Consider the following 72,089-nt stretch of genomic DNA (forward strand, 5'->3'; position numbering starts at 1 on the left):
AGATCCAGAACTGCAATGGTGTGGAGCCAAAGATGTGGTGTAAAAGAATGAACTGTCACTACACACTGGATATGGATTTGTTCCTATTAATGTCAACTCTTGTAACCAATATACTATTGTTGCAGAGAATTTTAAAGATGTATGATGTGCATGATCGTATGAAAATACCTTGTAACTTATCAAGAAATGTCCCAGATGACAAAATGTATGTTAAAGGACCTTGGGATGTTACTATTTCATGGTTAATGCTTGTAACTAGTCTTGGAACTTCTTGCAGGACAAAGAAGGGTCCGGCTAGAAGGTGCAGTATGAAAAGGGAAACTGAGGCATACCACCATTTTGTTTCCGTGGCTAAATGCAAAGATACCTGCACTATGAGGGGTGAGAATACCTACATGAATACAACATTAATTGATGTTCAGAGAGTTGCCAGAGCTGGCCTGGATAAATTTATTATTTTCTTTAGCTCTAGGCAAGGTCACCTGACACCCTTGGGGATCATGCTGCAAAAGCAGATCCAACGGGATGTGGTTTTTACCAAGTTTTACCTTGGGATTATAAGACAGTGCAAGGACATGGTTGTCGCTATGACAGAACTTGCAATGATGAAGCCTATTTTAAGCAAATTTGGTTTTCATATACTTGTCCAGCTCTGTACTGTGGTTTCTAACATTGGATTAGAATGTGTAATGACACAGAGCCAAAATGTGGGGAGACCTGTGATGCCCTCAGTGATGTTACTAGCATCACTTCCTACATCAATTTTGCGTGGTGGGTGTCACGTTATGGGATTTTAAGGGGAGCTGCCAGATCATTGCTGCACCCATAGAGGGGGTGTTTGCCCCAAAAGTTGGTACAAAGGGGGTCATGCGAGTGTCAAATGAAAGCTTATCTTATAGTAATTCTATATATGCTATTCATGTAATCATATAATGTCTGTGTGAAGTTATAAGCATGTACTCTGTGTGGATATTGAAAGTTTCTCTGTATGTGGTTGAGCAATGGGCAAGGCAGCTCAACCTATGGACATGCGAATGAGCAAGGCTGTTTCAAACAATAGGTCTCTTAAGTACCAGAGACCTACCTGAGAGAGAACCTGGATGCCTGGCCTGTGACTCCCTCCAGCTTGGAAGAAGCCAGGGAGGCGTATAAATAGGCCATGTGGCTGACTCCATCTGGGTGCTCAGCTCAGCTCTTCATTCCAGAGGCAAGAGTGCAGGGATGGAGGAGCCGGAAAGAACTGTGGACCCATCCTGATGTAGGATGTACACCAAAGACTTTTAAGCTAGCAGTTATAACATCTCTGCTGCAAGCCTGCATCAAGAACTGGGAGATTCGACGCATGTAATGTATGATACGTTAACAACCTCACTCTCACGCTTTTCTTTCTAGTAGTAATAAACCTTTAGATGGTAGATTCTAAAGGATTGGCTCAGCGTGGTTTGTGGGTAAGAGCCAGAGGGTAAACCTGGGATCTGTGGCTCGTTTCTTGGAACCAGACAGAACTTGTTTGGGGTAGGTGAGATTGGGCTCTAAGACCCCTCACCTGGGGTCCAGGGCCATCTGGGGCACAGATATTGCTGAGGAGTCAGAGGGGTTTTGCTCGTGAGGCTTCTGGCTGGCCAGGCAGGCAGCTGAAGCGCTCCGTGGGACTGGTTTGTGGCCTATTTGGGAAGGTCTCCAGTCTGGGAGCTGTAAGGAGCCCCAAATTTGAGCAATTTGCTCTGAGCCTAGTCCGGTCTGTCACACTATCCCTACCTTGGAATGAGCTTTAGTTACAATATTTGGGCTGGTGAACCTTTACCAAAAGTAAGGTAAAGGTCCTTTCTGCTTTTAGAAAGGGTAGCTGGCAAAGTACACTGAGGCACATTATTTAGCTTAAAACTACGTTTTAACTACATGGCTACAATTTCCACTAGCATTCAGTATGTTAGGCATCCAGTCACCACCAACCTCCTTGGTGAAATTCAAAATAAAAGTCATTAAGCACCTCAGCCATTTCCATGTTTTCTATTACCTTCTGCATGTCTAGTCTTCACTATCTGACAAGAAACTGCAGAAGAGTGGGGCCCTGCAATGCCATTTTCTACATTTGGGTTCAGAGATTTGATAGGAAGGAGATAGGGATGTAGTAGTGTAGTCAATTAACCAATAAGAAACAGCTTATAGGTTAATGCCATGGACTACATGCATTTCCTTTCCCTCCTGCCTGTAAATTTTTTAGCAGGCTGATCTGCAGCCCTGCTCAGATCTGGCTCTCTCCAGGTCCAGGAGCTCAGCCCCACACTGGACAGAGGCTGCTGCCACCCCATGCTACTGCCTCTGTATCAGAAGCAGTTGCGTGGGGCAACAGGCACCTTGTCCATGAGAGGAGCTGGTTTTTAAACTGGCTCCCCTTGCGGACCAGCTCCCAACTGGCACCTTGCGCTGCTGCCTCTGATGGAAGGTGGAGAGGCAGGGGGCTCCTTGAGAGTGGGGCTGGAATGCATTGGCTGCCAGCCCCATCTCTGGGGACTATACAATAGTTGAGTAATTGATAAGAATTCATGAGGTTAATCGAATATTTGATTAGCCAATATTTAACATCCGTAGGAGGAGAGGATGGACATAGTGGGGCTTGAGACAGAAGATGTGGCGTATGAAAGAGGCCACAGGCTGGGGAGCTTGCTTCCCCAAGCAGCAGCTTCACTCACCATTCATGGTATTGCCACTTGTTTGTTTGCAGTCTGTTTTGCTCTGTTACTTAATTTTACTGTTCTATGGTGTGTGCAGTATCAGTCAGCTGAAGAGCTGACATCCCAGACATATTGTATAAGACTAAGTAAATGTTTTTTATGCTCCAGTACCAGAAAAATATTTATTAATATTTGAAACAAGAACATGACTATTTTAGCTGATTCACAGATTTGCTTGGCATCCTAAAGCTGTGAAGATAATATGTAAGCAAGAAGGGATTGTTTTGTGAACTTCAAAGACCATAGCATGCTAGCGTTTTGGCAGAAGTTTCATTTTTTAAAAACAATTTTCCCTGAAGATTGAGGTTACATCTCCAGTTGCCACAGCGGAGATCAATCTTCTGGTATTCCATTTAGCAGGTCTAATAAAACCCACTAAATCAAATGGTGAGGGTACCCCTGGCCAGCACGGGTACTCCTCTATTTGCAAGGAGCACGGGAAGTCAAGGAGAGCATTTGCTCCTATCAACTAACCACTGTGAAGATGTGGTAAAGCAGCAGCTGCTTTTGCGCAAAAAATTGCTGCCTATCTACACTGCGCAAATACACTGACGTTCTAATGTATGAAATCAGGGCTTCTTGTGCAAGAACTCTGATGCTCCCGCTTAGGAATAAGCCCTCTTGTGCAACTGTTCTTGCGCAAGAGGCCAGTGTAGACAGGCAACATGAATTTTTTGCACAAGAAAGCCCTATGGTTAAAATGGCCATCAGAGCCTTCTTGCACAAGAGAGTGTCTACACTGGCATGGATGCTCTTGCGCAAACGCATATGCCAGTGTAGACGCTCTCTTCTGCAAGAGTTTTTGCACAAGTATTCTTCCACAAAAGAGTTCTTGCGCAAGATCATGCCAGTGTAGACATAGCCTAAATGTCTAACAGCCTGATAACACTTAATAGATTTAAAAGGCAGAGCTGCAGCAAGGTTGCTGCAACTCTGCAGTTTCCCCCCTTTATCAACTAAACAACTTGTCAACTATCTGATTAGACACTTTTTAACATCCCTACTCCCTGCCCAGATTGCATATCAATTAGCAGACCACTGTTTAAAGCAGCTGCAACTGCTCTGTAGTAAGGGTGCTGGCAAGGTGGCCACTGGATCCCGCTGGCTAGCTGCCTCTTGCTCATCCCTGCCTTAATGTGTATAAGTAGTGTAACGTTGTTGCAAAAAAGAAAAAAAAAGGCAAACATGATTCTGGGATGCATTAACAAGAGTGTTGCAAACAAGATACTAGAAGTGAAAGTAAGGTGGTGTGCAGTAGGAGAGTGGCTAGCTGGGGGCAGGACTCTAGCTGCTGCCGGACACTGTAAGATTCTTATGTTGGGTGCTCATCCCACCCCTTCTGCCTCACAGGAGCCCAATCCTGTCCCCACTACCAGAGAACTGGGGGGAGGGGCACAAGGTTCCAGGCCTTCTGGGCTGGAATCAGTACTCACGATAATAAACCCACAGCTCAGGTGGCCAGCCAGCTCGGCCAGCTGAGGGGATCTGACAGGTGGGCTACAGTGGCTGCACTCTCAGCTCCTAGCTCCCACCTGCCCTGAGCCCCTCCATACCCCCACACCTTGCCCTGCCCCCACCCAGAACCCCTCCATGCCCCCCACACCTTGCCCTGCCCCCTACCCTGAGCTCCTCCATGCCCCCCACCCCTTGCCCTGCCCCCCACCCCGAACCCCTCCATGCCCCCACACCTTGCCCTGCCCCCACTCCAAACCCCCCACACCTTGCCCTGCCCCCACTCCAAACCCCTCTATGCTCCCCACACCTTGCCCTGCCCCCTACCCTGAACCCCTCCATGCCCCCCACACCTTGCCCTGCCCCCTACCCTGAACCCCTCCATGCATTCCACACCTTGCCCTGCCCCCACCCCTCCATGCCCCCCACAACTTGCCCTGCCCCCCACCCCTCCATGCCCCCCACACCGTGCCCTGCCCCCACCCCAAACCCCCCCGCACCTTGCCCTGCCCCCCACCCCAAACCCCTCCATGCCCCCCACACCTTGCCCTGCCCCCACCCCTCCATGCCCCCCCCACCGTGCCCTGCCCCCACCCCGAACCCCCCCGCACCTTGCCCTGCCCCCACCCCAAACCTCTCCATGCTCCCCGCACCTTGCCCTGCCCCCACCCCTCCATGCCCCCCACACCGTGCCCTGCCCCCACCCCGAACCCCCCCGCACCTTGCCCTGCCCCCCACCCCAAACCTCTCCATGCTCCCCGCACCTTGCCCTGCCCCCACCCCTCCATGCCCCCCACACCGTGCCCTGCCCCCACCCCGAACCCCCCGCACCTTGCCCTGCCCCCCACCCCGAACCCCTCCATGCCCCCCACACCTTGCCCTGCCCCCACCCCTCCATGCCCCCCACACCGTGCCCTGCCCCCACCCCGAACCCCCCGCACCTTGCCCTGTCCCCCACCCCAAACCCCTCCATGCCCCCCACACCGTGCCCTGCCCCCACCCCTCCATGCCCCCCACACCGTGCCCTGCCCCCACCCCGAACCCCCCCGCACCTTGCCCTGCCCCCCACCCCAAACCCCTCCATACCCCCCACACCTTGCCCTGCCCCCTACCCTGAACCCCTCCATGCCTCCCACCCCTTGCCCTGCCCCCCACCCCTCTATGCCCCCCACCCCTTGCCCTGCCCCCACCCCTCCATGCCCCCCACACCTTGCCCTGCCCCCACCCCAAACCCCCCCGCACCTTGCCCTGCCCCCCACCCCAAACCCCTCCATGCTCCCCGCACCTTGCCCTGCCCCCACCCCGAACCCCCCCGCACCTTGCCCCGCCCCCACCCCTCTCCTCCATGCTCCCCGCACCTTGCCCTGCCCTCCAGCCCGGGGCGGTGCCCTGGCTCAGTACCTGTGAGAACCGTAGGGCGCGGGCGCGAGCGCGAGCGGCTCTTCACAGCCCTGGCCCCGCCCAGCGGTGGAGGCGGCCCCTCCCTTTGTTCAGCGAGGCGCAGCTGCCTCTTTAAATTTCCGATCTCGGGCCCTAGCTCTGCGGGCGCGTCGGCCTCTGTCTTCTCTAATTGGTCCCCTAGAATAATCGTGTCTCGCCTCCGATCGCTAATAGGTTCCGCCTTGCTGCTCGTCTGGCTCCCAATACGCTGATTGGCTAATGCAGGGAGCCCTGGAAGCAGTTCTGGGAAACCCCGCGTTTTGCCGGGGTCGCGCCGCCGTCCATGAGGCGAAAGGAGGCGCGCGCGCGCCATTTGCAGTCGCTGCTTAGGCCCCAGCCGCGCCGCGTAGGCCGCGCTCCGGTGAGTGCCGCGGGGCCGCCGCCGGGGGGTGGGGGGCTGGCCGAGAGCTGGCCCGCCGCGGGTGCGTAGCCAGCCCCGCTCGGCCGAGGCGGGGCGCTGGGCCCTGGCGGCCGGGACTAGGCCGCGCTCCGGAGGCGCCGCGGGGCCTGGTTTGGGCTGGGGATGGCGCTCGGGGTTGGGCGGCAGCGCGTGGGCCGCCTCGTAGAGCGCCAGCCGGGCCCGAGGCCACGGGGCGCCGCTTGGGGCCGTGCGCTGCCCGCGGCCCGCTCCGCTCCGCACGTGGGCCGGCTCCTGCATGTGGCTGGCGCCCGCCTGGCATTGTGTCTGCCGCGCGTCCAGCGCAGCCCCCCCCCCCCGCCCTTCCTCGCGCGGGCCGCGCGTGGCCGCTCAAAGCTGCCTGGAGGCACAGCCCGTGGCCGCTGGGCACAACACCGCGTGCGCGGCTGGGCTGGGAGTACCGAGGCTCCAGCCTTCGTGCTGACCCGCCTGCATTGCTGTAAGCAGGCGACCCCCGTGCTGTAAAGCCGCCCAGGATGTGCTTCGCTAGCTTCGGCTTTAGGAAGCTAAAACTTACACTGCCCGAGTTTAATAGCGGTTAGGTCGCGTTTTGTGTTTGGTTCTAGGTGGTACGCCTTGCTTTGGGCTAGAAAGATGAAAGAATCTCGCTAATATGAAATTGCATTTTCTGTGCTGAACTTTAGCAAACTTCTATCCACTAACGTTTTTATTAGACATACAGGATCTAAATTGGATTTAATTTTTTATTAAATACTTATACACATTTCTAAAGTGGATTTAATTACTGTGTTTTAGTGGCCATGTTATGCATTACCCTGTGAATGTAGCCTTACTTGACCTATGGTTCAGCATAGGCTTATTTAGAGGAAGTTGTTTAGACTTTTCTTTGTATCTTCTTTTTGTCTTTTCTCCCATTACTGGGCAAAAACATTTTTAACAGCTTTGATACTTTTGTGCTGTGGGTATCATTGATGGCCACACATTTTTCTGTTTGACATACTGCAGAACAATTATTAGTGTCATACATGGTGTATTCTGTAGGAGTAAGAAAGTGTCAGTAATTAGTGGGTTTTTTAAACCTTTCTGTGAATTGACTTGATTTCTGTGTAAATTTATAAGGTTTGCTGACTAGCAAAATTCTACTTAATAGCATTCTTTATTCTAAAAGTGGCTGTTCTTTTTGGGTATTTTATATCCCTACTCAATCGTCTGTCTGCTGTTAATTATTTAGGGATGTAAAATCCCATTTGGTTAAATGGTTAAACATCCTACTAACACAATATTTAATCCATTAAAGAGAAGGTAGGCAGGGGGGCTGACCCAGTGGGGAACTCCACAGGAGTTGAGCAGCCCTCTGATAGAGGCTAAGCTGCTCCTGGTTGGTACCTGTTGACTGTTACCGGGTAAGCATTACTGGTTAAGGGTGATGCTTACTGGGTAACCATTTAACCCTTTAGCTATTCACATCCCTAGTTATGATGTGAATCTCAGTAATATTTGGGTACACCAGACATGTTAATGGATTTATTCTGTCATTAATACTGAGTGGTAGATAAATTACTATTACAGATAGAGAACTGAAGTGACCTTCTGGAAGGTAAAATTCATACATGTTAGCACATGTCTTCACGGCAGAGTTCATGAGTGGTAACTCAAGTATTGTCACTAACTTGAATTTCCTCCACATCCAACCCCCTAATTTGAGTGTCACCCTATTTGTAACTTGAGCTGGCTGACCCATTTGGAGGTGGAGTGAGAGGCTAGTAAAATGAAGTTCAGAGTAGGGATGTTAAATATTGGTTAATTGAATAGTTGAATAACCTTGTGAATTTTCATAAGTTACTCAACTATTCTGTAGTCCCTAGGGCTGGCAGCCCTGTAGTCACCGGGGCTGGGGCCCACTGCCAGTATGCTCTGGCCCCACTTGGGAGGAGCTGCTTGCCAGTCCATACCACTGCCTCTGATTCAGCTCTCCTTGTGGACTGGCTACCTGTTGCTCTGCGTTGCTGTCTCTGATACAGTGGGGACTGAGCTGGACCTGGTGTGAGCAGGAACTGGTCTGGGCTGTGTGGGGTGGGTGGGTGTGTGTGTGAGAGAGAGAAATGTATATAGTCTATAGCATTGACCTATAAGCTTTTGCTAGTTGATTGACTACACCAGGGTCAGCAACCCTTCTGAAGTGGTGGGCCAAAATTTAACTCTCCTGACCTGGGCTGTGCTCCTCTCTCTGGGGGAAGGGGCTTTCCACTTGGCTCCCCGTGGACCACCTGAGTCAATGCAAATCTTTCCCTGGAGTACCAGTTGCTAATGGAAATTCACTGTTAATTACATAATTGTACCCAAGCCATTTTGCTAGTGCTGCAGCTGGGGAGAATGGTTTCATTTAAATTATTAAACAGATTAAGCTTTTTAACTTGCTTGTGTTAGTTTATCAATGTTTTACTTTATTTAAAATGAAGTTTATGTCCAACACACAGGTTTCAGTGTTTTCTTTCTTTATAGCAGGGGTGAGGAACCTTTTGGGTTGGAAGTCACTGACCCACAGAAAAATCAGTTGGGGATCACACAAGTGAGAAGCAAAAAAAAACTCCTCCCAAACCCCCCAACCTTCACTGATGTTGACCCCAACTGAGACACCTCACCTGGCACACCAGCCTCCTGAGGGGAAGGGTCAGGTACTGAGGTTCAGGGCTTCCCATAGGCCAGATTTACTTTTCTGGAGTTCTGCAGTTAGTGGATTTTGTGGACCCCCTTCGGCTCTGGGGTGGGGAAAAAAATGAAGCCCTGTCCCAGTGTGTGGGACAGGGCTGCCAGTGAGTGTGATAGGGATGCAGTATCTTGGGGGGGGAAGTGGGGTGAAGGATGGGGTGAGGAAGGTAGGGTCTGGAAGAGCGTTTGGTGGAAGGAGAGAGTGTGGGGTAGGGGTATGAGAGGGAGTTCAGGGGCGGGAGAGGGCTGGGGGAGTAACACAGAAAAGGTGAAAGGGTGAGAATGCGGCCAAATAGGTAGTTGGAGAGGGAGGCAAAGAAGTGGAGAATAAAGGAAAGTGCAGCTTCTGCAAAGTAAAATTGTATTCCCCCCCCCCACACACATCTTCCTTCTGCTCCAGCCTTGCTCCCCTCAGCCCCATGATCCACCTCTAGCCTGTCCCCTGCATTGCCCCATGCACCTCAGTGCAACCATTGCCCCCTCCCTTCCTGCCCCCACATCCTTGTGCCCCAGTGCACTTAGTACCAGGGCAGCAGTGCTGGGACTAACAGCCCCCCGGGAGCATTGCTGGGGTGGAGGGGCGGAACACAGTCACTTCCCTGCCCAACTTTCTGCCGGGGCTCACCCCTCACCTGCAGGCTGCTCCTCTGGGGCTGGGGCAGGTAGAGCCCAGTGTTGCTTAGGCTGGCTCCAGCCCAGCTGGGCACAATGAGGTGCTGGGGAAGGGGCTCCCACACACAGCCCCACAGGGAGCAGTGTGGTGCAGCCCAGGCCCCTGCACGCCATGTGTGCCAGCCGCACAGCCCAGATCTGTGGAGCAGGGCCAGCCTTGCCCTCTCCTGAAGCATGAGGCAGCTCCAGGGACACGCATGTGCATGCGCCTCTCCTGTGCCCCTCCCCAACAGGAAGCTGGAGCTGATGTTGCTGCCTGCTGCATGTCTGAGGCTTGCTGTGGAGGAGGGGGTGGAAAAAGAGGGTGGCTGAATTCCTGCTGTGCATGCCAGTGGAAATTGGCTGGTGTGCCATGGGGTGCTGACCCCTAGACTACACTATGGCATTCTTAGTTCAGAGGTGTGAAAAAATCTGTACTGTGAGCATACCATTCAACTGACTTAACCCCCAGTACTAGGTCACTCACATAAACTTTCTAATCAGCAGTTAGCATCTCTCCAGCAGCACTTTTATAGTGTGTTTAAATATAAACAAGCCCTCACTCATTTTGTGCAACTGGAGTGTTGCTAGGCTAGCTTCAGAGGGAGTTGTCTCAAATGTAGATAATATAATGTGAGTTAATTCTTCAGTGAAGTTTATAGTTTTAGGCATTTGTACCATGATAAGGGCATTACATGTCTACATAGATACTCTTGAGCATAGCCTCTCAATTTGGGATCATAATCCATTTCCCTCGATGTGGGGTAGGTGTCCCTGTACTTTCCCATATCATGGGGTAAAGTTGAGAAGTTAATCACTGCTTTGGAGGGTGGTTGATGTGTTAAATACTCATTGTAACAATTATATTTACTGTGATGAAGTTAGACCATAGGACCTTGGTAACCTGCAAAACTCTTAATTTGAAGGAAGGCAGTAACTTCATAGCAAATTTTAGTCCTGTGGCTTGTTTGCTACTTTTAAGCTAATTAACCGTTTGTAAAAGAGCTTATACTATTGTCATAAATATTCATTTGTATCTTGAGGCAATGGTTTTCACCTTTTTTCATTTTGTGGATCCCTTATATTTCAATGAAAGGTATGGATCTGTTTGGAAATCCTTGACATAATGTGTGCTCTCCTAAGGGTCCACAGATTAAGGCTGAAAATTAATTGGTTTCAAGTAAAGCTGATGCATTATAGTTGTGTGTCTGTCTGAATTTGCAAAACTTTTTTCTCCGTTGCCAATCAGTAGAGTGAGTTAGTGAGGTTGTTCAGCAATTCCAGTAACAGTTCAGTTTGCTTTATAAATCCTTGCCTTCCCTTCCTCATACATAACTTTTAGTTATCTTTTGGGTTAAAACTTTCTATGGTCTTATACTGAAGAAAACTTTTGGGGGAGGTATAGATAAATCAGTTCTGTTTCAGTAAAGTTACTGGAGTAGGACATAATTTTCAATTTAACCTTTCCCTTTTTGATACTTTGATAAATCAAATGGCTTAACTTCAAAATGTTAAATATAATGCCTTTAAACCTCCAATTAGGCATTAGCTGTCTCATAGATCTCATAGGTGGTGAGAGTTAAGTGGGGGAGAGGGCCGTATTAAAGTAGGTAATTTAGAAATGGCTTTGGTGCAGATTCAGTGAAAATTATTCATAAAGCTTATAGTTATGCCCACTGTACTTTAAAGTTGAGTAAGTACTACTTCTCTGTGGTAGCACAACTGTTGTAGCCAGCTGAGTAGCAGTCCAAGACTAAGTTCCTGTTCCTACCTGCTCTATCATTTTGTAGTTGGACTTACATTAAAGGAGAGCGCTTTTTTTTTTTTAATTTGTGGAAAAGTGTAGGATTGACTGCTTTAGTTGCTTGAGCATATTTCCCACCTCCTTTTTTCCCCTAAGGAAACTAAAAAACTGTGTGTTCCAACTTTGCATGTGGCTAGGTCTCAATGAGGATTAGTTACTTTAATAATGATAGAAATGTAGCCGTGTTACTTTAATAAGACTTTGAGGTATGGGTAGACACGTAACTTAACAAAAATAATATGGTGCTGCTTTCACTTTCATAGTTGGCTATACCAGTATGGAGTCTAATGTAACATACTGCTACTTCAAAATGGTGCAATTAGGTAATGGACTGGGCTTGTGTAGATTCTACACAAAAAAATCCTCAGTCTACAGTTACTCCCAAATATTGCTTCTTGCTCAGTAAGCACATGTATGCATGTCCTGAAGTCCACCCATCTTTGCACATTTCTATATATCTCACTTATACCAAAATAAATTGTACTTCTGAAAGTGGACCCATAATCTTTGCATCCATCTGGGTTAAAGAATCCCCCAGAAACTTGATTACTTGTACAACTTCTGCACGTGCACCTAATCAGTTTTATATGTGCATTTGTGCTTTCATGTTTGGCTGGTAAGCAGTTGAGCCATATCATGGGCATGATTGATCCATGTGCAAACGCAAACATCTCTCATTCACTTTTTTCTTTTACACTTGCGTCACTTCAGTTCTTTTCTATTCTGACTAATGAAGTAGAAATACTATCTTTTTTTAATCAACGGATTTTTTTAAAACAGAATATTCAATGAACTTTCTTTGGTAACAGATTTTTTTTCTGATGTTTACTTCTGCTACCTTTGCCTAGCTGACACAGCTGAGAGAGAGCTGGTTTATCTTTCTCTTTGTGAATCTGTATGACTCTTGAATTCCAGTTATACCTATGCAGCCCTATTGACGACATTAAGTTCATAAGTTTGTAACAGAAGATGTGTTCTGGCTTGTGTATTGATAAAGCATGAAGGAAAAGTCACCATTTAACATTCAGATTCTAGCCGGAGTTTGCAGAGCTAGCAGATGATAAAATCTCTGTGTTTATCTGGAAATCAGAGACAAAAATTATTCCCACCATAATATTATCTTCATATTTTCAAAGTAGAACCACACTTAGGAGTTTGCAGTTAGACACAACAGGAAATGTATAGTTAAGGATGAATAATCTTAACTTTGCTGGCTTGTGCATTACAGTAGTCTTACATTGTGGTCTCATATTAATTCTCAAGTTTTTTACAAAGAAATTTGCATAGCACGAGGAATACACTTGACTTACATGAAGTGAAGTAAAACCGACTTAAAATTCATACTGCAGTTTCATTCTCCATTAGATTAATACTGTAGCAAAAATTTACTGGATTGTATATTAATATATAAATTCCAAGCTGATAGTCACACTGTAACCTAACGGTTCAGTATTCAGAAACAGTGCTGCAAAGCTTATGAGGAGTATTAGCTGTGGAACTGCATATGCATTGTTTACAGCTGGAAGTGTACAGCCAATAATTTTCAGCACAAGTTTTAGGCAAGCTTGAGAACATGCCTAAAATCTTAACATCTTCCTTCAGGAGAAACTTGAGTACTATGTGAAAATGACATTTGAAGTGTTAATCCAGTTTTACAAAAAGCCTCTTAAAGGGACAACATCAACTTAAACTACAGACCTGTGAATATTTTTACCGTTACAAGTAACACAATTACTGTAGTTGAGGCCATTTATCTGTTTCACTTGTTTGCTTTATATAATCAGTTCCACATTTTTCTTTGTGTGCCCAATTTTCTTGTGGGAAAACCCTGTAAGAGTGGCATTAAAGTAAAGAAAAATTGTCAGGTTACAAAAGCAGTTAAGGGGTTGAGGTGAGAGGAGATGAGACTCAAAGGCAGATACAGTACTTGAAACTATTTCAAGTGCCTAATACAAGCACATTTCTAGCCTTAATTTTGTATGTATTCACTCTGTGCAGTGAATTACACCAAACTTAACATTGCCATGAAGTTTGGAGATTTAATATAACATGAGTTCTGTTAATATGTGGTGTAGTGGTGCATTAAGCATAATTCTATTGTGCATGTTTTGAACAGTTTTCACTTTAAATTAGGGATGTGAATGGTTACCTGGTACATATCACTTTTACTGTGTGATGCTTACTGGTTATGGTAACCTGTGGGCAGGAGCATTCCAGTCTGGCTGGAGCAGCCCCTGCCTGCAGCTGGCCTGGGTTGGTGCGTGTTGGGCAGGAGTGTTCCAGCCTGGCCAGAGCAGCCCTCACCCACCCCTCTTTAAGTGGCTAACTGGTTAAACATAACCTTTAACTGGTTAAACAGGATTTTGAATCACTACTTGAAATAGAAACAATACACTATATCTTACGTTAATTTGTTAGAATGTATTAGGGGATTTGTTTAAGAAGCAAAATATACAGTCTCAAAGTGTATACATGCCTCTGCAGAAGTTGTCTTTATGTAGTTTGCCTAAGGAAGTGTCAGTTTAGTCTTGTTCTTTCCCATTCCACCATAATTCTCTCCATTCATTGCAGAATTTGTCTAACAAGAATGATTTGACTCAAGACAGCAAATGTGTCCTGGCGCATTTTCAGAACCATGCATAGGACTTAAGTTTAGAAGCTTTGGATATGCTGAATGTCTGTCTGTCTTGGGTGTACTTATTTAGGAGATTTGTTCTCTTGTAGATTAGATATCTTGAGGCTGCAACATTAGAAAAGGATTATTCTTGAGCCATCTTCATATCCTGTGTTCCAGACTATATATTGCATTATTTCTGTCATGTTGTGTATATCTGTATAGTTACCATTCCATTGCCGATACGTGCATTATCAACTCTTCTTCCATGTCTTATAAGGCCCAGGACCATTTGCATCTGCTGATCTTATACAGTTGACCATCCTAATATATCTAGCCATTGGGTAGTTGGTTGTAACCTCAGCCATGAAAACTGAGGTGAAAACATCTGTTAGCTGGCTAATAGAGACATTGAGTTAAATTTTACAGTGAATTAGGCAAAGCCCATTGGAGTTGTTTAAGACAGTAGCTGTTCCTCTTGAATGCATATCCTTGCAACCTCTGTGTTGATTGTTGCATCAAGTCTTTTACTTATACAATAAATTCAAGATGCTGCAGTTGTGGCTTCATTTGAAACTAGTGAAGTTCAGAATATCGTGTTATGATACAATTTACAGAATCTAAAACATTCTACCTGAAGTGTTTCTCACTCAGATTTGAACTACTATGGATTGAAATTGTAATGTCTTAGTATGGCAGTTTTCCTGTTTTGAGTTCTGAAGCATGCTGAGCAAAAGTGTGCCCTCTCATATAACATTAAGTTGTGTTTGAAAGAAGTCATGACAGCACTCTAGGAAACTATGTGGAAGTTGGCAAACATGTATTGACATTGATATGTTAAGATACCCTGCATAAAAACTAACAATTTTAAGATTAAAGGAATGGGAGATGAAGATAGCACTAGTTCTGATGTGGCTTATTGTTCACCAATTGAAGGGAATTATGTAATACACCAGTACACTCCAGCTGCTATGGTAACCAGATTCCTTACTGACAATCAAAGTAAAGTTTAGCTCTGATGTACATGAAGTACTTAAAATGTAAATTCTTCCATGTACATGTTACATAATACTACAGGACTGTACTTATTGAAACTTAGATCAGCTGCATCCCACAAGGATTAAATAAAATTTTGATACAGGTCACTTGCAGCATGTATACCAATTAGTCTAGATAAATCATGCATTGTCCTGCAAACTAGTTATTTCTGGCTTAATGTAATATAGCTCCTGAATTTTTTCCAGCAGCATAATAAAATGGCTAATCAGGTGAATGGTAATGCGGTACAGTTAAAAGAAGAGGAAGAACCAATGGATACTTCCAGTGTAACTCACACAGAACACTACAAGACACTGATAGAGGCAGGCCTCCCACAGAAGGTGGCAGAGAGACTTGATGAAATATTTCAGACAGGTATAATATGCATTTCTTGTTTCTGATTGGTTTTGAAAGTGAGGACATAGCATTTTCAAATTTTATAGATTAAGGTTTTAAAATTCTCACTGTTTGATTTGTGTAGCTCTGAATGTATTGCTACTTTCACTTCCCTGAAGGCAATTTGGGTTTGATACAGACTCTTTAATTATTGAATCATCCTTAGTGTCGAATGACATCCTAGTTGTTTCAGGAGACGGTGCATCAGTTTGTCTTAGACTTTCACAAAGTAAAGATGTATGTTCCAGCATACTAAACTGCACACTTTTCTTAATCCAAATCAGTCATCACTTTGCTTTTACTTTTCTACTGTCAACTCCTCACAGTGACTCTTAGAACACTTAAGGGCCAAGTAGATGGCTTAGTGGGAAAAGCAACTAGCTTGCCTTGTCTGGGACTACATTTGAACTCTGCCTATGGCTTTTATGTTCTGTCTAGTTCCAGCTGAATAGTTGACTCCATGTCAGTCATTACACTGAAGTGTTTGATCTAACTTTATTTTAACAAGTTCAGGTGGAAGCTATTGAGGAAATTGAATAATATCTTGCTAGAAGCAAGTGGTCTCTAGATACCATAGTGAGAGGAGTCCCTTTTCAGGAAGAGGATTTTTAGGTAGGGTGTTTTTTTTTGTAAACCCCCTTCCCCCCCTGTTATTTTGGTCTTTATAAACGGAAACTTCCTTTTCCTGTTTAGAATGTGTTCTTCAAATAGACTTAGGGAATTAATGAAATTGCTTTATGCACGCACTTCGAATGCCTCAGTGACAAGATGCCAGTGTCTCCTTTTAAATAGTTCAAACATTTCACAAACCAAGTGAAGGTAGTTAAAGATAATAGCTTATCCATCCATCTTGATATTCTGACTCGTGTGGATGATCTCTTGTGGAAGTCAGTCGAGGTAGTTTCTGTCAGCTTTTATTTGCTTAGAGATGCATTTCTCTAAGTGGGTTAGGATTGATGTCCGCATCCTGGCTTCAGGGTAGATGTAAGTGGTTGGGCAAGGGACTTGTGGGACTCTAGTCTGAAGGTGTTGCAGTTGTGTCATGAGGAGTTCTCAAGTAAGAGTATTTTAACCCAGAAATTACCTACCTAGTATGACTTCATTGCATGAGTAACTTTTGAAAACACATTTGTTCAAATTTCTTTAATACCAACTGAAAATGATCTACACCATGCAGGATTTTATCAGCTCTATTAGTAGCTTTTGATGCCACAGCCAAATTTGGGGATGTACTTTGGGATTTTCTAATCTGCTCAGTATTTTTCACTTATGAATAATACAGGTGCCTTCCAATATGTAGGATCATTTCTGAAATGCAGTCTGTGTGCTCTGTGCTATAGTGTTTCAAAACTCCAGTGGGGATTAAGGAGTGTGCAGTAACTTAAATTCCAGAATGTTCCAAGTTTTGTGAGGAGTTCTGTATATGGATTTATATTGAAGTTTGTTAAATCTCAGCAGGCTTATTAGAAAGTGTAATCTTTATTGTCTGTAACTGGCAGCACTCCAGAGCTTTCATAAAACCACTGATACTCCAAAGAGAGGAAAAACTTCTAAATCTCAAAATATCATGCGCTTCAGAATTGGTCCACTGTCTTTGGGTCTGTACCTGTACAGCTAATAACAGTGTACCTGTGGTACATAACAGGGCTCGAAATAATGTCTTTCTGGATTCTGGCTGCTAAAAAGTGAGAGTGGGTCAGTGTTTTTTTTTTTTTTTTTTTTTTTAACTTTTCCCAAATATAAAATCCACTCTAATCTCTACTACTTGAAATAGATGAGAAGAGTGAACAAATTGTTCAATCTCTAATAATTTTTGAGGTGAGGAGGGAGGTGACTGAACTCCAGGTGGTCCTTAGGTGGTTCCCTCTGCGCATTATGGATAGGGTAAAGGCAAATGAGTAAAGTATAGGCAGTGCTTCTCTGTCAGTTTATTTTGGAATGGCTCAATTCAAGGGAAGATGATAAAGCTTTTGGTTCATAGATCTCTTGGAAATGTGGGCCAGAGTTCATTATTTCAAACCCTGGTATGTAGCGTTCCTTTATGCAGCAGATTGGATTCCCAAAGCTTCTGAAACTGTTACACCGTTGGTTTAATATTGCTCTTTGGTTTCTTTCAGGCCTAGGTATATACATTTAATTTAACTCATTTATATGCCCATGTCCTTTCATATAATTGTGTAGGAGTATGTAGTTTAAATAATGCATAAAATCTATTTACTAATATGCAGTATAACTGTTGCTTTATTTAAAAACAAAAAGTGTAGTTGTTAGCCATCTTGTTTTTGTATAATTAAACAGGAATCTGTAACTTTTCTGTCTTTAACTTTTTAGGGTTGGTAGCTTATGTCGATCTTGATGAGCGAGCAATTGATGCTCTTAGGGAATTTAATGAAGAAGGAGCCCTCTCTGTATTACAGCAGTTTAAAGAAAGTGACCTGTCGCATGTACAGGTAAGGGGAGAGCTCCAGAAGTCTGAGCAATTAGAGTTTTTTTCACTTCTTACTTCTCATAAAGCAAATACTTGCTAAAGTTGCAATATTCTAATATTTCAAAACAAAATTAGAAGTCTGGCTTATATCTTTGGTATTGGTCTTCTGTGAGGGTAAAGCAAAAGTCTCTAATGCTGGAATGAACATTTTATTGACTGAATGTCTGTTGTGCTAGCTGGAGCCTTACTGTTAACTATGTTTGTTCCAATAAATTACATCAGCTGGGATGCTCTTAATGTAATAACCAAAATGCTAAAGGAATCCTTAACATGGCACATTGGTTTTTGCGATGTGTACGATAACTCTTCATAATGCACTCCAGTTGAATTACTTTATAAATTGTGTCTACAGAACAAAAGTGCATTTTTATGTGGAGTTATGAAGACCTACAGGCAGAGAGAGAAACAAGGAAACAAAGTGCAAGAGTCAACAAAGGGACCAGATGAAGCAAAGATTAAGGTAATATATTTAGATAAATCTTAACTTTGTAATACATAAACAGGCATATTTTCCTTTAGAAATAGACAGCATAAATTTGAAAGTGCTCACAAATCCTCTTCAGTACACTGAAGTAGCATACAGTGCTGTTTGGAAGCTTTCCACACTGACACTGTCAGGAAATGAACATAAGACAAATACAGGAGAGGCATGCTTTCACCACTAAACTAACTGGTCTTTCAAATTAAATTTTGCTTGCTGTAAGTATGTAACTTTGAGGGGCTAGACTGAGGCCCATCTCAAGAACGTACCGTTATCGAAGTACCCAGCAAGATGCTGCCTAGCGAGTACTGTGTAGGTGCTCAAAGCATCCGAATAAGGATGGGAGGAGGACCATCTCACCTCTAACCTAGTATCCAGGCTGGTAGCCAGGAGAGGGATGGTCTGAAACAGGCCTCTCTTCCCCAGCATGAAGGTAACCATGGCCAGCCACTCCTTGACACAGATGCAGCAACCCAGCTCCAGACCCCCACCTGCTGTGACTCTTTCCTAGAGCTCATCTGCAGTGGATGGAGTGTCTTGTTCCCAGACTCACCCTCTTCTGCCACCATCATTTCCTGGAATACATTTCCCACCCCCCTCCCCTGCAGTTGGCCCTGGAGCCTCCCTGCTATGAGTCATTTCTCATACCCCTGAACCTGACCCTCTGCCCCAGCCCCACTCCAGAGCATGCACAACCCTGCCCCCCAACAGAGCTTTCACATTCCTAACCCTCTGCCCTAAGTCTGAACCTCCCACAATGAAAACCCCTTGGCCCCACCTCTGCCACATGAATTTTATGTGCGCCAATGTGGAAATATCACCATTCATTCTGCTCAGGGAAAGGGGAAAAAATAGAGGGAACACTGGCCTGCATGCCATTTTTACATCAAACTGTGTGGTATAATAGAGATATTTCTGGAAACTTGGAAATAAACATGGCACACATTTTAAGCAACCATTGTGAATGGGGTCTACTTAAATTGTGGACAAATCACAGGTTAATTATGGCATAAAGAATAAATTTCTGGATGTGTTCATGCAGTTGTATATTTAGTACTACCTTCACTTCTGAGCCATGAACCCCTCTTATTTAAATTGTGTAGAACCCTACTCATAACAGTTGCTTAAGATGTATTATGTTGTTTTTTCTTAAGTTTCAAGTTACGTCTATATTGCCATAGAATTTGATGGAAAAGAGTCATGCAGTCATGACTTTTGAAGGGTTAAAGTAAACAGAAGATGTATTTTTCACAGCCACAAATTTGATAGACTGCTAGTTAAAGCAAATGAGGCAAAAAAAATCATGCAACTTTTGGAAGGTGTACATTCTGTGCTGTTTAGTGATCATATAGAAGGCAGAGAATAGTGGAGTTACGTTGCCTCTAGGAGACATGTGTTGATGTATGTGCCTAAACCCAAAGTGTGTTTTATCTTCCGTTTCTGAAAAGCAAACTAAATAATCTTTGCTGTAAAATTTTCTGTATAATGTAACACTTCTGTGCCCACTGACAGTGGTCTGCATAGCCTCAACAAAGAGCAAATTAGGAAATATTAATCCCAGTTAACTTTGATATAAATATCATTGAAACTATCTAAGGTGACAGATTTTTACAATAATTTTCAGGCTTTGCTAGAGAGGACCGGTTACACTCTGGATGTCACCACTGGACAGAGGAAATATGGGGGCCCTCCTCCAGATACTGTCTATTCAGGCATTCAGCCTGGTATTGGAACAGAGGTTAGTATTTGCAGGTTATTCCACTCGTTCTTTTTGTTATGGCTTGACTAAGATATTCAGGAAAGTACAGTTACTTGAAGTAAACGATACAAGTGAAAGCATAGTCTCTTGCGGATAAGCGCACACTCCACGATCAAATCAGCTTTCCTCAATTTGCATTCTGCTTCTGCACAAAATAACCACAAATGGTGAAAGAAGTAGGGATGATGGCAGACATTAAAATTCCTTGAACAAGTTTCTAAAATAGGATAAGATGCCTAACTGTCAGATGACTTAAGCGTCCAGCCAAACAGATCTTTTTCTTGTACAATATGACTAACTTGAGGGATACTAATTGGCATCATTAGAGACCATGTACCAAAAATAGTGAAGACACTTGCAAATGTAAGTAAAAGTGTTTAGTAGAGCTCTCTAAAGTGTATATATGAAATAAATGAATATTTGTGGTAGGGTTGCCTGTGTTTTATGGAGCGTTCACACATGTATTGTTTCAGTTGCTCAAGCGTCCTGGAAACTTTCAGAGGATTACTATCAAAACTTCAGCTGTCAGTGAAATAAATTAACACTATTGCTGAAAAAGAAAATAGTCTTGAATCTAATGTAAACCCATTGGCATCAGATAGGTTCTTAATACAATTTTTCTGTAAATTGCTATAGTGAACCCATTGGTCTGTTGACTTGTAACTAGTTAAAACGTTAGTTTTAAGGTGTTTGTCCTTTTCTTTTAATATTAACGAAAATGACTGAAGTATGTAAACAAATATTGATTAGTTGCTTGTCCACTTCTAGATATTCTGTACTACATTTGAAATTTTGCTGCAAGTGAAAATAACCACTTTCTGAGACTTATTAAAAAAAAGGGGGGGGGGATAGAATAGTATAGGAAACTCAAAACCTATCTAAAAGGATCACTTAACTATTCTTCATTGTGGGGCTCAATCTGGCCCAGTTTTTAAAAGCACTCAATTCATCCTGAAGTTATAGTTCATTTAATTTTCCATTGCTGAAAGTGGCGGCGGTGGTGGTGGTATTACAAAATTCCTCCCTCTCATTCACAAACATGTAATTTAATAAAATTGTATATCCCACTGTGGCTGACAGTTTGCATGCCAAATTTTAGTCTAGATTGATAGTTTGCCTAAATTGAAGACCTTACGTTAACGGTGGGGACTGAACGGCCTATGGCTTGCCTCAAGCTGGCAGTGGGGGTGGGAGGGATTCCTGAGCATTGCAGGCCCAATCAAGGCAGGTTGCAGGGGAAATATCCGCCAGTGGGAGTGGAGTGGCAGGGGCGGTGCCGGCAGGAAGCAATTCCCTGCAGCATACAGAATCATGCAAAGACACCTATGGGCCTCTCCAGGGGTTGCATCAGGTAGGTGCTCCTCCTGCCTAGACCCTGCATCCCCTCCCTGTTCCTGCAACATCTCTTCTTCCTCCTCACTCCCCAGCCCACTCCTGCACTCTTTCCTCCCTGAAGCTCTACTCCCACCCTTCCTGGTGGGCCTGGAGCTTCAAGAAAGGTTTTTTCCTGTGTCTCAGTTGGGGATGGGGGGACATCTGAGGTTTTTTTTCCCCCTCATTTGGGGGGCCAGGTCATTGAGGGGTTTTGTTTTCCCCCCTCACTTGCGTGTGGCCCCCAAGTGATTTTTCCTGTGGGTCAGTGGCCCCCAGCTCCAAAAAGTTTTACAACCCCTGCCCTATACAGAGCAGGTGTACAGCTAAAACTGCCAAACTCTGCTCCTATAGCTATTTAGAGAAATAGAATTTATGTAGTCATTTTGACACTCAGTTTGTAATTGTATATGATGGATATAAATCACGAGCCTCCTTTTGATTGAGAAGCTATTAATCTACTATATATTTTAGAGAGCTTTTTTGTCTGAGTGTCTGTTCAAGAACTTCTCCTAAATGGTAAGAGCTAAGACCACCAAATTCATTATACAGTTTCCTTTTATCATAACTTACAAAAAGTAAAGGGATTTGGTTCTGTCTGTAATGGCATTGCTTCTCCTAAATCCATACAGAAAAGAGACTGTCACCAGGTCGGTGAAAGGGGTTGGATGGGGATATGCTCTTATCCCCCTGTCAGGGACTGCCCAAGTCTCCCTTGCCACCCCCCATGCCTTTAAGGAAAGGGGGGGAGGGGGCTGAAGCTTTCCTCTTCTCTTCCCCAATTTGTATGGGAACATTGCTGGCTCTTCCCTTTGTCAGGGAGCCGAGGGTAAAATGCACAATTTGCTGCGTTTCTCACTCTCTCTGGAGAGTGCAGGGGCAGGCAAAGCTGGACTTGTCCCATTTGGGGTACATGTTCCTTTCTCCCTTGTGTGCCCACTGTAGCTGCAGCAGCCGTGGAGAAGCACTTTTCACCTGACCCCAAGTTGCTGCTGAGAGAGAGACTGGGGTAGTCTTCTCTTCCCCAGGCTTGGACTAGGCATATTACTTATGTTGACAAAGCCAGACAGGTTAAGAATGGAATATTTTTGTACCAAAAATGAATGGTTTGAACATTTTAAGGCCAGGTCCACGCAATGTGTAGATAGTGCTAAGTCAACACAAGAATTTCTTCCGCCAAGGAAGAGAGGGATTAATTTACAGGGACAGGAGAAGCCCCCTCGTTGTAGTGCTTCAGTTTAGCCCCTAGCTGGAGTTGTCGTAGTGGATGAAGTGTAAACATACTCTGATTTGTGAGATGAATCTATAATGGATTGATAGTCTTAAATCCTTGACTAGATGCTTTTTTCTTTGGTTGTTCATAAATCACTATCATCTCATGCAATTTTTATTCCCAGAGAACTTCAATTTAAAATGCCAATTCCAAGACACAATAACTGCAGAGGCTTTTAAGAAGGGTTTTGTTTTCTCTCCAGGTTTTTGTTGGGAAAATTCCCAGAGACTTGTATGAGGATGAATTGGTGCCACTCTTTGAGAAGGCTGGTCCAATTTGGGATCTGCGCCTCATGATGGATCCGCTCTCCGGTCAGAACAGAGGTTATGCTTTTATTACCTTCTGTGGTAAAGACTCAGCACAGGAAGCTGTTAAACTGGTAAGTTAACCTGCTGTCTCTAGGACGAGTTACATTTGGAGTTATACTATTTACATACTTTCTTTAAAATGCGTCCTCGAAGTTCAGCTCTTCCTTAGTTCATGCAGTGAATTGCCATCTGGCAGTACCTAAGTGGTTGGTGATTTGTGATTACTGCTCATGGTTGATTACAAATCATGCACACCTCAATCTATGCTATAACATATTCTATTATGGGGTGGCCAACCCGTGGCTCTTGAGCCGCATGCAGCACTTTCATTAAAAAAAATGCGGCTCCTGTGGCTTCTGAGCCGAGTGCCCCGACTGCTCATGGCACGGTGCTCCAGTGCCTGCTCGCAGCCCGGCTGCTCAGCACACGTTGTCCCAGCGCCTGGAGGGAGAAGCACGAGGCGGCGGCTCCAGGACCCAGACATTAGGTTAGAGCCAGGGAGTAGGTGGGGGGAGGGAGATTTGTGTTCGTATTTGCCTGGCTGTGCAGGAGGGCAGGGGGATTGGATTAGAGGGGGCTGGTGGTCGTCTGGCTCTGTGGGAGCGGAGGGGTATTGAGTTGGGGGTGGTAGTCTGGCTCTGGGAGAGAGGGAGAGTATTGGGTTAAACCCAGTTTAACATGTGTTCCAGGGAAGATAATGGAGCAGGTAATTAAGGAAATCATATGCAAACACTTGGAAGGTAATAAAGTGATAGGGAATAGCCAGCATGGGTTTGTGAAGAACAAGTCATGCCAAACTAATCTGATAGCTTTCTTTGATAGGATAAGGAGCCTTGTGGATAAGGGAGAAGCGGTGGATGTCATATACCTAGACTTTAGTAAGGCATTTGATACGGTCTCGCATGATATTCTTATTGATAAACTAGGCAAATATAACTTAGATAGGGCCACGATAAGGTGGGTGCATAATTGGCTGGATAACCATAGTCAGAGTTGTTGTTAACGGTGCTAAATCCTGCTGGAAAGGGATAACAAGTGGAGTTCCGCAAGGGTCTGTTTTGGGACCCGTACTGTTCAATATCTTCATCAATGATGTAGATATTGGGATAGAGAGTACGCTTATTAAGTTTGCAGATGATACCAAACTGGGTGGGGTTGCAACTTCTTTGGAGGATAGGGACATAATTCAAAATGACCGTAGCAAGTTAGAGAAATGGTCAGAGGTAAACAGGATGAGGTTTAATAAAGAGAAATGCAAAGTGCTCCACTTAGGAAGGAACAATCAGTTCCATACATACAAGATGGGAAGCGACTGTCTAGGAAGGAGCATGGCGGAAAGGGATCTAGGGGTCATAGTGGACCACAAGTTGAATATGAGTCAACAGTGTGATGCTGTTACAACCTAGAATCATGTTTGCTTTTTTTGCATCAACAGGTGTGTTGTAAGCAAAACTCGTGAAGTCATTCTGCCGCTCTACTCTGCACTAGTTAGGCCTCATCTGGAGTACTGTGTCCAGTTCTGGGCGCCACATTTCAAGAAAGATGTGGAGAAATTGGAAAGGGTACAGAGAAGAGCGACAAGAATGATTAAAGGTCTAGAGAACATGACCTATGAAGCCAGGCTTCATGAACTGGGCTTGTTTAGTTTGGAAAAAAGAAGATTAAGGGGGGACATGATAGCGGTTTTCAAATATCTAAAAGGGTGTCACAAGGAGGAAGGAGAAAATTTGTTCCTCTTGGTTTCTGAGGACAGGACAAGGAGTAATGGGCTTAAAGTGCAGCAGGGAAGGTTTAGATTGGACATTAGGAAAAAATTCCTAACTGTCAGGGTGGTCAAATATTGGAATAAATTGCCAAGGGAGGTGGTGGAATCTCCCTCTCTGGAGATATTTAAGAACAGGTTAGATAGACATCTGTCAGAGATGGTGTAGATGGAGCTTGGTCCTGCCTTGAGGGCGGGGGGCTGGACTCGATGACCTCTCGAGGTCCCTTCCAGTCCTATTATTCTATGATTCTAACCCTCAAGGGTTAGGTGGCGGCGCTGAAGCACCTTAAACTCAAAGTCTTCGTGGATGCGGAATAAGACAGCCAATACAGATATCCTATTTAAATTCCAGGGCAAAAAAAGAATCTGCAAAGAATCCGCATGTACCTGGTTTACACTGTGTTTCTTTAAAGGAAATTCAAAGGCAATTGTTTGCCAGGCTGAAACAATTATTCCAAGATATGAGTCTTTCCCTTATTGTTTTTGAACATCTCATATTTGCATTCTGGGAGAGGCACTTCAAATTGTGCTAATTTACTTCTCAGTTCAGTTTACTTTTAAAAAACTCATGGGACATAATAGGGAAGTAATGTTAAATTTAAAATACATGGTGGGGATGTTTTTTTTTGTGAGAGAATATTACTGTATTTTTTCTTTCTTTTTAATCTGATGTTTGTTCCTTGTCGAGTTCTCTGAAGGTCTGTGGACTGGCCATGAATTTAAGTGACTGAAGACCTTTTCACTGGTTTTTGTCCAAAATGTCCTGTAATGTTATTTTTATCGCTATATTTTGTGTACTATATCATTCTATATATGGATATATAAAAATAAATATATAATACGTAGCTCTTTGTACTCTATCCACTGCTATTTTGGTTCTTTGTCTCTAACTGGTTGGCCTATTACCTCCTGCTCTATTACTTCTTCTGCAGTCCAACACATGTATAGTAGCAAACATACTGTTTCTTCCACCTGGTCTTTGGCTTGTGGTGTTGTCTAGGGACAGTCCTGATACATTAGGCTTTGATCTGTTTGGGCATCTACATTTTTATTATTTGAGTTGTTTGTGATTATCACAATCTGCAATTTATTGCATGGATGTTGCTGCTTTTTATGTGTGTGTACAGGAGGCCCCTTAGATGCGACCACCAGAGTTCTGCCCCCCCCCCAACTTGCAACCATTTTTGTAAGTGTGGAAGGGGCTGGAAATCCTCGACTTACGTTCTTGGTCCGTATTTACAACAGTGCACGGCGCCTACCATAAATGCGGGTACAAGTTATGACACCCCCTGACTTGTGACGCTTCTTCCGGAACCAATCGCATCGCAAGTCAGGAGCCTCCTGTATATAAATTTCAGAAGTGGATCCTACTCAGTTTTTCAGACATGTTTCATGATTGCATATATACTTTTCAAAAAGGTAAAACCTGCTTCTGAGAAAATGTCCTTTTTGCAAGATAGTGGGTTGGGAAAAACAATCTTAGAGATCAGTGCTAACTACCTTTAACTAGATTTGAGTTTCCATCCAGGTTTGAGATCATTATGCTTCAAGTAGTATGCACCAATGTTGTGATTTACACAGGCTTCTGCTTTCATTAATGTTGATAACAGTAATTACTTTAGAGTGAGATTAGGGTTTGTGTGTTTAAAAAAAAAAAAAAAGCTTTGTAGAAGAGAAGAGAAGATTTTGTGTTCACTTAAATTTCTAATAATTTCTATTTCATGAACTAGTATTATGACTCACTCTATTTGCCATGAAACCAAATTTTCAAATTAATTTAGATCCCGTATCGAGTCCTTCAATAAACTATTTTTAATTTGAATTATTACAGTACTAGTTCAATGTGTACCTTGTTTTGAACTCTTAAATAAGTAGGTTACTTTGAGGGCATTTTGTCAAACATCTGTTTTCCTGAACTGCTGTTGGTATCTGAAAGTGGATACACAGTTTTGAAAATCTCAGCCTTAAGTCAGAGAGGAATTCTGGATTGCTGAGGACAACTGTCTGAAAAGAGGAAGAAATCCCTTGCTTATAAATGTTTCCTTATAATGTTGCCATATAGAGTAATAAGAATGATAGACTATTAGAACTGGAAGGGACCTCAAGAGGTCAAGTCCAGTCCCCTGTTCTCTCAGCAGGACCAAGCACCATCTAGATAATCCCTGATCTATGCCTGTGTAACCTGCTCTTAAATATTTCCAGTGACTTTGACTAGAACTGGGATAATTGTGGATCAGTTAATAGTAACTAAAAAAAACACAAATGTTTTCTTGAATGCTTTAAAATGTTGAGTGGGTTTTTAGCTACAAAAGCTTTGTGCAGCATTTTACTGAAGGGAAAATAAATTCTCATCACTCGGTGGGAGACTTAAATAAAATGTGAAATCAAGGAACATTCTCTTTAGAGGAATCAGGAAATTCCAAATGGATTTGTAAATACCATGTTTTGTTATACTGTTGAGGAAAAAACAACCCAATCTTATGATTGCATGCTCAAAAATTTGAGAAATACAAATCAAACTGTTTCATACTTTTAATTGATTTGATTGTTTCACATCAGTCTAATAATGTTACTGTGTTTTATTCTGGAAGCAGCCACAATATTCAGGATTCTATCCAGATGCAGGAAGAATTCGCTTTTGGCCTAAGAAGGCAAACAGTGTATGATGGGTGATGTGGGAAGAAATTCTATCAAAATGTTGCTTATCTATATTACAGCTTTTTGGACAACTTACAAACCAACTGAATTCTGGCCCATCTAGTATGATTTCTGTATTCTTATTGCAGGATAAAATTTGGACCACATATATCTAAAATATCTAATACAAGTGTGAATTTAATTATTTTGGCTGCTGGTACTTTGTGAACCATATTGAATTAAGGGGTTAAACTGAAACATAATAGTGGCATCTCTTCATATTCCCCAGTGTGACAACTATGAAATACGTCCTGGAAAACACCTTGGAGTGTGCATCTCTGTGGCAAACAACAGACTATTTGTTGGATCAATTCCAAAGAACAAGACCAAGGAAAACATATTGGAAGAGTTCAGTAAAGTTACAGGTAAAGAGCTTCCACTGAACAAAAAGTTTGTATGGTAAAGGATTAGTGCCAAAAACTTTCACAGCAAAGTTCACTGGTGGCAAATTTGAATGCCCATTGTAATGAAAGATTATTTCCAAGCGTAGTTCCAGGTTAATTGCTGGTAGAAAATATCATAGTTGTATAGTCTGTATTAAAGATGTGTGTTTTTGCATTCACCACTCTGTCCACTGTGTGTTCTAGATGTAAATGTTAACTTTTTATATGAGGGAAACTCAGCTTCACAAATGGCCTTTTAAAAGGCCATGTTCAGTTTCTTTAACTTTTTTTTTTTTTTTTTTTTTTTTTTTTAAGATGGGGAGGAGCAAGGTTAGGTAGTTGATCTCCTTTAAATAAAGTTTATTTTTATTTTGGGTAACTTTGGGTGGTCAAACTCCGATCTCGAAGGGAGACGCTCTGGGGCACTCTGTAAAGATGGACTATCTAGTGAAGAATGTCATAGAAGCAGAACCTTGTGTCAATTGAGAGGTTGAAGGGATGATCAAGCAACTTTTTGGTACACAAAATATGCCTTTTTTTACCGCCATTGGGTGCAAGAAGAGAACAGCTCCTAGTCACGAAGCTGGAAAAGATGCAGGGAGTTACTGCAGAATTACAGATCTTTCACTCTCTTCTTCTGCAGGGAGGGACTGTCCCATTGTTTCCTTGATAGGGTAGCAAGTTAAAAACTGCAGGGAATGGAGAGGAAAAGAGAGCTTAAGCGTGCCCTGCCTAGCCTCTGTCCCTTTGCACAGGGATATGGGGAAAGGATCCCTTGAATTCTCTTCTGGGAAGAAGGGATTGGAATGTTAAATATTTTTCAGAAACGAAGGGGTGGGGGTGTGTGTGTATGTGTGTGTGTGTGTGTGTGTATATAAAAATAAAATATAAAAGGTAGAAATTAAAATTGACGTTGTATTGGAGTTTTTTCATATTTATTTGGTGCTACTTGAATTGATACACAGAATACATAGACCTCGGAAATAGGCTCATTTAAGTATTTTGAGAAGTGCTACTACACAATATCCTTGTGTGTAGGGAAGCTTCCTTAATCTGTAAGCACTGAGGTCAGATTTCACTTCTGTTAATATTACCCTTGTTACTAACCTGAGTTGAGAGACAAACCATATCAGTCAGTCATAAATGTACCCTATCATGCTATAATGTAAAACCTTTATGGTGATCTTAGTAATATTAAGACAGAGCAACAGACTGCATAGACGTGTTGGTGCAAGAGTGTGATCCCACAGTTGAGAGTTTAAAATAAATGTTTTAAGCTGGGGTATAAGTTGTTTTTCAGTATCTGCTGGGGAAAGGAAGTGAAAGTCCTGTGTATTCCTTTAAGGCTTTCAATGGGTCAGATATCATCTTGTGACCTTAATTGTCACTAGATAATTTGCTTAATTATTTAGGTCAGTGCTGAAATAATATGTTGTACATTACGTGCCCCATCCTCTTATCTGTTTTCAACGCTAATAGGTCTGGCTTCCAGAATCTAGGAAGTTGAATCTGAGGTAGCAGGTATTTTTGGTGGAAGAATTCCAATTTCTGAGAATCTGACTCTTTTTGTGGCTAAACTGGATACATGTATTTGATTCTTACAGAAGTACTTGGATACACTTTTAAGTGTTCAACTACTGAATCTGCAGAGACTTAATGGAAGCATCTTGAGAGGCAGCTTGTTCACTGTATGGGTACTTATAGATGGAAAAGATGTGATGCTGCGGAGATTTTTAATCTTGCTGATAAAGGCATAATAAGTTGGAAATTAAATGTAGACAAATTCAACCTTGAAAAGCTGATGTTTCCTTAGTCAGGAATCAAACAGTGGAAGATTTTAACCTGATAACACTTGTAGCTCTGTTTTATGGTGACACTATACTCTCATCTCATGCCTTTTATCCCCCCCATTGCACAGTTGTAATATGGACATTTCTCTTCTGAAACATCAGATCTGCCATGAGCAGGGGGGAGCCAGTGCTCTTGCGACTGCATAGAAAATCCTGTCTTAAATGCTTCACTGGTGTCTTGGTCAGGTCCATTTAATTGCCAGTTTTTGGTTGGGAAGTAATCTTCTCCAGGTCACAATGACAAGGACCTTTGTTTCTCCCGCAGCATGGTTAACTTTAGCATACCTCACCTAATTCCCTGCCACTGCAGGAGCCTCAAGCAGCGGTAACACCCCAATTTCTCCTGTTTTCTACCTGTGGCACATGCCAGTATAGAATCCTGAGGAATAAAATGTTTTCATTTAACTGATATGGCTGGGCTCAGAAATAGGGGTATTTGGATTGAATTTGTCTGATATAAAGGAGGTCAGACTAGATGATGTAATGATTATTTCTCGCCTTAAACATCATGAAACTATATCCAGCTATTGGTTTTACAGAGGGTTTGGTGGATGTAATCCTTTATCATCAGCCTGATGACAAGAAGAAGAATCGGGGGTTCTGCTTCTTGGAGTACGAAGATCACAAGTCTGCAGCACAAGCTCGACGTCGGTTGATGAGCGGGAAAGTAAAAGTCTGGGGAAATGTTGTGACTGTGGAATGGGCTGACCCTGTAGAGGAACCAGATCCAGAAGTCATGGCAAAGGTAGGGATGGCAGAACTACGTTGCATTCTGTGATTTAATTTACACCTTGTTGGCAGTAAGTTTGGTGCTACCTCTGAATGATATCAGTCTTCAGTTGATTAGGGGGGAACTTTCTAAAAAGTTAGACTTTTCTGTGAATTGAGTGCACTTTCATCCAATGCTGCAGCCCCTCAAGTGGAAATAACAAGTACTAGACATCAAATTTGTCTGTCTAGTATGGCAGAACAGGGCATTTCTACTAGAGCAGTGGTCTCCAACCTTTTTACACCCAAGATCACTTTTTAAGTCTCAGAACAGGCGAAGATCTACTGCCCCGCCCCTTCCTTGAAGCTGCGCCTACATTACATGAGGAAATCTAATGTAAATGCACTGTGCAGGCGCACAGTTCAGAGAGGGCTCAAGAGCTACTCTTGGAGCCCCTGAGATCTACCGGTAGATCACGATCTACTGGTTGGTGACCACGGTACTAGAGGCTATTCCCATTAGTGTAGAACAGTGTTTCCCAATTTTTTTTGGCCATGAAACCCTTCAAGAATTTTGAGGAACCCCAGCCAGGGGGGGAAAAAAGTCTGTCTCTTTAAGGGGGGAGGTCCAAGTTCTTGTGGAACCCTTACTTTCACTTCATGGAACCCTGGGATTCTGCAGAGCACCATTTGGGAAACACTGGTGTAGAGTTAGATATGATTGACATGCTGCCTTGTACTAATGGTCTGTCTCTTACATGTTTCTGTCTTTACCATAACTCATTGACATACTCACAAAACACGTGGCTTATGTCAGCAGTATAAACTTTGTATAATTCTGTTGCTTAGTCAAAAAAATACCTGCCACAGATATTGTTTACTTGAGGCCCTGCAGGGTATGAGGGAGATTTGATTTTATCTCAGTTCTTGGAATCTCACTCCAGCAGTTTCCCTGCCTCATGCTGAAGGGAACAAGTGTGAAAGCCAGCTCTGTTCCATTGGGAATCCCTAGAAAGGAATCTAAGGCAATTTCTCCTTCTCTTGCACCACCTTACCATAACAAAAAAAATGAAATGGAGTGAAGAATCTGCCCTCAACTTGAGTTGCTAGTCTGAAACTCTGATGATGTTGCATATGATTCTGGTTGCCAACAAATGTCCCATCTTATTTTTTTTTCTATCCATTTGTAGAATGAGTTTTATGTGCCTCAGTATTGAGGTAATTTGTGGGTGTGTGCCACCAGCGAAAACACAAAATCTAGACATAATAGTATATATTTTTGAAAATTTACCATTGGGATAATTATTCCATACAGGGCGGCTTATGCATTTTAGAACTCACTACCCAAAGAATTAAATTCAAGCATAAGAGAGCAATAAAACTATGAAATACATAGACCGATCAAAAAACCCTACAATAACAGCACATTGAACTAGTGAAATTAGAGTACAACACAATTGGGAGGTGAGTTGAAATGGGGTGTGCTTGCGCGCTGTCTGCTGGTGAAGTGTATGAGAGACCATGAGTCTCTGCCCTGTTCCTGCCTTCCTTCCTGCTCTGTGGCGATAGAGTATATGGAGGGGGACATACCCTGACATCCATGTCTCTCCCCTCCAAATACTGTCCACTTGGCACAGCAATCTGGGGTGGACAAGGGCATCCTGGCAGGAGCATCTGATCAGGGACTCCAAAACAATGTAACCGCGAAGGAGTGGGGGAGAGGGGCACCTGAACACACATCTTCAGATGTGAATTTTAGGGTGCATCTACACTGCAGGGGGAGCATCTATACAGCATGCACTTCGAAATAGAGCACTCTTCCTCCGACTTCCCTTACTCCTCATACAGTGAGGGTTCAGGAGTCATAGTAAAAAGTCCTCCAGCTTGACAGTATTTTGACACTATTTCGAAATAACTGCCTGCTGTATAGCTGCGGACTAAGTTATTTCAGAATAATGCTAATTATTTCTAAATAGTGTTGCAGTGTAGATGTATCCTTAAATGGCTTCATAGCTTTGAGGGAACACTTGTTGCCAGCAAGGAAAACTGAAAGCTCCAAAGGATATGACCTGGTTTCTTTGAAAATAGTAACTGTGTCTTTCAAGAATTAACTGAAAGGAAGTAGAGCATAGTGGAAGAATGGCATTGGTTTATTTATTAGTCAGTTAATATGTATGTTCCCTCTGATGCCTGATTAGTTTTGGAATTATTTATATCTTTGATACTTATTTTCACTAGGTAAAAGTTTTGTTTGTGAGAAATTTAGCCACTACAGTGACAGAAGAAATCCTAGAAAAATCCTTCTCAGAGTTTGGAAAGCTGGAAAGAGTGAAGAAATTAAAAGATTATGCTTTTGTTCACTTTGAGGACAGAGGCGCAGCAGTAAAGGTAGGATCTTGTTTTTCTTTGGAATGGCTAAATGCTAACTGTAGTCTCTGGTGAAAAGATCTATAGGAAGCATATATTGGTAAGATTATTTTTCTAAACTTCATGGTACACTGCAATGTGCATTTAATTATATAGAGTGCAGGATCTCTTTGTTTCAGTTACAGGAAAACTCCAGTGATTTATTCTAATCAGTTCAGTAACTAGAAAAGTTCAACAAGCATTGCTGTTGTTGAAATTCCTTATAATAAGCATTTTATACTCCTGGAGGAATTTTGCATCAAAATATTTAAAAAGCCTATGCGCTATTTTAAAGATCTACAATAATCACTCCAGTTTAAATTTATTTCAATTACCTGTCAACAAATAAGTCTACACTATAGATGATGAAGTCCTAGAAGAAGAGAAAACCCCCTGACAATCCAGTTCCAGTTTAAGAGTATCTCCCTGAGCCTAGACACCCGCTCTTCACTGGCCCCCACAGACCATCAGCAAGGTATTCCTTGAGCGCAGATACTTGCACCTCCTTCCTCCCAGAGCCTTTACTCTCCCCCCCCTCCCTTTTTTTTTTGCTGTCCCACCATGGGATGGGATGTGATGCTGCCTACCCCTGCCCTTCCTCACTCTTTGCTAGAGTAGGGTCTACCAGTCCATTGCCAGGCAGATGAGGATCAATCCAGGAACCAGAGCGTACAGAGCCTCAATTTCCACAGGGTTGGAATGTCACTCACTGTGAGTTGGAGAGCTGGGTGCTGCAAGAGTCTAGTAGCCCCTAATGGCTGCCTATATCACTAGAGTTCGAATTCTGTGAGGGAAACAAATTGTGCACAGAAAATCAATTCTGCACAAATTCTGTGTTGTACAGGGGCATTAAGTTCCCAGTAAATTTTTTGGCTCTTGTTTGCTGCATGTTATTGACAGGTCAGGTTACAAGAAGCTTAGTGATTTGCCCACTTGAGCCTTGGCTCTGCTACCAGAGTCTAGGGAACTGTGCATGGTATCAGATTTCTTCTTTATTAAGCAGCTTTGGCAACAGCCTGCTGAATGGGCACGCCGCTTTGTACTATTAAGCCAGTGCCTTAGGATGATGCTTTGCCTCAATGCTCAGCCACACTCAGCATTTTTCAACTGTGGTACCAAGTTTTTTTCCTGAGGCTAATGGAGTTTTTCTGAAGCCATGACATTGTCCTGGACACAGATGGTGTAAGAAGCAAAGCACTGAGCCTTCTCTGCAGCACCCAAGGGTTCCTAGAGAGGGCTTTAGCCCCTTCACCTTCAACTTTGGGACTGCATGGGTGGGCTTCAGCAGGGCTGACTTTACACCCCCCTCCCAAAAAAACTCCCTCCATGCCAAAAGACAAGGAGTGGGATGTGTCTTAGCTGTGAGGCTGGGGAGCGAAGCTCAGAGCAGTGGGTAGGTGAGGGGACAGGAATGGTAATGGGAAATCGAGAGGGTCGGGGAGGCGACAGGGGAATAGGGCACTATAAAAATATAACTCTATTTTTTCTTGTCTGAGAAGGGGGGAACCCTGCATGTATACATTACTATTTGAATGTGTGTATTTACTTTCTCTCAAATAAACTGTTTCAAGAAAATTGGTCAGGGCGGTCACCAGCAAGAGTTGGTGGCCGCACTCTGAATCCATCTAAAATTTTGATGTGAGAATGCCTGTTTAGCTGTATGCTGTTTTATATAAATTACTGGCCAGGAAAATTAGTGAAATGACATTCCATCAAGAATAATATTTGACATTCCATCAAGAATAATATTTGAGCAGTTGAGAACAGAAGAAATATTTAGTCAGATGTAAGTGTATTGCCCATCTGCATCAATTTACTAAGATTTTTTTTCTCCTGAATGGTAGCTTACTCTTTTACGAAAGATTTAAGAGATTTCAATATGTACTGTCCAACATCACCATAAGTCCTCCGTTTCACAGGGATCACTTTACCATCCTCCAGCCAACCCTGTGAGACCTCAGGAGGTAACAACTGCCTCATTTCTTCTTTTTGGCCGTGGAGCATCCCTTGAGGATCACATGGGCCGCATTTGCCAGGGGATTTCTTAGCAGAGTGGCCTTCTGTTCCTCTTTTATTGTATATTTGTTAAAGTTTGGCCCTTTCATTGTAGTCAGTGTGCATGTGTGTCTTCGAGCTGAAGAGTACCTTTCTGTGTTCAGATAATTGATATGCATGCAGATCAGGATTTTACAGAGTGTGGTTTTTTGATGGGCACGTTGTTTATATCTGTAGTTGAACTTGCATCACTACAGCTATCTGAAATATGTATGTTCCTTTTAAAAGAAAATCACATTGTATCTATGAAATCTGCAGTTCATACAAAAACAAGGAGACCTAAACAAATGTTTTGTGTTAATGATAGAAGAATTTAGAAAGAAATTGCCATCTAGTTTCTTTACTTTTAGCTAGCCTGAGAATGGAGTGTAGAAGGAAGGATGGTTTTAACTTAGTGACTCAAGCTAACAGTTGACCAAAAAATTTTGGTGGTGAAAGTTCTGTTAATTTGGACATATCTTATGATATGAAATCCCTGACAAGAATAATTACATTTCCTCTTCAATTGCATTTTTTTAAAACACTTGTTAACATTTTTAGAGAGGCTTAAAATTTTGCTGTTTACTGGAGGTAAGCTCAAATGTGTGGGGTTTTCTTTCTTTCTTTCATACAGGCCATGAATGAAATGAATGGAAAAGAGATAGAGGGGGAAGAAATTGAAATAGTGTTAGCTAAACCACCAGATAAGAAAAGGAAAGAACGCCAGGCTGCCAGACAAGCCTCCAGAAGCACTGCGTAAGTCACCAGTGGGCAATCCAGGCTAGTGAGCGGGCTGCATAAGTTTCCCTCCTTTATCTCAGTAGGCCCAAGACAGTCTCCCAGGATTGGGTAGTTTTGGTTACTGCACTTTGCAGACCCCAAAAATCCTAGGTATGCAGTTGAACCATAGCATCACTTTGATTTGATGTAGAGCGAGTACACAGCTCTCAGCCAATGTTGTATGCAATTGGCGCACACTTCATTTCACATGCCCTTGTTTTACATGTGACGCTTTATTAATATGGGTAGGAAAGAAACTACACGGATAGTAACCAGCAGAATATGGCAACCCTGCATGTGGACAGCAGTAAACAAAATCTTATGAGACACACACTCAGAATCATGATGGGCCACATACGTCCCGTGGCCACAGGTTGTCCATTATTGGTAGGGCAATACTGCAGAAGCTTTCACTTCTGAAGTATTAAAATGCACAAATAGCAGAACTTCATGCTACTACAGAACTTAAAATGAAGTCCTTCCTTGGCCTATATATTGTTACACTGATGCAGAAAGTAATGGTGGTTGAAGAGACTTAGAAGACAAATTAATGCATGTTTCTTTTTTATTAGGTATGAAGACTATTATTACTACCCTCCACCTCGTATGCCACCTCCTATTAGAGGCAGAGGTCGTGGAGGGAGAGGTGGATATGGCTATCCCCCAGATTACTATGGCTATGAAGATTATTATGATGATTATTATGGTTACGACTATCATGACTACCGTGGTGGCTATGAAGATCCCTATTATGGCTATGATGATGGCTATGCTATAAGAGGAAGAGGAGGAGGAAGGGGTGGGAGAGGTGCTCCACCACCACCTAGGGGGCGGGGAGCACCACCACCAAGAGGTAGAGCTGGCTATTCACAGAGGGGGGCACCCATGGGACCACCAAGAGGAGCCAGGGGTGGGAGAGGGGGTCCTGCACAGCAGCAGAGAGGACGTGGTGCTCGTGGAGCCCGGGGCAACCGTGGGGGCAACGTAGGCGGCAAGAGAAAGGCAGATGGGTACAACCAACCTGATTCCAAGCGCCGCCAGACCAACAACCAGCAGAACTGGGGCTCCCAACCCATCGCTCAACAGCCGCTCCAGCAAGGTGGTGACTATGCCGGTAACTATGGTTACAATAATGACAACCAGGAGTTTTATCAGGATACTTATGGGCAACAGTGGAAGTAGACAAGTGAGGAGGGCTTGAGAATATTGGCAACATAGAATTGGCTATAGCTCTACATCCTTCAAAAAAAATTGGCTTAATGTTTCATCTTTCAGTAGCAATTGGCTGCCATTTGTATTGGGCTGAAGAATCACTCTATTGTGTATATATTCGAGTCTTTTATTTTCCTTTTTCATAAACGCACTTGGACATTATTGGGCTTGCAGAATTCCCAAACTCCATTTGGGGTTTCAGTGCTTTTATTGTTTTAGGCTTCCTTTTAGCAGTTTAAAAGCAGGATGGGCACACTGTTCAATCATGATTTTGCAGAACCTCTGGTTTTGGACAGTTTCCTATTTTGGGTAGACTACATAGGAGTATGCTGTACATAAAAGTAAAAGCTAGTGCTTTGTCTTAGTAGTTTTAAGAAATTAAAACAACAAATTAAGATTTCTTGTATTGAAAATAACATGATTGTATGTTTTGCATTCCTAGAAGTAGGTTAACTGTGTTTTTAAATTGTTATAACTTCACACCTTTTTGAAAATCTGCCCTACAAAATTTGTTTGGCTTAAACGTCAAAGCCGTGGCAATTTGTTCCTTGATGTGATTGTATTTCCAATTTCTTGTTCATGTAAGATTTCAATAAAACTCAAAAATCTATTCAAAACATTACCTATTTCAAATTCAATTGTGTCCTAAAACATTATTTCATTGGTAATTCTTGGAAGAAACATTGTTTTCAAGTATAACTGCCTATGTGAGTGATCAAATTCATTCAAATTCTTTTGTGCTTTCCAACATGTAGCATCAGTCTGAAAGCTAGGCAAAATTACAAGTAGTCCAAAGGGGAAACCGTTTATTTAATTGATGTTCTGTAACCGAATCACATCTAGTTCTGAAACTTACTACTTTGATTTTTTTTTAAATGATTCAAATGCACCTGAATGTTCCTACAAGCCTTGCTAACAGTTATGAGAATTGATATGGAGAAGGAAGCAGAGATTGCTATTTGCTAACTCTGTTCTTTTTTGTTACTATTACATATTGTGGAGGCCACTAGCTGCCTCCACAAAGGTATCTGTCCTTGTACTATATTGTGTACTAACACATAGGAAGAGACCCTTTGTCCCAAGAATCTTAGTCTAGATGAAATGGTTAAATTTGTTTGTGCTAATGTTTGACAAGGTTGAGACTTAGTGCTGTGGCAATATAGAAAAACTTTGCTACAGACAACACAAACATGCTCTACATTCTGCTTAATTCTGTCACTGGCATTTTGATGATCTGCCATAGTGAACAATTTGCCTTAGAATTTTCATGCCTGTAATAAAGGCTTAAATTTAAGAAAATGCTAGTCACCATCTTTTTGGGTGATTACTAGCTATGTTTTTGGAGTATTTTATGTTGCTTTTATTGACTTCTAGCTGTGACAAGCCTGGAGGTCTTTTTCACTGTTAAGTCATGAAATTAGTTTTCTCTGTATATTTTAGATTATGATGTACCCTGGTGAACACTACTTTTTCGAAAAGATTAAAACTTCTGTTACCAAAAACAAGCAAATCCCAAAACTTTTTCTGGACCTCCTGAATGTCCAAATTAACACTTGCTCTCCCTGAAAGATGTTGATTAATCTGTATTACAATACTCTAAACAGAAATTGTTGGGGACATTAAACTTCAGTGGGCACACATTCCTTTTGCTTCTTTGTGCTGTTTGGTGTCTTTCATAACAATTGTATTAGAACAGAATGTAAAGACTATTTCTTCCCCCACATACTCTTTTGTTTTTGTGATTCTGGTAGACATTTGCATGGGTTTTATGGCTTCTGACCTGACTGAAATGGAGTGAGAAAATGTATACCTGCTTTTCCAAATGAGTTTTCCCTTTGTCTGTGTACTAGGTTAAAGGATAATATCAGTCACATGTGTCCATAAATTATTTTTTTTTAACTTGCATTCTAGTCATGGTATACTAGTTTAAGAAAAACTGCCTTAATGTCATTGGGCCAAATCCTGTAGTCCTTTTTCCTAATTCAAGCAGTGAAGTCAGTGTGAGTGTGCATACGTAAGGGTTGCAGGTTTTCGCTTATGGTGACTATCTAGCTAGTCATTTTATTAATACAAGAGCATAAATCTTAACATCTTCTATCAGTCTGGTTTTGTAGTACTTAAACTAATTGTTATGAAAAGACATATCTTAGTGGTAACCAAACAAAATCCCATGGCCCCAACTAGTAGACTGTAAAGATTAAAGAAGGAAATCTGTTATAGGTTAAGCTAAAATTAAAGTACTGCCTTCTTTCCCTGGAAGGAACAAAACTTTGTTTAGTGTACATTTCAGACTGCTAGAAACCCCTGACAGAGGGAAAGTGTCAAAATATTTGTTCATAGGGACAAAGCTTACATAGTCTGTTACTTCCATTCCTTACTATTTTTTGTAACATTAAAACTGCTTGCCTGAACTACAAAGCTGCATCTTTGGATACCTTTACACACACTTTATTCTAGTATTCTAGACAGTGAAAGTTGAAGTGATCTGTTTTACACAAATTGAAAATGAAATGCAGTTAATTTTTTATACTAGCAAGATTTCCAAGCTGCTGTGATTCCTTTATGCAACTTGTGGATGCCCAAATGCATCAACTTAAACCTTGCAAAAATTCTTTAAATAACCCTTCTCTTTTAGAAGATTCTTCCCTGTAGTTTACTGCATCAGTTGTATACATTGAAGTTAGAGAAGACTGCACCAAAAGATATTTCCAGAAACATACTGTAATAACAAAATGGAAGAACATAGCATGTTCAGTGACAGACACCAAAGAAGAATTTTATACCACCTTTCTAATACCATTTTGACAGAACTAAATAGTAAAGAATTTTTTAAAAAATTACTCTTTGGCACCTGTGTCTTGACCTTTCCTTCTGCATAACTTGTTAGAAAATAATGTACATCAGGATTTTTCATCTTGAAAATGGGTTTCACCTCACACACCCATTTTTAAATTCAGTTGTGCAAGTGAGGTTGGTGGGGGACCCGTGAAATGGGATTCCTATAACTATTTGATCACTCATTTATAGCAGTTGTTTAAATGTCTGTATTGATATGAAGGTGTTTGACTTAAAAAATAGGTTGCCAGATTTCTAGTAATTCCAAAACTTTTTGAAGAAAAAATGTTGAAGCAATTGTGTTCTGGTAGACTTAATTTTATATTAAAGGGTTAAATTTTTAAATTTTAAGTTGAACAATTCATTAAAGCTAGAATGCATTTATGAAGAGTTAAATATCTGTTCTAGTACTATAATTCTAACAGGACTCACTTTCATTAGTATATATTGATACAAGATGACGGTTTTTTAACAAGCTTAATGTTTAAGCTTTTTTTTCCAAAATCCTTACATCCAGAAGAAGTAGGAGATAGCATTGTGATTTTTGTATTTATAGGCACTTGGTTATATTTTTGCCCGCTCTGCATTTGGACCTCATTATCTAAGCCCATTTGTTATATTTTGAACAATAAAAAAATACAGTAAACACTCTTGCTATAAGGCTAGTAATAAATGTGAAGTATTGTGAGGAAATGCTAGACTTCAGTATAGAAGTAGTAGTATGCTGAATACCCAATTCTGGAGTCCTAATGCAAACAAAACCTCCATTAATTTCAACAGGAGCTTTGTTTGGTGAAGTACTATGAGGTTGGGTCCTTACTGTTTTCCTACATATAGGTCAGATGTTGAAAATTTCATATATGTAATATTTGCTCACTGATTTCAAGAGTTATTTTTGTAAGTTTACTTGCATGTGTACAGCTTGCAAAATTGGTTTCACGATCCTCAAAGGACCTGTTTGTGAGTGGTCTAGAGCCTTATAGAAAGAATGCGCTGGGTAATGAGTGTATTCCTGTTTCTCTCCCTTTTATTAAAAAAAAGAGCTTCTGTTAACTTAAGACTTGTATGAAGCTGCTTTGTATGTAATGAATTGGCTTGCTTAATCTGTATGAACAAAGTCCAGAGTGACAAACCTGGTATTTTAATTTTAGCATCTAAAATCTATTGAGTAGAAAGGAATGTCTTTAATCTTTAAAACGAAAATCTTGATTGTAGTGTTTGTTTTTTCCTAAAAGAAAAACATCACCTGGGCATAATGTATCTGTCAGATAACTGAATATTGGTCAGGAGCCTGTGAAATTTTAAAGTAGTTGAGTTCCTCTGGAGAAGTATCTTAGCATCTTGTTTGGAGGTTACCAGAAGCTCTGAGTGACAAATCAGAATATGTTGCATCCAATTTTCTGATGTTATCCAGAAACCTGTAAGTGTCATTTTCCTGTTTTAACTCCTTCCTTTTATTACCTGACTATCAGGGAAGCGTGGTTGAGGCTGCCCTGACCTGACATGTCACGATGTCGACTTGCTAGGTGGGGTTCGCAGGGGACATTAACCATTGGAGTTGTCGGTAAGAGAACTTTCTTTCTAATTTTCTTCAGTAAGATGAAAGGGCTTTGGTGGGTGGAGGGAGGAGCCAGGCCTTTGTGCCTTTATTATAAGCATTTGTTGAGAGCCACCATTTCCAAGGAGAGTTTCCAAATGTAAAGGTAAATGCTTGAAGTTAAATCCATCATGTCCATATCCAAGAGGTGAACATGAGTTGGCTTCTGCAGCTGAGCTTCTTAGCTAAATGATCTTTTGTTTTCAAATATTACACAAACCTAAATAACTTGAAAGAGAAAACACTATTCTATAGATATTAGAAGGAGACTCAGGAGGCTCCAGATACTTAAAAAAAAAAAAAAAAAAGAATTAGAACAAGTTTATTTGGACTACATCAGGAACACATTAATTAAACGTGTGAAACAAGTTCTTCACCAGTGTCTGCTGATTAACTTTTTCCCCATTAAGCCTTTTAAACTCTCAAAACCTTAACTTTTAAGAGACGTTACTAAAATAGAGGTATCATGTACTTAGTGCATATCCCTGTTGAATCTAGAAACTTGAAAATAAGTTGTGGTCTCGACTAGGGACTGTTCTAGTAACATTTAATCACCTAGTGAAACCACCATCCAATCTCGAACAGATGGGTATTGTTCAAGGAAAGCCTGCAAAATACATTGTTGCAACACAAGATTTGAGGTGATATGTTGGCAAAAGTTTAAGGAAATGAGTTAAGTAGAAGGTGCTGCAAGTCAAGATTAAAGTTCATTCCCATGATTGAGGTGGGAATCCTTCATGGTACCATAAATTCATTTTAACATAAGAACAGCCATAATATGTCAGACCAGGGGGGGTCCATCTGGTATTCTGCTTGATTGTAGCCAGCCCTGCTTTCCTTACATAACGTTAGAATGGATGAGACTAGCCCAGTAGCCTGTCTTCTGACAGAGGCCAATGCTGGACACTTCAAAGGCAATGTGCAGAATAGGGCACTTGTGTGATCCATCTCCTATCATCTACTCCCAGCATCTGGCAGTCAGAGGCCATAGGACACCATGTATCCCTGACCATATGTGTTGTTAACCGTAGGTGAATCTGTTCTCCATACGTTTATCTAATCTTTAGGAAATAGTTATAGTTTGGACCTTCAGCATCCTCTGGCAACACAAGGTGTTTCACAAGGTGACTTTGTTTTGTGAAGTGCTTTCTTTGGTGTGTTTAACTTACTGATCCCATGATTACTTAGTTTGCTTCAGAGTGTTTGATGAGGGACCTTGTCTAAGGCTTTCTGAAAGTCAGAAAATTACTGGATCACCCATGTCCACATTTGTTAATCCCTTCCAGAATTCTAATAAATTTGTGAAGCATAATTTCCTTTTACAAAAGCCATGTGGAATTTCCCCAATAAACTGTGTTCATATTTGTGTCTGGTCATTCTATTCTTTACTGACCTGTAATTGCCAGGTCTGCCTTTGGCTCCTTTAAACAAAATTCAAAATTCATTATCTTCCAGTCATCTAGTATGAAGCTGATTTAAGTGGTAAGTTACGTACCCCCATTAGTTCTGCTTTTTTATGTATGAGTTACTTCAGAATGTATTGGTAAATACCATCTGGTCCTGGTGACCTAATACTGTTTTTAGTTATAAACTTGTTCCAAAACCTCCTATTGTCATAATGTCTCAGACCAAAGATCCATCTAGCTCAGTATCCTGTCTTCTGATGGTGGTCAAGGGCTGGTGTTCCAGAGGCATTGAACAGTACAGGTAATCATTAAGTGATGTATTTCCTGTCATTCATCCCTGCCCATTCTGGCTAGTAGCCATTTATGGATCTATTCTCCATTATCTAGCTTGAACCCTTGCATTCACAGCATCCTTTAGCAAAGAGGTCCACAGGTTGACTGCATTGTGTGAAGAACTACTTCCTTTTGTTTGTTTTTAAGCCTGCTGCCTATTAATTTCATTTTGTGACCCTTAATTCCTGTTTTGAGGAGTAAGACTTGATTTCCTTTCCCACGCCAGTCATGAATTTATAGATCTTTGTAGACAGTTCCTCAGATTTGTCACCTAAAAGAATGGATCAGGTGTGGCAATCTCCTTCCCATCTTCTGCAGTGGCCTTGTCTGAAGTACTTCTTCAGCACTGTGATCATCTAGTGGCCCTACTGAAAGTTTCCCAGGCTTCTGGCTTCTGATGAACTCACTTTTTTGTCGTTAATACTTGTCTCTTGCTACTACACTTAATTTGCCAGAACTTATGCTCCTCTTTGTTTTGCTCAGTAGGATTTGACTTTGAATTAAAGGATGCCTTTTTGCTTCTAGCATTTTTTTTTTTTATTTAGCCATAGTGACATAAATAGACTTTTGGGCCAAAAGGGACTATCGCAGGGGTGGGCAAAAGATCCTTCGCGGGCCGGATCTGGTCTGTGGAGGTCCTGCTGCTTCCCCACCCCCAGGCCAATTGGGGGCGGGGGTAGTGTGTGAAGATTCCTGCTGCCCTGCCAGGAGCATGCGGTGCTTTGAAGCACCCTATGTTGCTCGCAAGGCTGGAAGAGATATCACAGGCTCCCCTGCCCCCAAGCCCTGATTGGCCTGGGGGCGGGAGAGCTGCGCAAAGCCTCCTCCAGCCCTGTGAGGAGCATGTGGCACTTTGAAGTGCTGTGTGCTCCTGGCAGTGGGTAGGGGAGTGGGAGGAGGCTTTGCGTGCTCCTCTGCCCCCCAAACTCTGATTGGCCTGGGGGTGGGGGAGTATGCGAAGCCTTTCCCTGTCCTGCCAGGGACATGGGTGCCTAGTGGGAAAGGGGAGGGCAAAGGGACTCCTCCACCCCCAGACTGCCTGGACTATTGTGGTGGTTTATTCTGACCACCTGCACTTTGGAGGCCATAGAGCCTCATCCACCCACCCCTGTAATAGTAATTCATGCAGAGGTCTGAAATTTTTAAATCATGATTTAAAGACTTCAAGTTAGAGTCCACCATTTACTTTAATTTAAACCTGCAAGTGATCTACACCATGTTGCAGAGGAAGGTAGAAAAATTTCCAGGTGCTTTGCCAATAGTCTGACAGATCGCTGGGGTGCAATCTGGTATCGTGGGAGCACTGTACTCTCTTGACTGTCCAATCTATGTTGTCTCAGAGGCGCAGTTGTGATAGTCTGTAACCAAAAAAAGGTAAACAATGAAAGGTCCTGTAGCAGTACCTTAGAGTCTAACCAAAAAATATATGGTATCATGAGCTTTCCTGGACACAACCCACTACTTCAAATGAATGGAGCAAGAGATCCAGGGTACAAATACATAGCCGAAAAAAAGGGGAGGGGAAGGGTTAAAAAAACCCTTCAGCTTGATTTAGCATGGACAAATAGAGTGGGCTGTAAGTACTCAATACTTGTAAATTCCAGTGCCAACTCTGTCCACACACCTACACAAGCATCATCATCATAGGGCCTAACCACATCATAAGCCACCACATAAGAGGCTCATACAGCTGCACATCCACTAATGTGCCAGCAGTGCTCCTCTGCCATGTGTATTAGATGAACTGGACTCAGACAAAGGATTAATAGATTCATTTCAGATATTCAAAATGGTAACATGCAGAAACCTGTTGGGTAACCTGCCTGAACACTTGTTAATATATTAAAGTGGCTGTTTATGGAACTGGCCTTCATATGCAAATTTGACACATTCAGCCAAGGATTGAACAAGGACATTTCTTGGATGGGCTATGTTGTTCAACACCCAAATGATCTCCAAAGTTAAGTATCAGGCACTTACAGCCCACTCTAATAGCTTCATTTCACACAGGAACTATAATTGACAGGTTTTTCCCCTCCCCCTCTCTTTTTGCCACTTATTTGTATCCCTGGATCCCTTGCGCCATTCATCTGAAGTGGGTTGTGCCCACAAAAGCTCATGATACTATCTATATTTTTTGTTTAGTCTTTTAAGGTGCTAGAGGGCCATTCATTGAGTAGCCCCTTCCCAGATTAGCTGTAAATGGATAAAGAATCAAAGCTTCGTTAAGAAAGTCTCAGGCTTTTCTAGTAGGCTCCTGGGCTCAGCACATGGCTCTCCAAACAGACCGCACTGTGTACTACACTCAAGTAGCAAGCACAGGACAAACCAATAAGACTCACTTTTGTGACCTTTTTAACTCCTTTTTAAAGTTGTATGAATTTAGAAATAAAATTTAGTATGATCAGATTCTAAATATTTGACATTTTGCCATACCTGAGACCTGGAACAAGTAGTTAGTGAGTGCCAATGAAAATAACTTGAGGAATCACAAGTTTTCTGTGCACTACCAGCAGCAGTCTCCATGCCAATGAGCACAGTCCTAGTTAGTATGCTAGCTAATGACAGAATTTTGGTGTAATTATATACAGAAATTATTTTTAAACATTAAATCTTCAGTCAGGCACTCACATTTGAAAATTCCCAAATTATCTGTGCACCTTTAATTTGCGTCCCTGTAAGGTATAATTTCATAATCGCATGCTATCTCTTCCATAGGCCCCCTGCTATTTCTATAAAAGTCTGTTATTGTCAGCAGAATAAAGGCTGTATGAAACTGAGAGATTTCTTTTCGCCTGATTTGGGGGAGTAAGACTAGTTATCTCTCATACTCAAATTGCTTTCATCGTGAACAATAACAAGACAGGGACAATCAGGAAGATTATTACCTGAGAGGTTCCACAGGAAAGAAACCAAAAGGAAGAAAACTCCAGTTCTTCCCCTAGAACAGTTGCTACAATCAGAGAAGTTAAGCCCATAGTCTCCAGCACCTCCTTCATTACAAAGCAAACCCCTTATTTGCTGCTTAATTACTATTCATCTTTTTTTCCCCTCCCACAACAGCCAAAACTTGAGGCCCTCATATTGGTCCTCCACAACAATTCTTTGTTGCATACAGTTTGTTCAGGATCTGACTTACTTCCACTTCCATGAATGGGAAGTGCAGTGGAGGCTAGCTTTATTGCCCACTCAAGGGGTTGGGAGGAGGCACTAGCTTATAGGGGATTCCTGGTATTCATCTCCCCCCTTATCCGTTGTTTTGGATATTTGTTGGTCAATAATACGGGAATGTGTTCCGATGTATGTTGGTCCTGATCCACATATCCATTGTTTGCAAGAATTAGACCCCATGTGAATTGGAACATGTTCACCTATTGTACAATAATGTATTGAACATGGCTGGTGGACACAAATACAAGGCTTATTACCTACAGAGCACATTCTCCATGCTGATTTAGGAGACAGCAGATAAAGGAAAGCCCAATGTAAAGGAGTTTTGGAAGTCCGACATCGTGAATGGTGTGGAAAAAATTGACACATCGTGGGAAGATGTCACTTCAGTGTTTAAATAGCCAGATGCTGTCCAAAGTTTGGTAAGATTTGATGTCGTTCCTGCTCTTGAACAATGAATTGTCAAGTTGGTGAAGGATATTGGCTTCGAGGAGTCAGAGTACGATGTACAGGAGTTGTTGGAATCATACTGAGCAGCTGAAAAGTAAAGAACTGATTTGAGCTGAGCCAACAATGGATATCTGAAAAAAGCAAGGATGATGAATAGAGCAGGAAACCAGCAATCTGACGACAAGGAATCTCTTCATCTCATCCTACAATCCAAAAGAAATAGGAAAGCGTAGAGACTAGTGATCCTTTTTGTGAACGATCTGCCAAAGTCTCTGGGGTTCTCAGTGATGCAGTGGCTTGCTACGGGGGGCGGGTCCTACATTCAAAGATTTATGCAGGAGAGCACGCTTTGATAAAATGTTTTAAGGCTTCTACCAAAAGCCAACCAAGATAATCCAGTTGCCACCCCAGCGTAAGTTTAGCTTAATTGGCACTATATTATACTGTTGTTGTATTAAAATGTTCTCTGTTTGAACGGTGATAGTAGGGTTCTGCATAATTTTATTCAGTGTTTTGTGTAAAATATGTACTGTACTGTATTACCTGTTGCCCCCAAAAGGCATATTTTAATTGAAAAGAGCATTGTCATAAGTGAGTGTAGTGAAGTTGTGCATGCAAACCCCACCCTTTCCCCATTCTGTTATTTCTTGGGGAAAATATTGTCGGTATATATTGTTCCAGTATCCATTGCCCTTTTCAAGAACACAGTCCCAATGAATGCTGCTGATCCACTGTATTAGCAAACTTACATCTATGCAAATTAAAGTTATAGTTAAAACAGTGCAAGTGCACACCAGTATGGCTGTTCTTAAATGGGTTTTAAGGAGCTTATATCAGATAAGTGTAATATTAGCATGGATTAAATCTAAGACATCCTGCATAAGCATTTTTACACTAGTCTAAATTGTTTTTAAACATTTAAATTAAATAGTAAGTTGCTCCTATTTTTAGTAAAGGCCTTGATGTGTCCTAGACAGTCAGATTCTCAAGTGAATATCAGACCATACATGCATTGTCGATTCAGAGTGATTTCTTAACATCTGCATCTATCCCTTGGGAACTGCATGAGATGTGTTTTCATGACTCAGTTGAGAAAGGAAACTTAACTTTTAAAAAGGAGCTCATGGCAGTAGCTGCAGGCTAATGTACTGGGTGGTATTGTTTCCTTTGGTAGGTCTCAAATCCTTTATAAGGGTGGGTATATATATTTTTTTCTCTTCTAGAAGAGGGGAAATGGACAAAGATTTTTTTTTTTTTAGTCTGTTGCCCAGTATTCTTTGAGGCATTGTCAGCTTGTTTCCTAACTCCTAATACTGTCTCTTTTGCATATCTGTAGAATGGATAATTGGGAAATGGAGAAGGGATGATGGTATAAGGTTTTTTGTAGGACTGTCATACAGTTAAACAAAATTAATTGCAAAATTAAAAAAAGTCTCGCAGTTCAAGAATAATAGAATACCAAAAATACTCAAATAAATGGCATGTTATCTGTGTGCAGGGCACAAGGCTCTTAACACATTAGCACCCCTGCCATCCCCAGAGCTGCAGGGTGGGGCTTCTCCTTCCTGTTGCTAGTACCTCCCTCCTTGCTTGGAGATCTACAATTAATGTAATAAAAAATAATGCAATAAAAAATAATGCACTATTTCGTTTTCAGTTGATCACCCACAGGCATTATCTTCTATTGACACCCTAATTTTCCCCTTTTCTCTCACTTTTATAAGTTCACCTATGAATGTTCAGTAAGAATGACCACGTGGGAGAAATTTGAATAAAAGGGGTATGTGGCTTGTTGGACAGGGATATGGAGGTCTGTCGCATACCACAGGGCTGCTTGGCAAAATGTAGTAGTGTTATAGCTGGGAAGAATCTCTCAATAAGCTGTGAAGAGGGCACCTATTACTTGTGGATAGTTTAGATCAGCCACTTGAAATAGTTCTTATGTATCGTATCATCAGTCCTTCCGCCTCTCTTGTGATGGTCACTTGACCTGCAAAGTCTAGATCCAAATCGGGGTTTTTTTTGTTGTTGTCACCAGAGGACCCTTTCTCCTCTCTCACAAGGAGGACCTTATAGATGGGAGAAACTTGAGCCGCGTTCCCCTTGGAGAAGTGGTTACTAGTACTTTGGAGGAGGTACAGAATAGAGTTCTCAGTTGCCCCAAAATTAATACTTTTCTTCAGTGTCAAAGGATCCCTAAAGAAGATATTCTAACCAGAGTAACTGTGTGTTCTCCACAAAAACTCAGTGTCTTATTTTTTAGTAACTAAGGCTGCAGTCCCTCAAACTAATGGTTTGGGTTTGTGTTGATGTCAGTGATCTTAAGAGACTTAAGAAATTCCGGTCATCTGAAGAAGTGGGCTGTGCCCACAAAAGCTCATGATCCCATCTACATGTTTTGTTAGTGTATAAAGTGCTACCAGACTATTTGTTGTTTAAGATTATCCTGTACAGACTAACTCGGCTACCCCCGGAAGCTTCTGAAATTGAGGACATTCTTGTTTCCTTAGGTAAATCATTCATAAGTTAATACAGGCGCCGGTGCTTTTCTGTTCATGATATGAGAGCACTGATGTCCCAGAGATTAAACAGCTGCTTATTCTACAAACAGCATGTTTAGTGTCTTGGAACAGCTCTTTCACCTGCCTGACACATGAATATGTGATGAGTGACCTGCAGCCTTTGTGGATAAAGTGGTGGAAGTCAGCCTATTTGAACCACTCTGGGAGATCTTTCAGACATAAGCCTATGACACTTTAGCACACATAGCTGATGGAAAATGCAGCAGCTCTGAAGGCAGATACAGCTGTGCTCCTTGCCAGGAAGGGAATACAAGGCAAGGATGGTGATGATCAAGTCTCCTTTGATATATTCTTAAGATGTGCCCCAAAGCTTCCTGCATGATTGCTACAAAGATCTACTTAATTCTGAGTTAATCCCCTAAATATACATAAACAGATCGGATCTTTGTATTTCTTTGCCCTAATTCAAGAGATGGGGTGTGGGTGTGACTTTTTCCCCTTAAATTCAGATTGCTGTAATTTCCCGAAACATGTAAATTCTTTCCTAGCAGTCTGTAACATAAGCAGAAGTTGGATATAATCATGACTGCCCCCTTGTGGTTGTGCCTATAATGATAGGCCAATTTTTTTCCAGAGTTGATTAAGACTGAAACTGCTAAACGTAGGGGCTACGTCTACACTGGCAGCTTCTTGCGCAAGAACTCTTTTGTGGAAGAGTTCTTGTGCAAAAACTCTTCTACAAGAGAGCGTCTACACTGGCATGTGCCTTTGCATAAGAGATGTGCTTTTGCGCAAGAGCATCCTTGCCACTGTAGACGCTCTCTTGTGCAAGAAAGCTATGATGGCCATTTTAGCCATAGAACTTTCTTGCACAAGAAATTCATGTTTCCTGTCTACACTGGCCTCTTGCGCAAGAACAGTTGCACAAGAGGGCTTATTCCTGACTGGGAGCATCATAGTTCTTGCGCGAGAAGCACTGATTTCATACATTAGAACGTCAGTGTTCTTGCGCAAGAACTCGCGGCCAGTGTAGACAGGCAGCAAGTTTTTGCGCAAAAGTGGCTGCTTTTGCGCAAGATCGCACCAATGTAGACCCAGACAGAGTGTTTGCCCAAGGAAGAGGTTGAATGGTGTCTGTCTTCCTTCACAAAGGCAATCCAGTTCTGGACACGCTAGCTGTGATGGCTGTAATTTTTAAGGAATTCAGGGAAGGGTGGTAGAAGCTTGCACACTGAATCTTGGTATTTGCAGCAAGGGGAGGAACATGAATGACTTGTCATTGAGCCTCGGGCTTGCTTAAAATGTTTCTCTCAGCCGGTGGTGTTTCTTATAGTGTTTGTGCAATCTTAAGAAAATAATGTACTCTCTCCTATTTCTTAAACTTTGCTTACATGGATTTCTTTATTATATAGGTCCAGGATCTGTCACAGGGTTGATCCTTGTACTATCCTTGCATTTTTAAACATCAGGGCAAACTTTTTTTAGATGAAATTAACTTTGATGCTAGCTTGCCTTTTAAACTGGCATATTTATTTCAGTAAATGCATGCTGTGCTAGTACAATGAAAAACATTTTACATTGTAACTCCTAAAGAAGTTCACAAGACTACTGATAATGCATGCATGTGTCTAAACACCAGCCCCCTCTAACTCCTGTGCATCTGTAAGGCCCCATGGAACTGAATCTTTAGGTCAGCCTCCCCTCTTTTTTTTTTTTTTTGTCCCCATTTCACTGCATTAGTCCCTCTTCCTTGCAGGCTTCCTTAGCATTACACTTCATGAAGTTGGCCAAAAATCTCTGTGCGAAGAGTGTACATCATGAGACATTGAAAGGGTCATAAATCAGGCAAATCAAAGCAAATTTCAGTGTCCCAATCCAGGATACTTGCAATGAAAACTTTGACAAATTTCCACTTGAGAATTTTCAGTGGAAGCAAAAGGTTGCAAGGAACTGTGATAGTGTGGCGTGGGTTTTTTCCCCATGTTACCAAACCTGAAAATATTCCAAAAGATTCAACTTCTAAAAGTTATGAGCTACTGATCTCAAGGGGTACGTCTAGACTACAGGGTTTTGTCGACAGATACTATCGACAAAGCGCGTCTAGACTACATCCAGTTCTGTCGACAAAGCAAGCAGCTTTGTCGACATAACAGTGTGGACACAAAGGACAGTGTAGATGCAATAATGCCTTCTATCGACAGAACTCTGTCAACAAAAGGCGTTATTCCTCGTAGAATGAGGTTTACATACGTCGACAAAACTGCTGAGTTTTGTCAACATTATGTCGACATAACTCAAAGGCAGTTTGGACGCAGGTATAGTTTTGTCGACAAAAGTCCACTTTTGTCGACAAAACCCGGTAGTCTAGACAAACCCAAGGTGTTAAAACAAACTCTTAGCACAATTTCAGTTCTTTAGCCATAGTATTGTCTGTTGTATTTTGCATCTTCTCTAAGGGTCTGAGTATTAATATAACATATTAATTGAGTCTCACAGCATCCAGTGAGCTGGGTATTATCCATTCTGTATGGACAAGAAAACTAAATCAGGTATTTTGTCCAATTATGAATCAGGGACAGTGCTGGAATACAAACTAGGACTTGAGCTTGTGTTTCGCTGCTCTGATTACTTGACTAAGTTTCCTGGACTAGAAAGTCTATTGCAGAATTCATTGTGAAACCATTTAATTAGTTATATTAATTGAGATGTATTATAGAATCACTTTCAGCTGGTGAAGGAAAATCCCCAGAGGACATCGGAGATTTTTTTAAATTCCTCCACTTGGGTGAGTTTGCTGCCTGTCAAGAGCAAGACCAACCTGTCAGGAATGTGTGTGCTGGGACCCAGTTAAAAGGTAAACATTCCCATCTTGGGATTTTGTCTCCATAAGCAGGATGTGGCAATATTGGAGAGGTGCAGAGTGTCTGACCATATTTAAACAACATAGTTCTTGCTGTTCCTGTTTAAATCCTCTTAGCCTGCCATTAAGTTGACATCCCCGTGGCTCTGATAGAATTTAGAGAAGAGAAGAATTTAGAATATTGTCCCGGGGGGGAATTATCACTAACTAGGGATGTAAAGGGTTAATTAGGTAATTGATAAGCATGCTGCTTAACTAGGTAACCGGTTAACTGGTAGGGGGCTGCTTCATCCAGGCCCCCCCCCCCCTCACTAGTTTGATGCAGGGGTTTTGGCTTGGCCAACCATGCTGAGGACAGGAGGCACCCCAGCCTGGCCAGGCCCGCTGCCACAATACCGGTTAAATGCTTTGTTTGACAAATTAACTACCTAATCAGGATTTTACATCCCTGTCTCCAACCTGCAGATTTCTGTTCTCTAGCCATCCAGTTAATGTGAGTTGGAGTACTGTGTGCGCTATGGGCCATGATACAATGCGTTGCCCTCTTTAGTTATACTATACTTCAGTGTTTCCTAATTTTATTTGGCCGCAGAACCTTTTAAACGCCAAAGAATTTTGCGGAACCCCTAATTACAGTTTAATACATGGAGCTGAAAAAGTAGACCACAAATAAGTAAGGGTAATAATAAACAAAGGCTAAACAAGGTAATGAGATCAACATCTAGTTTAATTGAACATATTTAAAAACAAAAATCACATACTATTCATAATTATTTTTAATCATAAAATGTTGTTGTAATGGAATTGCCTTGCGGAATCCTTATTTTCACTTTGCGGAACCCTAGGGTTCCACGGAACACCATTTGGGAAACACTAGTGACCTGATCTGTGAAGGACTGGTCAGCTTCCAGTAGGCTTGGCTGGAGGTGGCTGGCAAGAATAAATGAGACCGGATCCATGAAACAAGTATTTCCACTTACTGTCCCCTCTGTATAGAGTGATTCAGTCTTCACTTGTGAACTCCTGATCATTGTTTGTAAACGAAGGGCTTGACTGGGATAAACAATGAAATTGGGTGTATACTAAAGATTTTTACAGAAAAACCAAAAAAAAGGGGGGGGGAGAACACCTGGAAGGAGCAGTCTATTTATGCTAGTTAGTTTATAGCAAACCAAATCTGTTGTTTCTTAGTGATTGATTTATTAGTAAATTGTCTGCATCTTCACTGTCCTAGTCCATCTCTAACAGTGACCCAGCAAGCGTTTTGACTGAGAGGAATTGTGATTGTTCCATGTGAGAATTAGCCAAAACAGTTTTGGATGTTTTCTACATTTTCAAATACTTTGATTTCAACTAGAACACAGAATACAAAACATACAGTGCTGACTGTAATTTTTATTAGAAATTTGCATAGTAAAAAACAAAGGAAATAGTATTTTCAATTTACTTCATATTACTTTCCCTGTTTATCATGACTTAAATTTACAAATGGAGAACTATGTACAAAAATAACCACATTAAAAAATAAAACCATGTAAAACTTTAGTGACTACAAGTGCACTCACTCCTACTTCTTGTTTAGCCAATCAGTCTAACACAGTTTCTTTACATTTGGAGGCGCTAACACAACCTTCTTGTAGTCCACAGTGTTATCTGCAAGCGAGAACGGGTTTGCATTGCACAATTGTAGATGGCACTGCAAAATGTTTAGAGCCCTGCAAATCCACAAATCCCCCTTTATATCCACAGATATCCGCAACTCATTTTTATGGATATGGATGCTAATGCAAATTTTATATCTATTATCCTGCAAATTTGTGGGAATCTGCACCCATGGTTATCGGTCCAGATATCTGCAGCTCATTTTGGCAGATACAGATGCGGATACAAATGTTGTATTTACACAGGACTCTAAAGATGTTTGTTCCAGATGTGCTAAAGATTAATGTCCCTTCTAGAAGACCTGCGTTAATGCTGATGGGTTTTGCTTGATGACGGTCCAAAGTGCTATCGATCTACCCTGTTCTCCTTCATTAATGGAGTCAGATGCCACTAGCAGAAGGTTGATTTTCTTTTTTGGTTATTTGGGTTCTGTAGTTTTACCCCAGTATTGCTTTTTAAGACCTCTGAAAAGCATGCACCACACTTTGTCGTTAGATTTTGATTCTTAAATCTTGAGTGCTATACCTATCTTGAGAGAGAAATTTGATTTGGTTATCTCTGCTGTGAACGTGAACAATATGTTCTGGGTCATCATCCAAAATTGCTACATTAAATATATACTGGAGTGTGAGTAAAACAGCAAGAAATATACAATTCTCCACCAAGGGGTCCTTTCACAAACTTACTTTACTCATTTTCATAACAAGTGCCATCAGCCTGTCCTCTGGAATGGAGGCTGAAAACATGAAGGGGAATACAAATGTTGAGCATCTCTGACACCATACAGAAATGGGCAGCATTATCTCTCCAATGTAAACCAACTTGTTTGTCATAGTGATTGGCTAAACAAGGAGGACTGAGTGGACTTGTAGGCTCTAAAGATTTTTACATTTTGTCTGAGTTCAGTTATGTGTAACAAACTACATTTGTAAAAGTGACAAGGAATCCTGTGGCACCTTATAGACTAACAGATTTATTGGAGCATAAGCTTTCGTGGGCAAAGACCCACTTCGTCAGACTCCTCGTCGCTTTTGCAGATTCAGACTAACACGGCTACCCCTCTGATACATTTGTAAATTGTACTTTCATGAGAGCGCTCACACTACAGTGCTTGGATTAGTTAAATTGAAAAATACTGTTAGTATTTTTAAAGTACAAGTATTTGTAATCAAAGGTAATATAAAGTGAGCACTGTGTGTTTTGTATTCTGTTGTAACTGAAATGAATATATTTGATGTGAGGAAAGATTGGACTTTTTTAATGTTTAAATTTGTATGCTATTGTTTAACAATGCAATTAAAACTGATTAACCATGATTTTTAAAATTGTAAGTGAGTAACTACAATTAATAGCCCTAAAAATTAGCTTATTTACAAAAGTATTTTTTTGTTACACAAGAAGTCATGTTCATTCTTCATGCCTCAGTTTCTCACACACAAAACAGGAGCAATAATACACTCAATTGTAAAAGGCCTGGAGACCTACTGATGAAAGCAGTGTATGAAGTGGGTGTGGCAGTGTTTCCATTATAGCAGCATGGGGAGTTTTGACACTGGATTCCGTTTGATAACATGTCCTCTTTCACTAGGTGATAGCTGTCAACAGGAGTCTCAAGTACCCCCCTTAAAATTCAAAACTTGAATTGAAATACAGCTAACCAATTATATGCCACATGGCTACTAAGGTTTTTGTGAGGCACTGTTGGAATACTGCTAAGAACGAAGAGACTTCAGTTTTGGTGCATTTTTTTGTTCTATACTCTTGGTCATGTGCAGTCCATATGTGCCATGTTGAATGTTCATTATACACTTTATGGTTAAGCAACATACTTCAGCATGTGCTTACCTTTAGGCATGTGATTAATCTTATCCATATTCAGCAAAATACTTAAGCATATGTTGAGTCAAGCATAATGTTCAATCTAATTCCATTGCATTTTGTTCAGCAGCTTTATTAATACAGCCAGGAGTCCTGTGGCACCTTAAAGACTAACAGATTTATTTGAGCATCAGCTTTCATGAATAAAAACCACATTGTCAGATGCATGGAGTGGAAATTAGAGGCAGGGATATATCTATGTACTAGCGTATCAAGAGGAGAGTTACTTATCAACCAGTGTTAATGAGGCCATTTCATTCAGAGTGGATGTGGCTAACTTCCAACAGCTGATGGGGACATGTGGGTATCAAGAGAGGGGGAAAATTGCCTTTGTAGTGAGACCCATTCAGCAGTCAATTTTGGTTGTGTTAAATTTGCAAATGAATAGCTGCTCTATTGTTTCTCTTTGTGGTCTGTTTGAAGTTTTTTTTGTATAAAGATGTCCAGGGAGGATGTGTCCATTTATCCTTTAGCACAGGGACTGTCCAGTGCAGCTAATATGCATTTGGGGGTGGGGGGCCATGGATGGCATGTGATGGCATATATGTGTTATGGCCTGTGGGAGAACATTTTAACCTCCGTGGACAGTCAGTAAAAGATTTAAGTCACTGGTGTATTTGTGACTACGCAAATCCATCAACCATTGCTTTCTCCTGGAGGGAGGAGCACAGCAGATGGAGAGTAGCTTAGTGGGAAGAAATTGTGAACTTGACAAGCTCATGCTTCTGCAAAGCTCCACGCATTGAAGTTTTCTCTTGTTGCCAAGTAGCTCTTCAGAAATCTTGAAATTCATGATTTCTGCAGAATTGGTGATTGCTCAGCCCATCCAGCTCTTGTGATTATCCTGACTAGCTACAACATGTTCTGTGAGCAAACTCAGACATGCTGCTGCCTGCTGTCTTTAATTTTAGTGTCATGGATTGTGCTCGTCTCTGAAAATCCCTTCCATGTATGGAGTAATTCTCTGCAGCTCCGGTGTGCATCAGCCTTCTGTATTCCATCAGGCTCAATTGGGACCTTAAGGCCTTATGGACATTAGGGAATTCAGTAAAAATCACTGTTTGCAGTGTTTTAAGTTAACTAGTCCAACTGTAGTTGTCTGTCACCAGGCCCCAGTCTGCAGCAGGGCTCCCACCAGCACAGCTTGATAAAATTCCTTATGCGGACAAGCCTTGTAAGAAGTGTCATTCATTCTGTCTTCAGAAGTGCCAGGCGAGACAGTACTATGGAAAGGCTGGAGTGTCAAGCCGTTGTGGAAGGGGCTGCTCTGGCTGGGCTGGAGCCCCCTGTCCACGATGTGCGTATGCAGGGGCTCCTCCAGCTGGGCTAGAGAATTCTCTGCTCATGGCAGGCCCCACAGGGCTGGAGTAGCCTGCTGCCCATGGCAGGCGGGTAGCTGCTCCAGCCCCCACTGGTTACCTGTAACTCGGGGATGGGGAATCTTTTTCAGGTCACACACAGAAGAATCAGTTGGGGGCCACACCCAAGTGAGAAGCAAAGAGAACCCCAAACCTTCATTGATGTGGCCCCCAAATGAGAAGGAGAAAGACACTCTCCACATCCCCCCACACACCAAAGCCTGGGGGTGGGGGTGTCGTAGGCTAAGTAGATTTCATGTGCCCCAGCCCCATGGGGAGGTGGTGGGTGGCTTGGAGTGCTAGTGCAGGCTCCCCAATGCTGGGCGGGGGGGAGGAATCCCTGAGCTTTGGGGGCCAAATCCAGGCAAGCCAGGGGCTGCATCTGGCCCCAGGCCTTGGGTTCCCCACCACTGCTGTAACTGGTAAGCCTCACCCTAAGATTGTGAGGCTAACCAGTTAACCATTAACATCCCTAACAGACAATCCTCAAAGTAGCAATCTCTTCTGTCATTGATCTTTTTGTGATCTTACACGACACTTCCAGTATGTACACTAGGAAGAGCACAAGCAGTAAATAGTCTGTGCACCATTCCCAGACTTCTCCCTTTGATTCCCTACTTGGAAAGTGGACTTGGTTGTGTGGCTTTTTTTTAGCATCTAGTTCAGATTAATGTTCAGTGTTTTTCCTGTTTCTACATACCTCACCACTTCAAGATAGTGTGCAATTAATCAGATACAAACACATTTTCTCTGTTCAACTCGAATTTTGGCTTATCTTTGCAACCTGAAGACTCCACATACGTGAGATCTGGCCATTTGCGGAAATGGAGGTTTTTACTATGAAGAAGAAAAATGCTGTTTTCCCCTATAGGGTATGTCTACACTAGCCCCTTAGTTCGAACTTGCAAATGAAGCCCGGGATTTAAATATCCCGGGCTTTATTTGCATGTTCCTGTCCGGACGCCATTTTTAAATCCCACTAGTTCAAACTAACTGCCAGCAGCTACACGCAGCAGTCAAACGTTAATTCGAACTAAGTCCTTAGTTTGAATTAACTGTTACTCCTCGTGGAATGAAGTGCAACAGTTAATTCGAACTAAGGACTTAGTTCGAATTAACGTTTGACTGCCGCATGTAACCGTTGGCAGTTAGTTTGAACTAGTGGGATTTAAAAATGGCGTCCGGACGGGAACATGCAAATAAAGCCCGGGATATTTAAATCCCGAGCTTCATTTGCAAGTTCGAATGCCTACATTAGCCTTCCTAGTTTGAACTAGGGGGCTAGTGTAGACATACCCATAGTGTTTAACACAACTTTTTTGGTAGGGGGGACGGGTCCTTTTATCTCTGCTTGATTATGTTTTGGTTCCTAATGAGGTGTATGGTTGACTGGTCAGTTCATAACTCTGGTTTTGTAACTCAGGTTCTACTGTACTTTTACATAGCTTTTTGTTAAACAGTTGTTTGCCAGATATTTCCTTTGAGAGAGAATAAAATTTGCTGTGGAAGGGAGGCATTGGCTGCAGAAATCTCCTTGCAATGTCATATTCACATTTTTAGAGGAACAATTTGTTTTCCTGGCCAGAGTTGGCTACAAAGCTTAATCCATCCACATTTTATATTGACAGGTGTGCAACCAGCCCCAGCCTCCTTTGTCTTGATGCAGCATGGATCTTTCTTTATCACTTTCCTTTACGTCTGTGCTCTGTTATGAATATAATCTCTCTTCTTCCTTGTCTTTTTTTATAAGTGCTATAGCTTCCTATTTAGTTTAGAATTATTTCCAATTCATTGTTTTGATAGCGTGGTTTAGCAATACTACAAATGATTGGTGTCTACACTAAAAGTGGAAGCCAGTATTATGTATGTTAATGGTAACAAATCAAACTTAAAACCCTTAGCTGCTAACATGTTATGAGAAGACTTGGTTACCAAGTACTGCTTTTGTTTGGCTAATATCTCTTCTGTATTGTTTGGTTTTTTTAACTGAATGCTTTCAAAATCTCAATAGAAATGTGTTTATTAAGAAGTAATGAAATGACATTGTTGACTGCAGGCTGATAACAAAAGGAGCAGTAAAAAGCCTACACTGTAACTTTCCCTTACATTGTACTGGGAATCTAAGATGAAACAAAATGTGAAGTATAGAAGAAGAAGTTGAAAATAGGAAAAGGTCTAAAGAACAATGCAAGGATAACTAGGAATCCATTTTTACTGTCTAGACTCTAGAGGTAGTATGGTCTGGAGCAATGAAAATTGGTTGGAAGTAGTCTGTCTGCCACTGACTTGCTCTGTAGCCTTTGACAAGTCACTTTTCTTGTTTTCCTATCTATAGAGAAGGACTAATGCCTATGCAGCTATCTCACCTGGAAAGCAGTGCATAGGTGCCAGTTTCTTTACTCGTGTATCACTGTTTGCTTTGTGATGAGAGAATGCACCTGTCTGCTATTCATAAAGATGAAGGACAGGTATTTAAGTTAATTGTACATAATAAGTGGCAAGTATATCAAGACTCTCTATTTATACAAGGTTTGTATAGATTGCTTGTTTGTAGGGGACTTGAGTTTAAATTCCCAAATTGCTGCCCTCATACCTATCCAATTGATAGGTCTTGATATCTTAACTAGATATAACTTTGTTTAGAAGGTGACATATTTCATTGGGATTAATGAAACATAAGAATTTGAGAGCAGGAAGTAAGATAAGTGGCACAATTCCAAATTTCTTTTTAGTAGATCTTGGGGTTTTTTATTTGCTGTTCTAAATCAGTCATGAGAATTCAGATGACAGAGGAAGAGATTCAGGAAAACACTGTGGATACATGAGTGATGCAGATTAAACAGACTTGCTACAGGAATTCTCAAGCTAAACATTTAGCTGCTATAGAACTATGTATTAATTGGTCTTTTGTCTTAGAAGGCACTTTTTTACTACTGAAAAGGGGGAAATGACAGCTAGTAAAACAATGTGAAAAAAGCCATATTGAGACAGCTGTCCTCTTCAATGAGCTTCCTGAACCTGTTGATCAGACAGCATGTGATCCCAGAAATGAACTACACGTGTAGCAAAATACTCAGGTGGGTGTTGTAAGTGTATAGTTTCCTGTGTTGTAGTTTGCAGTGTATTCAAAGCTACACATTTGAATTGTATATTTTAATGGTCCTCCTTGTAATGACCAGTTTCCTCTAATAAACATCTATTTTAAGTCTGTAGTTTGTGGCTGTTTTCCAAAGGTCTGAGTGCTTTTGTGTCACCTGCTCTCAATGCAGCATCTTTTCCCTGCTAAACCAAGAGGCGAAGAGGAATCCTCTGTCATACCTATTCAATTTGTGTTGGAATTCTGCACCTGAGCATTGAGCTCACAACAAATATTTTCCACACTAGTTTGAAAAAAACATGTAGCTGGTTTAGGGGTTCTGAAGATGTTGTATTGGCTTGACTTAACTATGAATGTCAATAAAATTTTAACTTTACCAAGTGACTTGTGACACATGGTTCAGTAACTGTTAAAGGGCACAGCTCCCAAAAATAGTGCAAAACGAACTGAAATGTTCATGGTTGAGATCTTTACCCCAAGTAAGGGCCACTTCCAGATTGGAATTACAGTAGAGTAAAAGGAGTGAGCATTTGAATGTAATAAATTCCTCGGTCACTGATATTTCAGCTGCAGTTTACACTAAAAAAAAATCAAAATCTACCTGAATGCAGATGTTCACAACTACTTTTACAGCTGTCATACTTGCTACTTGTTCTAAAAAACTGCTGAACTGACTTCAGGCATTGAGTATTGGGTACCAAAAGTGTGGAGGAAGGGAACTGCCATACACAGATGCGGTTTGTACTTTTTCACCTATGGGAACTGTTCTGGCCAGAATTGACAATCAGCTGGACTTTCATTTTGATTACCAGAGACAGAAAAGGATTCCTTTTCCTTTGCTGTCTTCTCAGTGCAGTTTGCCAGCATGCCAATGTAGCTGTATCCACAGAGGTACAAAAATCAGTCAATTCTACCAACTTAATAGAAATGAAGATTCAAGATCTGAGACAAGATGTTGAGGATGGCAAAGTTACTGCTAGCTACGTGGGGAAAATGTTTGATGAATTAAAGGAGACTGTCCTAATTCTGCAGGGCTCTTCTCATTAGCACTGGGGAGCCTGAGCTTGGGAAGCTTTTGACACAGATTATAGCCCTGTTAAACTGACTAGGTAGTGATTGCTACTTGGGTCTACTGTAGAAGGCCTTTATTTTGGGTCACGTGCAGATCTCACTGAAGAATGTGTATGTGCAAGCCTTTTTAACATTGAAACCTGGGCTTCCTAGGTGGGTAAGTGGTTCTGTCCTGAGAGTCATCCCTCCCGCTCCCATTATCCAAGGACAGTTCTGTGGAATCCGTCCAGCTTTCTTGAAGGCCCAGCTGTTTAATCACTTTATGCTGGTTTCACTATTGGGCTTGCTTAGTAGCAGGAGAGCTGTATGGTGTTCTGTTGACATTATTTTAGTGAGTAATGGTGGGCTAGGGATGGGAACAATGTGGGTGAGCATCACAAGCAAGCTTCTTTCCACAGTCCAGTTAACAGTGTCTTCTGAAGATCCTGTTGAGGAGTAGAACTGATTAACAATTTTCTAGGAAGACAGGCTTCCACTTTCTGACACTTCTGTCTTGGGCACATCCTTAACTGTGGTCCTAGATGTGAAAGGCTGTCTTTTACTACACTGACTATCTCTGTACCAGCCCTGTCTCCATTCAGGTTCCAGTGGAATCCAAGTACAAACACGTCTTAATATTTGGGCCTGATGGTGTGAATTGTTGAAGTCAGTGGAAACTGTGTACTGCAGATCAGGAGCCTCAGAGGTTTTTTTCTTGGTGAGGCAGGAGCCATTTAGAAGTGAGCCATTATAGTTCACTGTTCCTAAAATCCAGTAGCAACATTTTGGAATCTGCTATGTTGATGCAGCAGGAAAATTGTGTGGCAGCTTCATTTAAATGAACAATATCAGTTGGATTTCTGATCCCAGTGGGCAACAGCCTCAGGAGAACATATTCAATAGATGTCAACTAAACTTTTATTGGCACTGGAATAGATAAGTGATACGTAAATATTCTCTCCCAGTTTGAGAGAGAAGTTGGACTGTTCTCAGTCAGAGCTGCCTATGAAATGGCTGGCCTTGTCTATAGAGGAATGTTGCACCAGTATAATCTCAAGGGGTCAAGTTAAACAAAACGAGTTAAACTGGTTTGAATGGCTTTAAATGTAGCTTAAAGTACAGGGTTCATGATGAGCCCTGTTAGGCTACGTCTAGACTACAAGCCTCTTTCGAAAGAGAGCGTCTAGATGACAACCACTTATTTTGAAAAAGCAAGCCGCTTTTTCGAAAGAGCACCCAGGCAGTCTGGCTGCTCTTTTGAAAAAGCCCTGTTTGCATTCAATAGCACCTTTTTCTAAAGAGCACTTTTGAAAAAAGGTGTTATTCCTCATAAAATGAGGTTTTCTGTGGCTGAAAAATCTGCCTCATTCTTTCAATTTAATTTCTAAAGAACACAACAGCAGTCTAGACACGGGTGAAGTTTTTCGAAAAAAGGCTCCTTTTTTGAAAACTGTAGTCTAGACACACCCTTTGTTATGGGAGTTCAATCCCTTCATGTGCACATTACTAAGGGTAAGCTGCAATTGTGTACTGGATCCTCTGCTAATAGCAAATTTTACAGGATTTTCGTATTTGTTTCCTGTGCCTGAACTTGAAACTTGCCTTCCTACTTATTTTAATCAGAACAGGTCTCTTAACAATGTATTTAAAAAGGGAGTTAAACTTCAATGTGAGTTTCAGAATAAACATTGGATGGCTTGCCCACGCCGCCATGTGAGGCGCAATGAAAACAAACATACTACTTCATCTTCACTTTACTATCCAAAGTACTTACACTAGAGAAGAGAGGCGTGAAAGCACCTGTGCACTCTGCTTTGTGCTCTTACAGATATATTAACTAACAAATATTGCCCTTTAGAAGCTTCCAAAAGCTTACAAAAAACCCTCCAGGGACAAGTCCACCATATTCATTGTGCAAATAGACCTTAAACAGTGTGTGTCAATTGCCCTATTGCCTCCTCCAGATTGAGCTGTGGGGCATGAACCAAAAAATATAAAAACAGTTGGCATGCCGCATAGGTACAAGTGTTGCAGGTGTAAAAAATGTGCTTGTCCTTGGCATTGTCCCTTGTCAGCAATGCTCAGAACATTTTTCTCAGGGCACATTCCAGAACCCTGCTGTCTCACTAGAAGTGCATGAACCTCAAAAAATGAAAACCTACTTGTGAGGAGTTTCACAGTTGTATGTTGAAGACTCCCTAACCTTCCCACTCCCTTAGTAAATATCAAGGCTGTCAGGTTATTTGTCATAATCTGAGACCATGGTAAGGGAGCAGTGTGGAGTAAAGCTGTGACTCCAGGCAGGTAAGGGCTGATACTGATAGGGGTGGGGCAGACCAGTTGCATCTCTTAGGGGCAGGCCATCTCTTATGGGAGTCCATGGATTTATTAGTGAATGGATCTGCAGGTGGCAGCACTGGATCATTCCTGGACTCAGTTAATAAAACTTAATATCCATGGTTGATTTTTAGAAAAATTAGCTGAAAATGAAGTTGTCTTTCTAAAACACCGGCAAGTTCCTCTATGTAGCTTAATGAGTTGACAGGCTCTAATTCAATATTAGGAACACTGCTGGCTTCCAGGATTCTAAGTGATTAGAAAATTTGCCCCATCCCTACCCACTTTTTTTAAAATCAAATTAATTTTAAATGTTGCTGACTGTAAGGCCAAGCCATTGCACATTGTGTTATACCTTTGTCCACTAGATAACTAGTACTGGAACTTTATTTTAATTTTCTCCCTGTAAAGGTACTTGAAGACTGTTAGTAAGTTGTCTTAACCTTATCTTCCTTGACCTACATAGACGGAGTTCCTGCATGTTTACCGGATTAGTCATGGATAGGAACGATAACTGAATGATTAGTTGATGCATATAGCTTGGGTGCTGCTGCTTGAGTAATTTTATACAAACTTGGCTTTTGAATTGCAGCTGCTGTGGGACTATGGGGTAGCAATCAACTGCTCATCTTTGAGACATTCTGGCTTCCCCATCAGCTGATCATCTTTCCCTCCATGCACCTTCATCTAGTTGCCCTCCAGTAGTAAAGGCCCTTTAGTTCCAGCGTGGGGACTCTGCATAGGTGCAGCTAATCCTCCTTCCAGAGCATTCCTAGATCTGAGTCCCCTGTCCCCGACACCTGCAAATTCTGGGGTCAACTGGGCCTGGTACTATTTCTCTGCTGGAGAGGGAAGAGCTGAGCTGGGCCTGCCAAGATCTGATGCTGTGAATGGCAGGTGTGACAAGTCCCCCTTGGGCTGCAACATGGAACTGGGGTACTTTTGAGTCCCAAACCTGGGCTCCTTCTCACACTGAGACAAGCTGTAGGACTACCACCAGTCCTGCACTCCAACCAGCATTCGCCCCGCCTTGTCTGGGTGGATTTCTTCTCTCTCCATCCTTGCCCCCTTTCTCGGAATTCAGAAGACTCTCAAGTTTTTACAGTTAAAGCAGGTAGGTCTTCTGCATTCCTCACAGTTACTGGGAGATTGCTCCCCTCTCCTAGGGGCTTGCCTGGTGCCAAGAGGTGCTTCTACTGCAATGGTTCTCAAAACTGTTCCATGGTGGCCTTCCAGGAGGCTTGCAGCATGAGCTCGGCTCCCACATTTCCCCCCACAGCAGGGAGCCCGCACTGGTGTTCCAGCTGTGTTCCCCCCCGAGATTGCAGCACCAGGGCTGGCTTCCCAATGTGGGGAGGGTGGAGCAAGAGAGAGCCCATAGTCTACGCCCTCCCCTCATGGATCCAGCTGATGGGGAAGAAATGGAGGCAGAAATAGCTCCATATGCTGCCACTACCCCTCCCTGGCTGTGGGGACTGCAGTACAAGGACATGCTGCCTGGAAGCTTCTCCTGATGTTCCCGTTGGCTGGAATCTGGTCAATGGGAGCAGCAGGTGGCCATGCCTGGGATGCAGTGCAGGGAGTGAAGGCAGGTAAGTGCCCCCTTCTCACATGCCAAGACCCCACAGCCCCCTCCCTCATCCCTCCAAGATCCCGCACCCCCCACCTTGCTACTGCTCCCTCTCCCAGCCAGACACCCTGCACCCTACCTCCCACTGAGACTTCACCCCCTCCTGACCTCTTCCTCTTGCCTAGATCCTGCATCTCTATCCCACTTGCTGGTAGTCCTGTCCCGCACACTAAACCCCTCCTTTTGGTCCTACCCTAGAGTTTAGGAGGGATCTACAAAATCCAATAATCCTGGAGCCCCAGAAGTATATATGTGGCCTATGGGAAGCACTACAGACATTCCTCTTCCTCAGTGCCCCCCCCCCCCATGGGGCTGGAGCACCGGGAGAGTGAGGTGTCTCAGGTGGGGCCACATCAGTGAGGATTGGGGGGTGGGGGTGGCGGTTTTTTGTTTACCACTTTTGTGGTCCCTGACTGATTTTTTTTCTCTGGGTCAATGGCCCCTGTCTCCAAAAAAGCTTTCCCACGCCTGCCCTAAATAAAACATTGAAAACTTTTGTATTGGACTTACATTAATATTTTACTTTATTTAAAATGAAATGTGATAAACTAACATGAGAATTAAAGTGTTTAATAATTTAAATTAATTCCTTTCTTACCAGTTAAACTGTTAACCCTAGCTGCAGCACCAGTAAAATGGCTCTGGTGTAATTATGTAATTAATGGAAGGTTTCTATTAGCAACTGCTGGTCCCTGGCAAGGTTTGCATTGAGGCCCACTGTGGTATCCTCCACAAATTTTATAACCGTACTCTCTCTGCCATTATCTAAATCGTTGATGAAGATATTGAGCAGAACTGCTCCCATCCCAACCCCACTTCTTATGCCCTTCCTGCATGACTGAACCATTGACAACTGTTCTATGGGAATGGTTATGTAAGCAGTATTTCCCTAGTTTTGAATGAGGTCATGTGTGACCATATACAATGTTTTACTAAAGTCTAGTTTTACCACGTCCGCTGCTTTCCACTTATTAACCATTGTTACTGCTCAAAGTAACTTCCTTTCCTCCATGTTCACTGAAAGTGGGACACAGTAATTCCCTCCCTCTGCAGCCAGAGGAAATAAAATACAAGGGCCAAGGAGCATCTGAAGAACCTTCTACGGATCTGAGTAGCAAAATGAGGGCTGACATCACTTACAGACCTGGTGGAAAAGAGGAGCCCGCTGTAACTGGGAGCATCCTGAACAATGAACCTAATGGCAGAGAGCCGACGTGTTACTGGCTGCGTCAGTTATTTGACAGTGCCATGGACTGGCCCTCCTGCTCCAGTGAGGCTGGAGCAGTATTTGGAAGTAAAGATTGAGATTCTCTAGAAAAACATATAGCAGTGTTACTGAGCACAATATGGAAAAACCCCACAATTTAATACACAGTCTGATCTCCCCAGAGAAGCCTCCAGCCAAGCCTTAAAGAGATCGTGGAAATTGTTCACAGGCCCATCACCCAAAACTCTAATGATATCAGCAAGCTTCATAAGTGCAATTGGTTTGAAGGTGATTCTGTTTCCTCCTTTATGACATCAGAACACTGGCTGCGTCTAGACTGGCAAGTTTTTCCACAAAAGCAGTTGCTTTTGCAGAAAAACTTGCCAGCTGTCTACACTAGCCATTTGAATTTGCGCAAGAACACTGATGATTTAGTGTAAGATTGTCATCGTTCCTGCACAAATACTATGCTGCTCCCACTCGGAAAAAAGTCCTTTTGTGCAAATACTTTTGCACAAGAGGGCCAGTGTAGACAGCTAAAAACTGTTTTGTGCAAAAAAGCCCCGATGGCAAAAATGGCAATAGGGTCTTTCTTGCCCAAAACCGCGTCTAGATTGGCATGGACGCTTTTCCGCAAAAAGTGCTTTTGCACAAAAGCATCCATGCCAATCCTAGAATCATAGAACTGGAAGAGACCTCAGAAGGTCAAGTCCAGCTCCCTGATCTAGGCAGGACCAATTCCAACTAAATCAATCCAGCCAGGGATTTGTCAAGCCAAGACTTAAACACCTCTAGGGATGGAGACTCCACTACTTCCCTAGGTAACCCATTCCAGTGCTTCATCACCCTCCTAGTGAAATAGTTTTTCCTAATATCCAACCTGGTCCTCTCCCACCACAACTTGAGACCATTGCTCCTTGTTCTGCCATCTGTCACCACTGAGAACAGCCTCTCTCCAGCCTCTTTGGAACCTCCCATCAGGAAGTTGAAGGCTGCTATCAAATCTCCCCTCACTCTTCACTTCTGCAGACTAAACCAGACCCAAGTCCCTCAGCCTCTCCTCATAAGTCATATGCTCCAGCCCCCTAATCATTTTGGTTGCCCTCTGCTGGACCCCCTCCAGTGCATCCACATCCTTGTTGTAGTGGGGGGCCCAGAACAGGACACAATACTCCAGATGTGGCCTCACCACAGCCGAATAAAGGGGAATAATGACATCTCTGGATCTGCTGGCAATGCTCCTCTTAAAGCAACCTAATATGCCATTAGCCTTCTTGGCTACAAGGGCACACTGTTGACTCATATCCTGCTTCTCATCCACTGTAACCCCCAGGTCCTTTTCTGCAGAACTACTACTTAACTGGTTGGTCCCCAGCTCGTAACTATGCTTGGGATTCTTCCGTCCCAAGTGCAGGACTCTACACTTGTCCTTGTTGAACCTCATCAGATTTCTTGTGGCCCAATCCTCCAATTTGTCTAAGTCACTCTGGACCCTATCTCTGCCCTTAAGCGTATCTACCTCTCCCCCCAGCTTAGTGTCATCCGCAAACTTGCTGAGGGTGCAATCCATCCCCTCATCCAGGTCATTAATAAAAATATTGAACAAAATTGGTCCTAGAACTGAACCTTGGGGCACTCCGCTAGAAACCGACCGCCATCCTGACATTGAGCCGTTGATAACTACCTGCTGGGCCTGGCCTTCTAGCCATCTTTCTATCCGTCTTACCGTCCATTTATCTAATCCACATTCCCTTAACTTGCTGGCAAGAATATTGTGGGAGACTGTATCAAAAGCCTTGCTAAAGTCAAGGTATATCACATCCACTGACTTTCCCATGTCCACAGAGCCAGTTACCTCATCATAGAAGCTAATCAGATTGGTCAGGCACGACTTGCCCTTTGTGAATCCATGCTGACTTTCCTCTCATCCAAGTGCCTCAAAATGGATTCCTTAAGGATCCCTTCCATGATTTTTTCCAGGAACCGAGGTAAGACTGACCGGCCTATAGTTCCCTGGATTGTCCTTCTTCCCTTTTTTGAAGATGGGCACTACATTTGCCTTTTTCCAATCATCCGGGATTTCTCCCGATCTCTATGACTTTTCAAAGATAATAGCCAAAGGCTCCTCAAGGACATTTGCCAACTCCCTCAGTACCCTCGGATGCACTAAGTCCGAACCTATGGATTTGTGTACGTTTAGCTTTTATAAATAGTTCCTAACGTGTTCTTTACCCACCACAGGCTGTCCATCTTCATCCCATCTTGCGTCACTTAGCACAGAAGTCCAGGAGCCAACCTTGTCCGTGAATACAGAGGCAAAGAAAGCATTGAGTACTTCAGCTTTCCCCACATCATCTGTCACTAGGTTACCTCCTTCATCCAGTAGGGGCCGCACACCCTCTCTGATCACCTTCTTCTTGTTGACATGCCTGTAGAAACCTTTCTTATTATCCTTCACAACCTTAGCCAGTCGCAATTCCATTTGCGCTTTCGCCTTCCTGACAACCCCCCGGTATTCTCGAGCTATACCTTTAAACTCCTCCCTGGTCATTTGTCCAAGTTTCCCCTTTTTGTAAGCTTCCTTTTTGTGCTTAAGTTCACCAAGGATTTCCCCTGGTCTCCTACCATGTTTGCTTCTCTTGCTACACGTCAGGATGGTTTCTTCCTGTGCCTTCAATAAGGCTTCTTTAAAATACTGCCAGCTGTCCTGGACTCTTTCCCTTTCATGTTAACATCCCAGGGGATTCTGCCCATCAGATCTCTGAGGGAGTCAAAATCTGCTTTTTTGAAGTCCAGGGTGTGTATTTTACTACTCTCTTTTCTTCCTTTGGTCAGGATCCTAAAATCTACCATTTCATGATCACTGCTTCCCAGGTTGTCACCCACCTCCACTTCCCCTATTAGTTCCTCCCTGTTTGTGAGCAGAAGGTCAAGCTGCGCACGGACCCTGGTTGGATCCTTCAGCACTTGTCAAGAAGTTATCCCCAACATTCTCCAAAAACTTCCTAGATTGCCTGTGTACTGCCGTATTGGTTTCCCAACAGATGTCAGGGTGATTCAAGTCCTCCACGAGAACCAGGGCCTGCGATCTGGAAGCTTAGCTCAGTTGTCCGAAGAAAGCCTCATCTACCTCATCCACCTGATTCGGTGGCCTGTAGCAGACACCAACCACAACATCACTGCTGTTGTTTGCTCCTTTAAACTTAACCCATAGACTCTCAACAGGTTTTTCTTCCTCTTTATACTGGAGTTCAGAGCAATCGTAATGCTCTCTTACATATAGTGCAACTCCTCCTCCTTTTCTCCCCTGCCTGTTCTTCCTGAACAGTCTGTACCCTTCCATAACAGCGCTCCAGTCATGCGAGTCATCCCACCAAGTCTCTTATCCCAATTAAATCATATTTCTTGGTCTGGGCCAGGGCCTCCAGTTCTTCCTGTTTGTTGCCCAGGGTTCTCACATTAGTGTACAAACACTTCAGGTAACCAGTTGATTGCCCTATCTTCTCCATTTGCAACAGGGGTCCTCCTTTCTTGCTCCTTCCTCTCTGCATTTCTTCCTGGTATCCGACTTTCCCACTCCCCTCAGGGTTTTTGGTCACCGTCCCCCGACGAACTTAGTTTAAAGCCCTCCTCACTAGGTTTGCAAGCCTGCCTGCGAAGATTCTCCTTCCTCTCTTCGTTAGGTGGATCTCATCTCTTCCTAACAATCCCCGTGCCCAGAACAGAGTCCCATGTTCGAAGAAACCAAAGCCCTCTCTGCGACACCACCTGTGCAACCTCGCATTGACGTCCTCAATTCGATCCCTGCCCAGTCCTTTCCCTTCAACAGTTCACCACTTGCACTCCCAATTCTTGGATCCTTCTCCCCAGTGCTACATAATCCGCAGTAACCAGCTCAAGGTCATTCTTGGCCGTATCATTAGTTCATATCAGGAAGGGGTAGCGATCTGAAGGTTTGATCAGCTTGGTAAACCTCTGTGACATCTTGAATGTGAGCTCCCGGTAAGCAGCATACTTCTCGAGATTCCAGGTCCAGACGGCAGAGGGATGGCTCAGTCCCTCTTAGGAGGGAGTCCCCGACCACCACCACCCATCATTTTCTTTTGGGGGTGGTGGCCGTGGAACCCCCATCCCTAGGACTACGCATCCCATGCCTTCCAGTAGATGGTGTTCCCTTCTGGTTTCTTCCTTGTGAATTCCCTTCCAAAGCTTTCAACACTGCAGAGCCTGTGGAGAGAGCTTGAAAGCGATTACTTACCTCTATAGCATCTGGGGATTCCCGTGCTGGCCTTTTCCCCCTTCTAGAAGTTACATGCTGCCAGTTCTCTTCTTGGTCACGTACTGCCCTCTCTGGCTCCTCTGCCTGCTGTGCTTGAAAGATTAAACGCTGCCTTCTATCGAGGAAGTCTTCATCCTCTGATCAAGCGTAGGGTCGACACTTGGGCCACCAGTCCTGTAATTTTCTCTTCCAAAATGTCGACCAGCTTGCACTTGGTGCAGATGAAATCCGTTCTTTCTTCGGGGAGGAAGACAAACATGGGACACGCTGTGCAGGTAACAGCAGCAGACCCATCACCATCCATCGCTGCTGTCCTGGAGAAGGGATTTAAAGAGAAAGGCAAGGGAATCTCACGCCCTTTCTAAACTCCCTGTTAGCACTCACCTGTTCGCAAGCTCCTTGGTCGCTTGCCCATTGCCTTTTAAAACCCTGGAGTGCCTGAAAGTCCCTCCCCCTACCAAGGCTTAGCCAATCAGCAGAGGCTTCTAGAATTCAAACTTTAATTAGAAGCCAACAGTTTCCACCTGCCAATCACAGCACAAACTCCATCAAGGGGAGGGGGAGAGCAAAGGGGAAGTGGGGGAAAAAAAAGAAGCCTCACTCACAAACACAGAGGGGGGAAAAAAAGCAACAACCAAAATAAAAAAAACACACACCAGCCCTCACTCACAAACACAAGCTCAGCACACAGCAAGAAAGCCCCAAACACTTCCCTTAAGAGTCCTGTATCTGCTTCTCTACCTGGAGAACTCCCTCTCAAAAGCCTCACTCAAAAACAGAGGAGCCCCCCCCCCAAAAAAAAACCCACCACCACACACCAACAAACACAAGATCAGCACACAGTAAGAAAGCCCCAATAGAAACACACACTTCCCACAATCTAGACCCTCTTTTCTGCAAATGCTTTTAACAAACACTTTTCCGTTAAAAGCATTTGCGGAAAATTATGCCAGTCTAGACGCAGCCTGTGCTTTTAAGGATGGGTTTAACTAGTCCCTAACTGACACAGTTGTGTGTGGATGGCATAATGGGTGCATATGGCAGAGGCTCAACTGAGGAAAATCTTTAATAGGGCAGTAGAAAATGGAGTAGCAATGAAAACTGAAAAATGCAGCCCACAGGCCAGATCCTGCACCCCTGGCCATAACTCCCCCTTCCAGACCTTGCACCCCACTACTCATCTTTCACAGGTCAGAATCCTGTTCTGCACTCAAATTTCCCAGACCTTGCACCCCAATCTCCCCCAGGTCACCAAGCTGCTCCACCCACACTCCCTCCCAGACTCTGCATCTCCTCCTGCACCCCAGTCCCCTATCCTGAGCTTTGTCCTGTACCCAACCTCCATCCCAGACCCTGCACCCTTCCATTAATATCGTAATAAACCACTTACCAAATTTTGAGATCCCCTATAAAAAAATTATTGCCATCACCTCCCTCCCACCGCTGTAGACAGAGGCAGTTGTGACACAGACTAGAGGGAGGGGGAAGAGGAGTAGCCAGCCAGGTTGAGCAAACATGACAAGTCAGCAAATAGGGTTGATACCTCGGATAGTGGGAAAATGCTTCATGTGGATTTGGATGCTGGCTCTGCCATGATGGTTATCTCACTTGGGATATGAGAACTTTCCTAAAATGCAGACTGAGGGGGCCCCTGACATCACTGGAGGGAAGCCAGCCAATGGAG

General features: G+C 42.6%; 1 protein-coding gene across 3 annotated transcripts; it reads left to right on the top strand.

Moving 5' to 3' along the window:
• The first annotated feature begins 5,837 nt into the window (after positions 1–5,837).
• On the top strand, positions 5,838–37,352 carry HNRNPR (heterogeneous nuclear ribonucleoprotein R). 3 transcript variants are annotated; one of them, XM_075908825.1, is made up of 11 exons: positions 5,838–5,988; positions 15,032–15,197; positions 17,550–17,668; positions 18,059–18,166; positions 19,812–19,925; positions 22,793–22,969; positions 27,590–27,725; positions 30,133–30,338; positions 32,540–32,689; positions 35,376–35,497; positions 36,094–37,352. In XM_075908825.1, exons 1-11 carry the CDS (start codon positions 5,911–5,913, stop codon positions 36,701–36,703), a joined length of 1,986 nt encoding a protein of 661 aa, XP_075764940.1. In that variant the 5' UTR covers positions 5,838–5,910; the 3' UTR covers positions 36,704–37,352. The 3 variants fall into 3 exon arrangements, with proteins under 3 accessions (XP_075764940.1, XP_075764939.1, XP_075764941.1); XM_075908824.1 differs by having other exon boundaries at positions 5,841–5,988; positions 15,029–15,197; XM_075908826.1 differs by lacking the exon at positions 15,032–15,197 and having other exon boundaries at positions 5,967–5,988.
• The last annotated feature ends 34,737 nt before the right edge of the window (positions 37,353–72,089 follow it).

Source organism: Pelodiscus sinensis, chromosome 25 (assembly GCF_049634645.1).
Source record: "Pelodiscus sinensis isolate JC-2024 chromosome 25, ASM4963464v1, whole genome shotgun sequence".
NCBI classification, from domain to species: Eukaryota; Metazoa; Chordata; order Testudines; family Trionychidae; genus Pelodiscus; species Pelodiscus sinensis.

Coding starts and splice junctions, on each gene's coding strand:
- HNRNPR (XM_075908824.1), top strand. CDS start 5,911: ATGAGGCGAAAGGAGGCGCGCGCGCGCCATTTGCAGTCGCTGCTTAGG. Junction 18,167..19,811: donor CAGATGAAGCAAAGATTAAG/GTAATATATTTA, acceptor AATAATTTTCAG/GCTTTGCTAGAGAGGACCGG. Junction 27,726..30,132: donor AGAGTTCAGTAAAGTTACAG/GTAAAGAGCTTC, acceptor TTGGTTTTACAG/AGGGTTTGGTGGATGTAATC.